Here is a 72089-nt window from a genome sequence, read left to right as displayed (position 1 = left end):
TTGCCCAAATGACAGCTATTGCTTCAAGCTAGGCTTAAATATAAACACAAGGTACGAAGATGGCATAAGATAATCAACTTAATCTAATTTATGCAAGGTGGTAGGCAATTATTGTTTTTCGAAGTGAGATATATGATTACTGATTGATTTTATGATGTTATAGTATTTTGTATTTCTGTAACAGTTCACTTTAGCTGGGCTGTCCCGTCAATTTGGAATGTTAGTCCCTTAAGTGAACCAAATCAGGTTATCCTGGCTCCTTAGCTGGACCTAATATAGCCTTAACATTAATCATTTGGCATTTGACAAGTGAAATGTGGGTATTTGCATAATGTAATTTTGATACTTTTTAAGTTCCCATGTGAAGGTTCTTTCATTATCATATTTTGTTACAGATTTCAGAATGGTTATATTTATATGACATCCTTTACCATTTAGAATACTAACTAGGGAAAAAAGATAAATACTCCAGTAAATTCTCTTTAAAAAAAGTCATATTTCATGCAGCGAAGATTACGCAATGGTATTTTGAATTGAGGATCCTTAATGCAAATTCAAACACACTTTACAAATCGTAGGTTGTTACAGTCAATGGGTGACAGCATACCTCTTAATGGATAAAATACCCTGTGTTTTAATTGTTTGTTAAACTCATCTTGGAGCTAAATGGTTTTTGTGTTGCCGTCTACTTGTAGGAACACTTATACACGTTACAAAACATTTTACCTGGCTTTTTATAGAAGTGAACACACTGGTTAGCCGAGGCTGATAGAAGTCTGGATCATTTTTCTCTATTTCTAAATCTGAAATAATTCTAATGCTAAAAAAAAAATGTCAAAGCAAGGCATTAGAAAAAAGATAATCCTCCCCCCACCCCCAAATTTTAATCCCCATAAAAACTAAGCTATAGGTACAAGTTGCAAGTTGCTATATGGTCATAGCAATCTAAGAGTAAGAGAGAGAAACAAAACTTTGCTGTGTCCCTGAAGTGCTTGGCAGTCTCGAGGGAACTGACAGATGTTGGAGACAGGATTTCAAAGCTAATGTGAGCGCTTCTACATTTTTATGTTTACTGCTGGGCATTCGGTTGAATTAGTACTATTTCCTGCCCTTCTGGATCTCACAATCTAGTATGTCCCCATACTTTCCTAGCTTTGGTGTTAGTCTCTGCATCCTCCCATCTGATTCCCCCAATATTTTCTTCTTGCCCTAGACCCTGGGCTGTTCTAACTCTAAGTTAGTCGGGGTGGACCGACCTGGCCCTGAAGCTCCAGCTTCTGATATTTGAATTAAGAGAATAGCTCTGTTATTTCTGGTGGGAGGGAAACTCCCTGACCCTCCCAACCCTGTCCTCAGCAGCTGGGGTGTCTGTCTTGGGAAGGCCTTGATGACACCTCAGGCCTTCTGTTGCCCTTTCCTGGCTAGAGCTACTTCTGCTACCTAGGCGGTTAATTCATCAGGCTGGAGCCCAGTGGGTTCTCTGGCCCAAGGAAACATTAGCACCCCGACCAGATGGCTCTTGGCTTCATCTAAACTGCAAACTCTCAACAGCAGGTTTACTAGCTGTGTGACCTTCAGCAAGTTTCTTAATCTCTCTGTGTTTAATTTTTCTATTCTGCAAAATGAGGCTAATAATAGCGCCTTCCTTACACTACTGCTGTTTTGAAGATCAAATGTGTTACTATTTGTGAAGCATTTGAACAGTGCCTGACATATAATAAATCCTATATGAAAGTTTGTGAAAAACAAACAAACAAACAAACAAATGAAGAACATTAAGATATGCCACTCCAAAATATGTTTCTTTGGCATAAGGATTATTTTGAGCTAATTATTTTTGAGAAACTGCAGACACTGGAGAAGCTCAGAAAATAGAAAGTTATCTTTTGTAAGGGAAATTGGCACTTATAAAGGAGGTCTCCCTTTGTAAGGGTGTCTCGCTGTCTGTACCAGGAAGAGAAGTATAACTCTAAAGCATAACAGAATCTTGTCAATGGAGAAGGCAGTCACTTAAATCTGCATAACATACCACACCCTTGTTTACTGTGCTTTTCCTGGAAACCTCTAACTGGCCTCTTCTGTTCCACCCCCAGCACACACCTTTCTCTTTTGTCTTTAGCTGGAGATGATATTTACGGGAGTGGCTTAGGCCATCTTAGGGAGTTACTAGGTTTCCCTGGGTCTCTCCCATATATATTATACATGAGGCATATTTGTTAAATTAATTAGACAAGGAGGCCATTGGACTAATGTGGTTCTAGTGCCTGGTGGCCTACATAAGCAAACCAAAGTAAAAGCCTATATATTCCTCACGCCTACAAAATCAAAATGTTAAGGACAACCAATCACAAACAGCCAACCAGGTTTTAAGCTGTAGTCAATCAATAATTTCCTTACTTTGCTTCTGCCTTTTCTCTATAAAAGTCTCCCCGTTTCCTGTCCCCTATAGGGCTCCTAGCCACTTCCGGTTTAACATTATCCAGTTAGAATCGATTTTTGTTCAAAAAAACCTCTTAAAATTTTTAATATGCCTCAATTTACTTTTTAACAACATATTAAATAACATCTGTTCCCTTTTCTCTTGTTAATCTATCTTTTATTACAGGGATCTCAGACAAGAACTCAGAAGAAGGTAGAGGGAAAGTTAATTTTCCTCCTGTGCAGAAACAAACAAACAAACAAACAAATAATCAGTGTGTTGGGTAGAGAAGAGTCAGTGATGACAAGGGAGAGAATTCTAGGATCATAGAGATATCCTCCAAGTATATGGGGAAAGGGGATGAGACCAGAGTGCCTTGTATTTGTCGGCCCTGATATAGACCCTAATGCATTCAGCCCTAGACACAGTTTTAAAGGTAATAAATGTGCAATTACTCTCAAACCTCTATTCTTCTTCCCTTTAGGAAAGATCTTAAATGTATTCTCTAGGGAGTAACATCTATTCATTTATTCAACCGTAATTTTTTTTTCTCTATCCAGTACCTACTTATTTCAAGGCAGATGCTACATGCTGGGGACACATGTAAGTAAGTTAACCATGGTCCCTGCCCAGATAAGGCTTAGATTCTAGTTGGTGAGAGACATTATGTACATAATTGTGCAATTACTTATTTAATCACAACTGTGAAGAGCACTCTGAAGGACAAAGATAATGTGTAACAAGAGTCCCATCCTAATCCTGTGGGTCAGGGAAAGTGTCTTTAAAGAAATGGTATTTCAGAGGAGCTGGTTAGGCCAGGGGTTTGGCCTTGAGGAAGAGAAGGGCATTCCAAGCTGAGGGAGCAGCTTTGGCAAAGGCTCTGGCATCATTTTGCACTGGATGAGATTCAACAAAGAAAAAGAATTAATGTCTTACTTTAAGAAGGAAGGAATGGTAGGTGGCAGATGTTTTATATAATCACCTGTTTCCCCCAAAGGCAGACAGTGTTGGTGCCTTATAATTTTACCAGCACCATGAAACAACAGTAGGGAATATTGAAAATAATTCTGATTGGAGGAAGGGAAGATTTCATGGAGGCAATTATACTAGGGTTTTACAGGATGGTTTGAGCTACAATAGACATGAATAAACTAGAGGATAAGAAGCTATAGACCAAATAAATCACTGAAATGTAAAATTTTTGGTATTAGCAAGACGGCAGAATTTATGCTTGTATTTTCTTAGATCTACTTCTCTGGGCTCCCGAAAGCATACCATGGAATCTGCTGCCAGAGCCACTTACAATAAAGTTGTCCTGTTTACAGGTTTTTGATAAGCTGTTTTTATTCTTTAATAAATAAGAAACGAAGCCATTGTCCTTTACAAAATAGCTGAGGTTGTACTTGAACAAAATCTGTTTGGAAATGTTAAGCTGGTTACACAGAACTAATATGCCTCAAGGTGGTCATTCTCTCTGGATTAAAGCTGTGGAACAATTGTGGCTCCTGTTACAAGGAAAATGACAAAGGGCCATTATGAAAAGGGACAAAAATCTCTGTTCCCAGAGGGGGACTGACAAGCTGAAAGTCCCCCTGTACATGCCAACACAAAAGGCTGATTGCCTCGGATTGTTTGTTTATGTAAATCAAAAGGCTGCCATTAATTCTGCAAGTGGGACTGCGGAGCAACAAAAAAGGTGGTGATTGGCCAGATTCTTGCTCATGGGTTGGTGGCAAATCTGACAAATTCTATTACTTTTGTGCTATGCTCTATCTGCACACCTTCAGGAAAAGAAGCTTGTTATTATGCACTAAAGGAAATCATTTGTGTCCTTAGAGTAAGAGCTGGATTTGAAGGCAAGAGAACTTATCAAGGATCTTCCCCAAAGCTCTCTCCAAGTCGGACTCAACTGTACATCATGACAGACGTTCCAGTGACATTCAGTCAGGTTGAGTGTAATGGGGATACACCCCCTGAAAACGGTCAACAAAAAATCACTAAAATCACGGAAGAAGCCAGTGGTATGGATGGCACCCCACCACACTGCAGGGTAGAATCTAGTCTTGAAGACGAACCCACGGAAGGAAATCAGGAGAAAAGTGCAAAATTACAAGAGAACATACTGCTGAACTCGTCCATGGATGAGAAGATTCTAAAAGGTAAAGCATTTTCCTTTTCTATAATTTGCTTGATTTGATTTGTAAACTCACTCAGGAATCTTTGGATGAACTGTTATGACAGGAATAAGCTGCACATTCTCCCACCCTTGCCCCTGCCCAAATGCAGTCCCTTATCCTACGGGGGCTGCAGAGCGTAAGGACTAAACCTCTGCCCTGGGTCAAATCCAGGCTCACTTATTTGAGAGCTCTGTGACCCTAGACAACTTTCTTGACTTCCCGAAGCCTTGGTTTTCTCATTAGAAGAAGGCAGAATAATAGTTCTGATATTTGTACAGTTGTTGTGAAAATTACTGTTGGTTAAATGTTAACTACTGTTATTTATTATTATATGGACAGCACCATTATTATTCAGGCAGAATGAATTCATAAATTCAACTTCTCTTTCTAAATCTACCTGAAAGTGTCTGAATTCGTGGTACTATAACTTAAGTAGACATTTAAGGAGAGGTTATCGTTATGCTTATAAATAAAAGGAATCAGTGAAGAAATGAGTTTGAAGAGTGAAATAGTTATTTTTAGTGACCACAAAAATCAAAGACATCTACCTTGTTAGAGTCTTAATTGGTAATTTATTTATCTTAGACTACTTAATTGTTAAAATATTAATCTTTTGGGTTTTTTTCCTCCCAGAAAAACCAGAAGAGAATCTCTATATTGTTCATAAGGCTATCACAGATCTTTCTCTCCAAGAAACAAGTGTTGATGAAATGACATTCAGAGAAGGTAAGAGGAACTTCCATTTTGTACACAGAAATTGTTTGATAGAATGTGGAAGACAGTTTTTGCATGGGATGTTACGTGAGTGTGGTATTGAAAAAGCAATCCAGGTAATGCTTTCAAAAACACAAAGCTGCTATAGGCAGATAAGGGATTCTGGATTTATCTGTGGGTTTCACCTTAGAAAGCATTACACACTCTTCAAGACTGAGACTGCATGGATTGGTATAACTGATTAGCACGCTTCGACCTGACGATATGATATCTGCGTCTTAATAAGTTAGTCTACTAAATAAACCTTTCCTTTCGATTAAGTGTCTTCAAATCTGTGTCAGGTGCCTTGCAAGATGTAAACGTTTCAAAAATGGGTTTATCTTAAAAGTTTACCGTTGGCATACTGTTTAAAATAAACTTATAAATTTATTTGATCTATAGGAAAATTCTAGGCCTCTGTTGTAAGCACAAAATGGTTACCTAATTCTTGTCAAAGAAATCTTCCAGGTGATGAAGTTAATTTTAATTGTGTTCTTTCAGAAAAATGGGAGAAGAAAAAGAACATTGATTTTTAAATGACTATATTACTTTTCAAATAAACTCAAGAGTCTAACAGACACAAAATCTTTTAGACTTCTAAGGAGACACCTACATTCAAACAATTTCAAAATAAAGTGGAAGATAAAAATCTATCAATTAATCCTCTCTTGCAGCCATAGACATCTTATCTCAAAATTGAAGTCAGCTTGGTAGACCTAAGTGATTTAGCTTAGTTAGGACCTTAACAAGTAAAACATTGAAGAGATTATTGGTTCAAATATTAAAACATCACACAAAATAGTACATGTCTAGGAGGACAAGGTTGTTGGCAGTTTCCTGGGTTTGTCCCCTTTGCCCGGACACCTCTCAGACTGTCTGCTGACTACATATGGTGGTCCACTGTGTAGTCACTCAAAGAAGAATGTAGTAAGCAACAGTCATTGTCAAGCTCTTACATTATCACAGATAATTTATAAGACCTAGACCCCATGAAATGGACTAAATAACCTCTCACCCTAACCCTTCTACTGCCAATGAGCAAGCAAATTCTGAGAGGCAGGGATCTCAACCTTTCAACTAGAGCCCCTTTCAAATTTCTGATCAGAAAGTCACTGGAGACAATAGTTTTCTATGATCTTTCATTTCCTTTAAATAAAGAATAAAAGCAGTCTGGATTTTTAAAGGGGATGGTCTCAGGGTGAATTTTTCCCTGCATGAATCCCTTTGTGTTCGGTGGAACATGTTCTTCCTGTAGGGTTAGAAGGACACATTTGGGTGTCTTTTATTTTCACAATGGCAAACAGCTATAAAGTTCCCAAAGAGAATACTCCTGAGTTGAAAAATAGGAAGATGTTAAAAATACTTAGAAAGAATTATAAAGTCAAGAAGTAATTTCATGCATGACAACTCCATGCCCAAGTCACGAATACGAGCAAAAAGATCAGTTTCTTTGGTTTTTATGGAAAAGAAGAAAACAAAACAAAGCTTAAAATTATAGCAAACATTCTAATACATATTTATTTATGATGTAAAGAACACTGACTGGATGCCAGGGGCCTGATAGGAGCTGTGCACAGCTAATGAGGAGTGATGAACCACCTCCAATTCTATCTCTTTGTGTAAGTTTACAATCTGATTCCTATAGTTGAGAAAACAAAACGAAAAGAGAATGAAAAATCTCTGATGGAAATGGACTTGTCAGCATCCTTCAGTGAAAATAGGAAATTGTGGAGGAGAAGGGCAAAGAGGAACAGTGCCTCTCGCTTTATATAAAGACTGTTATGGTGTTGAAAGGGAATAGTGAACACAGCCCTGAGTCATGTGCACTGCAGCCTGAAGCTTCCCACAGAAGTCCTTCAGGGCTGAAAGCTCTGAGAACAACCTCTACTCTCTTATTATTAATTCATTTTCTCATGCTCAATAAATATTATTGAGGATATGCTGACAGGATGTGTTTGAAAAGTGAAATTTGCAATGAATTAAATGAGCCTCTTAAAAGTCACTGCATGGTACCAAACAACTTAAGTTAATTAGTTGTCGGTTAAGGACATGTCTAAAATAATAGGCTAACCTAACACTATGTAGATATGACCTCAACATGATTTTAAAATCTTGACTCACTAGAAATCAGTGGCAGATCTTAGGCCATATCATGTGTCCTTTGGTGGACTTGATGCCTCCATTAGCCCAGCACGTGACTCTTGGCCATCTGTGGTTCCCTGCTCCTCCTCCGTACCCGGTACTTTAGGACATGAGAACTCTGAGAAGCATGGTGGTAAACACTGAATTTGCTACTCTGAGTGTGACCAGTCACTGGCAGTCATTATTTCATTATTTTTACTGTTGGAAGAAAGCCTTTTTTCTAATTTTCCTTGAGGAGTGTGTGTGTGTGTGTGTGTGTGTGTGTGTGTGTGTGTGTGTATGTGTGTAGGAGCTAGGTCCAAATATTTTTTAATATATTCACATATCCACTCATGACAGGCTAGACAGGATTTTAAAAAGTGTGTCTCAGGGAATACCAGTATCACTAGATACAGTAGTCCACAACAAAAATGTTCCATAGTCAAATGAGGTTGGGTTGCTGGATGCTAATATTCATTAGTATTTTAAAGGCTTGGATAAATTCTGAAGAGGCTTACTTAATTGTGTTTAATGCAGTGTTTTCCAAGCTAATTTGATGGTGTAGCCTGTTTTATTGTGTAAAACATATTAATAACCCACAAAACAATATCCCATAAAATGTTTGGTGGAAAACAATTGTCCAGAAATATAATCTGGAGAATCTGTGGTATTTTGAAATCTCTACACATATCAATTACCAATTGATTTTGCCACAGGACATCAGTGGGAGAAGATTCCTTCGAGCAGCAGTAACCAAGAACTAAGTAGACAAAAGGAAAGGATTGCTCAACAACCTTTAGGAGAGAGAGAAGATGAGGATCTGAAGAACAAAACTCAACATCAGGCAATGGAAATTGAATGGTTAGGATTTCGGAAACCTAGCCAAGTTGATGTGTTACATTCTAAGCAAGAGGTTTGGGATGAAGAAATTAATAATGATGATGATGATGATTGCAAAGATGATGAAGATGAAGTTCGAGTGATAGAATTTAAGAAAAAAAATGAAGAGGGTTCTCAGTTAAAAGAGGAAGGCGATACAAGTGAGGACTCCCCACTGAGCAGCCCCAGTTCCCAACCTGTCACACCTGATGAGCAGTCAACCTTTGGGAAGAAGGGTGATATTTCCAGAAATGCTTATTCAAGATACAATACGATATCCTATCGGAAAATCAGAAAGGGGAACACCAAGCAAAGAATTGATGAATTCGAGTCTATGATGCATTTATAAACTAACTGGAACTGAGAAGTTCTCATGCCCACTAAAGCAAAAGCTAATTCTATTTTCCTGAGATGCATCTTTGTATGCCTTGAGTCATCCCCTATAAAGAAGTGGAAGCTTAACCTCTGTTTCACTGTAGAATAATGTGGAAATAACCCTAGGCAAAACTCAGTCCGGTAACCTCAAATCAAAAAGCCTTAGATTCATTCTTGGATATTTGCTTTTTAAATCCTCACTAATATAGCCTGTGTGCTAAGCACTAAACAGTTTGACTTTAAAAGTAGCAATGCTGGGAAATGTAGTCATCAAATGAAAGAGGACTATTTGAAATGAAATGTATTTCTTTTGGTGTCTTTCTTCCTGTACACTGAGGGTGATAGAAAGTCTGGTATCAAATCTCTCTTTCTTTAAAACGTGGTTTTATAGACTCCGGCAATAAACTTTCCAAAATACTTTGCCTTTCCTATTATCTTCAGATTTTATGTTGTTTTTCTTGGCATCTACAGAGTGAAATTCTGTATAGGCTGCCTTCCTAGGTGTTACCATTCACTGAATTTTCTCACTAGAGGGGCTGAGCAATTGTCAGTCAGGAAAATTCTGTTTACTAAATGTTGGCTTTATGTTCTCAAGATGAATTAAATCCATTGTGAGATTGCCACAGGGAGGGGCTGGAAGATTGGTGGGCAATTGACTAAAGAGTTATATCAGATAGATTATTTCTGAGACTGAAAATAAAATCTTGTCTAGCACAGTTAATGTCATTAAACATGAAAATGACAGCTTTAGCACAATTTTAAGAAAATACCCCTCTCTATTACTACACTTTCTCCTATTAAGAGTATCTCAGAATAATTTTCTTTCCTTAGAAACCTGAGACAACTCTAGTCATAACTGTACTAGTTACTATGAAAAGGGAAATAATTATCTTAGAATATTTTCAAAGTAGAGTGTGAGCATGTATTTTTAGTGAGAAAGCTCTGATGGTTGTTGGGAATATATAATTTACTGGACCTCAGCCCAAATCAAGATGCTTAAAATTGTGCTTGTGAAGCTTCACTCAAACCAATGTGTCAAATAATGTATTGAATATTTATGAAAAGGGAGAGTCTATATTTATATTCTTAGATAGTTCCATAATTTTTCATTTCATGCTTCTATATATACTACCCTGAGCTTTCTGTCACCACAGATAAAGACGTTTCTTTTGGCCCTAGAAATAAAAAGACAATTCCTTATTGTCTGAATGTAATACAGTCTTCATTGTACTATTCAACCCTTTGTTTATTTATTTTTCATTTTGTGAAAAACCCTGGGTTAGCCCTTCTCAGATTATTGCTTATTTATGTGTAACAAATCCCACACATTCTAAAGGCACTTTCTTTAATTCTTTATTATCATATAATATGTTTCCATGGTATCATATACTATTATTTAGTGTTTATGAGACTCAATTTTGAATTTTTTCCTTTTATTCTTTCAAACAGATACTTCACAACCTGACCATATAAAAGTCTGTCACGCTTAATCTATAGAATCTATGCATTTCATTCTCGACAATGCAAGTTTTCAGAATAAAGACAGGGAAATCAGTCTTTTATTGACAAATTTAGGTAGAAGATTGATGCACTAGGACAATTACCTGTTCATTTAAAGCCTCTAAATCTTTTCACTTGGGCAAGCTATTTTCTTTTTGGATTACTGGTGACCCCTACTATTTTCTACTTAACTTCAAAGCACAGTATTATGTTATCCATCATGGAACAGGACCATATTCTTTTTTTTTTTTTTTTTTTTTTAATTAATTTTTATTTGTTTATTTATGGCTGTGTTGGGTCTTCGTTTCTGTGCGAGGGCTTTCTCTAGTTGTGGCAGGCGGGGGCCACTCTTCATCGCGGTGCGCGGGCCTCTAACTATCGCGGCCTCTCTTGTTGCGGAGCACAGGCTCCAGACGCGCAGGCTCAGTAATTGTGGCTCACGGGCCCAGTTGCTCTGCGGCATGTGGGATCTTCCCAGACCAGGGCTCGAACCCGTGTCCCCTGCATTGGCAGGCAGATTCTCAACCGCTGCGCCACCAGGGAAGCCCCAGGACCATATTCTTAACCTACCATCAACAGAGCCTGTATTTTGAATTATTCCAGCAGAGGCAGCCAATTCCTGTGGAACTTGAGTGAGGTGGGAGGTCTGTGGTCATTTGATGTGGCCAAGCAACTAGCTCTAATTGGGCTCCAAAATATAGTAACCCTGGCCCTTTTAGTTTTGTGCTCTTACCAGATGATTAACCAACTATGAAAGATTTTATCAACAAGACTATTTCAGGGTATGTTCAATGAGTAAATGCTTAATGCTCATGAATGAGGCAATGTAGTTGCAGAAGAGCACTGAAACTATTATTTGGCATTAGTGCCCATTGCCCTATTCTGCCATCTTACACTAAGGCCACAGAGCTTAGTGACTGTAAGTATAATGGTGATGGGTGGCTGTTTGATTCTTGTAACCTAAGAAAGACAAGGGTCTGGTTCAAATCTCATGGGGGATACTTAACATATTTGAAAAACATATGGGACACATTAAGAACACAAATTGGTAACTACACATGAAGGTTTACTGCTTTTGTGCTTCAAGGTTCAGGAATGGAAGAAGGACTCTGGTACCTGGTAGGAGGGAGAATTGACTTATTGTGAGAATGCTGATATTTCTTACATGACTTTTTATTTTCCTTAGATGCTGGGTGAACAGGAAGTAATAACAGCTCTATTTCTCTGTCAATATAAAACTTAACCCTTCATATAATGCTACCTTTGAAGACACAGAATATATCAGACTCTATCTACCTATTAACAGTTTAAATAAGGAACTGTGTTTGACTTGCTCTCAATAAAAGTTTGTGTCCTTGTTTTTGGTGCCTAGATTTTACTTTTTTTATCTGCCTTTTAAAATTTAAAAGAACCCTTGCATATTAGCAGCTATTGAGACCATCAATAAATACCATTTCAGAAATCAACACCTCATTTTAATTCATTCGTGTTATTTATTTCAAAAAGGTCTTAAAATGCTTGTATATGAAATTGTAAAAAGAATTTCTGATGGATAGATATGTAATGTTCATGAGACATTTCTATTATTTTTACAGGAACTGAACTATTGTTTTAGATACATCTTAATTCCAACAACTTGAAAAAAATATCTTTGTAGTCATTAAGGTAATACATTGCTGTAAACTATGCTGACACTTTTATAGTAATTGTTTCTACATATTTACATGGTGGAGTACTTCTGGCACACTTTCAAATGGAGAACAGACATTTGAGTTTTTCAAAATGATAGGGAAAACATTTAAAATAAGTAATAATAGAGAATTATGGAAAAAGATGAAACACCAGCGTATCATGAAGAAATATGTCTGGCCATATGAGAAAGGCACTACTTCTTTTAAAGCCTAAACTTTCATTCCTCTATAAAAACAAGAGGGCTATAAAAAGTAATGTCAAAAGTTATAGCAAATATTTGTCCATATTAAAGTATCAGACAGTAACATAATAAATATGAATACCAAAACATGTACACAGCTCATGAAGAACACAAGGTGAGTAGAACATACAATTGACATAAACACAATGACACGGGTAGTAATGAGCAGTGGAAATCACCCAAATATGTGGCAAACTACAAAATCAAAGCGTTTTGTAATTAACTGCCAGCTTGGATGAGTTTTGGTTATGAATTTGGAAAGTAATTGAATTTTTACTTAGAAACTTAAAATTACATATTTGATTTCTTCTTTATAATAAATTTGGTTAGTCAGAGGCAGAAAAACTGGGTAACTAAAAATGTTCAAATTTATTCCAAATTCCTTTCTACTCCATAGTTTCAATCTAGTTTTACCACTAACAAATATTTTTAGGTAATCAATAACAAATTCACAAATTTAACCTTTGCCTTCTCTTGTTTTTATGCCCAGCTCTTATAGCTAATATGTATAAAACTAGCAATATTTGGGCAGTTGTTTGAAGGAGAAGAATTAACGCATGTGCATAAACCTAAACTGAATAACAAGCATCCTGATAATTTAGGGTTTGGTTACTCCTTTCAGGTCTGGGAAAAAAATACCCAGAGTGAAAGTCTGTGTGAGATACTTTTGTCCAGAAGGCCAGATGCAGATGAAGCTATGCACTTAAGAGAGACTTAAAAATATCCCAAAACAGTTCTTAATTTTTCTTTGTTAGTTAAAACTCTTGGTTTTACTTTCTCTCAGTTCAAAGCATAAAATATAGAAACATACCCATAGCCATATATATATGTTTTCGTTTCAACAGCTAATATAAAGACTTTGTATAGATATTTATAACCAATATCCTTGAACTGGGAAAACCTATCAGTCAATAACAAAATAGAAGATCCCGGTTTTCAAAGAAATTATTTGTTACTTATTTGATGGCAACTGTTGTCATTAGAAACTCAGCATATTAGAAGTTGCTCTATTTGCTGGAAAATGAGATTTTTGTGTTTTTGCAAAGCAAAGATTCACATAAACTTGAAAAGAGACCCTAACTGTAGTGATAACTATTAGTTGACCCATTAGGTTGAAAACAGAGGCGTTAAATCTTAGTGCGATGGTATTTTTTTCCTTTCTTTTAGGCACGGACACCACCAACACCTGAAATTCCATCCATTAAACCTCATCAGGAGTAGATAATACTTTACATGGCTTATTCAAACCTGACCATGGAATGGCTATTTGCCAAAAATAAATATTTTTGTACATTAACTGTGGTTAGTGTTCCTTTTCTCATTTCAAGGCATCTTGGCTTGTAGCAATTGTTGAGTAAACTTATGCAAAGGTTGTTGTAAAAGCATTATGGTGACAATCTACACAGTGAAATGAAAGCTACACGACTTGGCTTTTGTCTTAAATTAAAGGACTCCAATTTTTCACTTTCCACTTCTGTTCAAATTGAGCAATTTGTCAGCTTTGATTAATGGTTGGGGGAACAAAGAGTTGGTAATATCATTCACAGAGAAGCAATCTCTCTATGTCCACGTCTCCCTCTCATACTTGTTCTAGGAAATGGAAAGGAATATGTCCTGCATGAAGTCAAGGAGATAGACCACTGCGAAGTGTATGAGGATAACTATCCTTAAGCCTACACTTCAGTTGTTTAACAGAGAGGGGCGCAGCCTCTATTTCCTGTCTGTACAACATGCAAGAGAGAGACCAAAGAGGTGTGACTCTATACCAAGGGATTTTAACTGAGCCCACCTGAGTTGTCTGTCCTACTTACAGAAGAAATAGAAAAAGGAGGAGAAGGAGGGGGAGGAGAAGGAGGAAGAGGAAGAGGAGGAGAAGAAGAAGAAGAGGAGGAAGAGGAGAAGAATCAAAGAATCACAGCAGCATGGTTTAGTGAAAGAGGCTCACTTTTTTTTTTTTTTTTTTTTTTGAGCCCAATAGAATGGAATCTGGGTTTTAACTCTTACTAGTGGGATGACTTTAGACAATCCCTCTCAGCCATCCTCCTCTGCATAATGAGGAGAATGAAACTCCCCTCACTGAGTTGCGCACAATAGTGAGATGGGGCACAAACAGTGCCTAGCACGTAGTAGGTACTCAAAGGTACTTAGTCCCACTTCTTTTCTCTTTACTCCTTGTAATTTCCTTGTTTTTATCCAAGCTCTTGGGGCTTTCTTTTGAGACAGAATTTCTTTTCTGTGTTTGAATGTGAAAGTTAAAGATGTTACAACAAATAAAGATGGTACTATCTGGTGCACCTCAACTCCATTCTCTTGCATGAGAGACCCTTGAAAAGCATTCTAAGCCATTCATGAAATGAAGGTTGACTGGAAAAATTGAATTCCTATACACTATAACTAGTGTCTTTGCTCCTCTACAGTTCCTAAGGCAATTCTAGAGGCAAGGTGTTAATATCTAAGAAAGTATTTCCAAATTACAGTTCAAAGCTAATGATACATTGTGATCATGGCACATGGTGGGTTTTGCCCTTGTGAATGACAGTTGATTAAATGTTGGCAAGAAGAATTGAGCAAATTTGAGGCTGGTGATAAAACACAGTTGTATCAACAACAGCTGTGTAATCCTTCAAGAGAGTAGGGTAGAATCTCTGGGTAACTGTTGAAAACAAGAAAAGAACTGTGCAAGCTGGAAGGCTCAGAAGCACTCAGATGGTTTGGTAAATTAGTTTTTGATCAAATAAGTCCGTAAAATATTATCAACTATGTTTGTGTTCAAGGTAACAAGATGCAGAGACATTTTTTTTAAGAAAAGGCAATAACTTAAGCTAATCCAGGGAAAACTCTGAAGTCCCCAAGAACAGAGCCCCCTATTGAAGAACTTGGGGCTAATTAAGACCCTAATGTGTCCCAGCCAAGGGTTTATCTTTAGAAGTACCAGAAGACCTAGAGGCATTTATACTTTTATAAAGGTCTTCTGAAAACAAAAATTCGAGGGCAATGTTTAAAAGAATGTTGGTAGTAGATTTCACAATTAGTCAATACTCTTACAGTTAGGTCCATAAGATTTCTAACTACTGCTTAGTTCCTTGCTTCTAAGAGTAGTTGAGCAAAAACATGGTAAAAGCTGTTTTAAAAATTCTACCCAAGAACAAATATGTGATGTATGAAAACAGTTCTTTGTTATATTGATAATATGGATCCAAATATAGCTTCACATAATAAGTATGTCAAGGTAAAGCCAGGAAGAGCATACATTGAACAGACCACAGAAGGTTCTTTTGAGCAAAAACATTCAAATTTCTTCAGCTGGTATACCCACAGGTAAGTGTATCCAAAACATAATTCATCTTTTTGTGAACAGAGTTGACATTGTTGGTGGAAACTCTTTTTAAATAAAAAGAGATTCTTTACACTGGCAGAAAACCTTTCAACATTTTTCATTTACACAAAGCATTGCATGAGGCATCCAGCATATTTAGTTTGGTCGGCAACTCAATTAGTCCTTTGGCAACTGACTTGTGTTTTATCCCTCGCATGGCTCTGTTTTGAAAATAATTGTCTCATTTTCTAGTCATTTTCTTATCTCATCTGCAATGTCAATTATTTACATAAAACATCTTAAATATGTTGCAAATACGTAAAACTATTTCCCCTTCCAACTCTTAGTTATTGCTTTGCTTTTGCATAATTAATTGGGAGTTAAACTTTAAACAGGAAATCAGAACTAAAGATGCCCAGTTTTACCATCAGCTCAACAGCACAGGTTTGTTTGTTTGTTTTTTTATTTTAATATTAACAAGAATATAGCATGATTGACCTCCAGAGACCCAACCCTAACAAAAAAATTTATGTATATCTTTCTTAAGAATGTTGTGGAGGAGATCTGGTTAGGCTAGTGGCCCTGTCTCTGGAGATCCAAATATCCTGATTCTCTCACTAACTGGCCTGGGATTTTTGGACAGGCCAGTTTCCTTACCAAAATGAATGCAAAGGATATTAGGATTTCTAAGATATCTTCTGGTATGCCTAAGTATTGTCATACCTAAGATTATGTGCTCAATTTGGATCAAAGAAATATTGGAATTTTCCCCAAATTTATCAGTGTTATCTTTAGGTCCACATCTAGGACTTTGTTCTTTTCTCCCCCCCATAGAGGTGCCAGATCCCCTTCCGTTTTTGGACAAGTCTTGGACAATTTTTTCTTAACTCTCTTCCTAACTGTTTTTAACTCATTCTCTTCCCCTTTCTTTATGTTTCCCCTACTTTATTTCTACCTTGAAATCTTTTAGAGCCCATTTTTAGCATTCTTCATCCCTGTGAATGCTGCTGAATCTAAAGTAGTATTTTCACATAAAAGAACTTTAATATTTTTCCATGCTCTATTTCTGCTTTATTCATTTCAACTCCTCTTATTTGGTCCTACATTAGAGTAGGTTCAATGATTAAATGTATTTTTGATTACTGCGGTGTGCTGTGACCCAGCCTCTATTTCTTTGCATTTTTTTCTTTCTTTTTTAATATCCACATGAGTCTAGAAGTTACTAGTATGGCCATTTTCTGAAGTGCAATTTAAAAGCACAGAATGAATGGAAACAACATCCATGTCTAGAATTGAATAAGCATTTGACTTCCTCACTTAAAGTTTTTCCACTGACTCAGATTGGGAAAAACATTATGCAGTCATCTAGATCAAAACCCTGCCATCAAGGAGTATTATATCAATACTATTTCAAACTGTTAGGTAAACATGCATGTAGTTGGGAGGGATTTCACCAAGGTGAAAGCTGTGTGTTTCTGAGGTCTTTTAGCCTAGGAACTCAAGTAATTTTCTTCCTTTCTTTTATTTTCTTTGATGAAAAAATAGCAAATAAAGGATCAGGTTCTCGCTGATTATACCTACTTGTGGACCAAAAGAGCTGGTTATGATCAAACTCAGCCTTCATGAGTATCATTGTGCTTCTCCAAGTACTTCCATCTTCTTTTTCCAGTTACCTGTTAGATGGCATGTGGAAACTTGAAGGCTTTGTTCCAGCACAGGGTGGAAAGCAGGCAATTCAAAAGCCCACCTAGTGCTGAAGAAGGACTCCAGTCTAATGTTGGACTGTTTCCCTGAGTTAACTTTTGGTATCTCAAATATTGTGATTTTTAAAAAATCTTCCATTCAAATGTTATTAATTTGAAAATTTTGAACTAGCATGGAGAAATAGTCACCAAGTTCATTGTCATAGTCACAGTGTCTAATAGATTTACTAGATAAAGACATCAGTTCCTCCTCAGTCTTCATAATATTTTTCAAATTTCCACTTTTGATATGGCTTCACTGGGTCACAAGCAGCAACTTTCAGGGTCTTCTGAGAAAAATTTCCTTCTAAGCATAACAACTGGTGATAGTTTCCAAAAACAATGTGATTCACCTGGAGGGAAACAGGATCTGAGAATGAGCCACAGACTGAATTTGACAATTGTGATGTAAGAAAATGAAAACCAATAAAAAATTAGGTAATTACATTTTTGATCTTTCAGCAATTCTCCTGAACAAAATTAATAATATAAACACAGGTTTTAGGCAGTATTAAGTTTGTCTTTATCTCAAACTAAGTTCTCACATTCTCCAAGCTACAAGACTTTTAATTCTTCCTGAGGCAAAAGATGAATTTTCTGATGATATGGCTGATAACTATATTATTTAAAGGAAATAATTCCAGATGGCATTTACTATATTTGATCGCTGGCTGCCTCACTGCTGGTAGTAAGAAAAAATACACACCATTAAAAAAAGTGTGTTAGTTAATTTCTTAAGTCTGTGACTTAGAATGCAAATTTGGAATAAAAAGTGCTAGAAATGATGTATTTTATTTATGAGCTTCCTATCATGATCTCTGAGAGTACATAATGCCTGATGTCCAGAAAGTCCAGACGTGATTAGAGAAAGTCATAGGTATTTCAGAGGTTCTATTATTGCTTAATATTTATTGAATGTCCTAGAAATGGTCAATAACCTACTTAGAACTTGCTCATGGGTTTATAATTTTTTCACTTACCAATCCTCTCAATTACCCATGACTGTGACAAAGATCATTCTAATTATATATATATATATATATATTTATTTATTTAATTTCATATATTATATATATATATATATATATATATGTTGTTTTGAAATGCTTTAAAAATTTATCAAACGGGGGTGACTTCATAATAATTTATTTTAGAGATGCTCTTACAAAAACAATGTCACCCTTGTAGGATTTTGGGAATATGATGTTTGAGTATGCTCAAGGTTTTGTAAAAGAGATAACATTGAGAAGATCACTCTGGATTATCTACAATGTTCTGCTCGTGGGTTGTAAAGAGGTAACTAAATAACTTGTCCCCAACAAAAGACACAATGTGGAAACCAGTATTGGAGGGGCATTCTATATCCAAATCCTAGATGCCACCTGTGAGACTTTTCCTCTTAGGTGGCCACAGTTCACAGCATTTGAGGAGGGCTGACCTAGAGGGCACCTATTAAATGCAGATTCAGAAATATATAATTTTAATAGCTCACTGGTATCCGGGGTCAAACTCACTATCACCCTTCCGCCTTCCATGAAGCTCTCAATGCCTAATGCTTTCTAAAAGAAGAGACATGTTCCTGTTATTCATAGTCTTATTCTCCATTTCTTTTGTTTTTTAAGACTTATACATCTTGGGGGACCTAGGAGGTTTAGTAGGAAAACTACCAAAATACTGAAAAAAGAAGAAAGATAATTGTCAAGATATTCATCTCCATGACATCTAGCATCATGAAAAGGGGAACCCAAGGCAGAAGGCAGCTATGTAATATGTTACAAAGGCATAGGCACAAACAAGGTAGGGGAACAGCTTTCTAATTTTTGCCAGCTTAATTAAATACCTTATTTACAAATTGCCTTACCGTTAAGGAGACCAGTGTTGGGCTTATACAAAAATCAGCGAATAAAGGCCTAAGTTCTCAGTGGGCCCAATCCAGTTTATAAGTAAACCCTATGTAATTTAAGGACTGTCAGCTCCTAAATATTTTCTCACTAGCCTAATATCTTTTCTGATAACAGATTCACTTCTGAAGATGAGAAATGTATTCTTTTTCTCATTCTCAATCTCAATCTTTCCCCCTCTCTCTCTCCCCCTCTCTCCCTCCCTCCCTCCCTCCCTCCCTATCTATCTATCTATCTATATCTATCTATCTATCTATCCATCTACCTATCTCTCTCTCTCTCTCTCTCTCTCTCTCTCTCTCTCTCTCTCTATCGCTCCTCTTTGGCACAGGGTTAAGAAAGCAGAAGGTAAGAAGTAATTTAATCAATATGTGTTTACAGATTTTCTTAACACTATGCAACGTGAAATCAGCAGCTCACACACTGGTAATTCCTAATTTTTCTGAATAACTCAATAATAACCATCATCACTAAAAAGAAAAAAATATTGTCCAGAAGGAACTGAATTATAACAGGGATGATCTATAGAAAGAAAGATTGGAGGAGGTGTTGCTTAGGTCCTAATTTTGATCCTGAGCAGGAAGAAAAATGTCATGAAGAGAACAGTCACTGGCTGTGACATCAAAAAGAATGGAGGCGCTCCAAAGAAAAAAGTGTGCTTACTTTGGGGTTCATCCCTGAGCAAAATGATGGTCTCACATACTCAATGCATTCAGTGGATTTGGTGGTTACCTGCTAGTGAGATAGCAGAAAATTTGAGAAGGCAGGCTTGAAATTATTCCTGCCACTCCAAGATCCTACACCAAAGCTTATGACTTTGTGTCCTATTAAAATATAATTGGGGAAAACAGAAGACTTTGAGAGTGAATAGGATAGAGCACAGATGTTCTGGTAAATATTCACAAATGGACCTCTGGTAAAACATCCCCGATTTGTAGCGTGAAATAAAATTCATAGTTATGGCAAGACAAGAAAAATTTAAACGTAAACATTCTTCTCTGCCCTTTGGCCTCCCCTCTCCCCCATCTATGCATTGTGTCTCCGCATTATGCATTGACCAAACCTCCCCCATCAGCAGGAATACCTGCTCAACCATAAACAACATTCTTCTAGCATCAACAGCTCCTTAAAAGAGAACAGTCCTTCCTGATCTTGTGAAGGGTCACATGACCCACCACGATGGCACTTAAATCTGGATTGTGTAAACTGTCAATAATTCGTTATTTACTGTGCAGCCCTGTGTCTCAAAAAACTTATATAAACTGTGTCTTGACTTCTAACAGGCAGAACAGTTCTCAGAGCTTTCTGAGATGCTCTTTCCGGGTTATAATCCTCAAATTTGGCACGAATAAAATTTTCCAATTCCTTCTTAGAACGACTGGTTAATTTTTCGTCAACAGTAGCATGGGTATAAATACTTGCATCACGGCTGGTTTCAAGTTACCAGTGTGACATTGCTGAACGTGAAGTTGGCAAGAGCTGCACACAGGCAGCTCCCCCAGGCTGGTTGGGAGCTGGCTGCAGCACCCGCTCAGAGCCTAGGCCTCTGGGAACCAGAGGGCATGAGAAAGTCTCTCTACGTGGAAAGGAGGCAGGATGCAGAATCAGGTTCACGCTAAGTGCAGGGCTTGTGGGAAGCACACTGCTTCTCGCTTTTCCCATATACTGTCCCTGTAAACTTTCCTGGTAACCAGTGAGAACCAATTCTAGCCTATAAGCCTTTCTTTTGGCATTGTTAGTTGACTGAAGCAAATGACTTTTAGAAACAAAGATGACAATAGCAATATAACCAAAAGAACCCGGTGACTGTTCTATTTAAAATAGCTGATTTGAAATAAATTTTGTGAAAAGAATAAAAAACGGCTCAACAATTTATAGAAAATATCTGTTTATCTCTCTGTATGAACTTTCACACTGTCTCTGTTGTCCCAAACACATTTAAGGCTTCTGATTGAGGAAGCTGACAATGAGGGTTTTATGCCCCATTTAATTGAAAGTTGGATTTGTGGTAAGCAAGAGGTGCAAATATTTTCTTACCAGCTCTGGATGAAAGACGGATGTTGATTTATGCAGCCATTTTAGCCCTTTGTTTCTGTTATCACAAGGGTGCAGCCTCAGGGCTCCATTATCAGGGAAGGGAGCTAAGCACCATTCTCCTTGTTTAATAAGTCTTAACCAGGTGTAATTAAATTGTTGAAGCTGTAAGTGAAATGAATAAGAAGGTGACTTCCAACGGCACACACAAGTAGCAGCTTTGTCAAACGTTTTTGTTAGCGATGCTTAAGAATATAGGCACTCTAGTCTGATGTTTTGTGTTCAAATCCTGGTGTTGCCACTTTCAGTTCTGATCATGTGGGCCATATTATTTACCCTGTCTAATCTCATTTTTATCATTTTTTAAAATTTTTATTTATTTATTTATTTATGGCTGTGTTGGGTCTTCATTTCCGTGCGAGGATTTTCTCCAGTTGCAGCAAGCGGGGGCCACTCTTCATCGCGGTGCGCGGGCCTCTCACTATCGCAGCCTCTCTTGTTGCGGAGCACAGGCTCCAGACGCGCAGGCTCAGTAGTTGTGGCTCACGGGCCTAGTCCCTCTGCGGCATGTCGGATCCTCCCAGACCAGGGCTCGAACCCGCGTCCCCCGCATTGGCAGGCAGACTCCCAACCACTGCGCCTCCAGGGAAGCCCCTATCATTTTTAAGTTGGATAGCTATAGTGTCTATCTCAAAACCTTGGGGTAATTACTCTCAAGTGTTGAGCACACAGTAAGGCCTCAATAAGTGTTAGTTGCAATAATAAAAAAGTATTTAGTACAATTAGTACGTATCTGCGAATGGATGTCATTTTAGGTGTTCTGAATGCCAGACTACCCTGGTGCTTAAAGTATTGGAACATTCAAACCACCACGTGATTTAGGCCCCTGGCCGTTGGGGCTACAGGGAGATCCAAGTCACAGCCCTAAATTACTTTGATGGGAATTATTATGTTTCTTTTTTTTTTAAGACTAGACAATTGGACTCCTAGAGGCTTTGTTCTATTATAGGAAAGGTTAAAAATCTTTCTTTGCTGGTAGCATAAGGAATCACCAGTTTGCTACTGTGTCAGCAGCCCCCAGTTCACAGGAACGGCTCTTGGAGATGTCCAATTTGGGGGAGTCGCCACTGTATGTCTAAAATAAATACTGTTTTAGGTAATGGAACCATGTTTTTAATTTTTATAAATATTTCTCTCCAGTTTTCTTACAACCTAGTACTATCTGCCTGGTCAATATCCTCTAAATGTCTAGGTGTGTGGGAAATTTGTTGTTTTGCACCAATGTAAACATATTTTAAGAAAATAGACTGCTGGTAAAATCTATCTAAATACTTTTATCTAATGAATCATTTGTAATGCAATTGAGATTTAACTTAGATTATCAAGTATGTTATTGTGTTAGAATTCTCCATTCAAAGGGTAGTACCTGGACCAAAATTAGCATCTCCTGGGAGCTACTTAGAAATGCTGAATCTCAGTCCCCACTATGGAGCTATTAAATCTGAATCTGCATTGTAACAAACTCCCCCGGTGATCTGAGTGCACATTAAATTTGAGAAGCACGAACATGTCATAATACAAGGATTTATGTGGCTACTAGGAGAAGCTAACTCTTACCTTGAAAAGGGACATTTCAACTGGTAGAAAAGTTAATAACTAAGGAGACATTTTAAGTAAGGTGACGGATAGGGCTTGATGGTTCAATCCTAGGGTTTTATTCCTTTTGAGCTTTCTTGGATGAATGCTACAGTCACTGGCTTAATATTAAGCCTCATTAATTCTGCTAAAAATAAGTTAACTTCCTCCATGTTCCTTTACTTTTTATTACTCAAACCAACCAAAAGAAGCAGAAGCTAAAAATGAGTAACAAGACAAAAAAGAAGATGGGTGTTTGTGAAAAGCAAGGGCTCCATGATTCATACTTTTTGTCTCCTAGCATCCCTTCGAGAGACTTAGTGGTTATTGAGAACTTGGCTTTTCAGATAAAATACTGGTTAATCAGACACAGAAAGTCACTATAATGATGAGTCTTGAAGGATTGCATTAGTTAATATTTTACTTTCACATAATTTGGACTGCTTATGGTTTTGTTTTACAATTTACTACTTTATTTCCTCTTTGAATTGTTAATACGTGAAAATTACTTCTTTCAATTGATTTTTGACACTTTTCTCTTTCCTCTGTCTCCTCTTTCCTAATTAAGAACGAACTCCATTAGCTTCGAGTTTACAATCCAGAGCTGAATTAGAGCAGCTTTGAATTAAGAGGTAGAGATGGGATGTGCTTGAAAATACAAGCAATACCTCTAAGTCAAAGCAAAGGAGTAAGTCTTGGCAAGCCTAGATTCTCATCACAAAAAATTTCTCTATCAAAGAATTACCTGCAATTTTAGGGGGTGAGTTCAACTCCTGAACGTATGTTCCTGTGAGTCCGATTTGGTACCCAAACTGATAACTGTCCCCGCAGAATGAGTTGGTAGGAAACATACGTTGGAGAGGTAGGTGCCATCGCTAGAGCTCATCTCCAGCCCTGCAGAGTCCTTGCTCTGTTCTCTCTGGCCCTACTCCCTCCCCTAAATATTGTGCCCTGAGTTTGTTGAAATTTTGCTTAGAGTTTTCCACCATGGATCATGAATTGTGCAATTTGTATTACTCCCTTAAGATGTAGGATAACGGGTGTGTGTGTGGGGGGGCTGGAATCAGAGAATAAAATTGCTCCCTTAGATTAATTATTTAAAAATATGTACCATCTTTATTTTCTTTATCATTTTGTCTTTATATGTAATGAGCTACTTTTCTCATTTTTGTCTTTATTACTACAGCAGTGAAAATGTGTGGAGCAGCAAATGTTAGATATTGTTTTAAAGGCTTCATATGTGTTATCTAATTCCATCTTCACACCAGCTTTGGAGTAGGCACTATTACCCCTGTCATTTACCTAAGGGTTAAGAAATTTGCAATTGACCCATTTTTTACAAGTGATGGAACCAGAACTGGGTCCCCAGTGGGTTGACTACAGTATCCACCTTTATTCCCTCAGTCACTGTCTTTTACATTTAGAAGTGGACCCTGTTGTCACCAACCCTATCATTACACAGAAATGTAGAAACTAATTATTGTTTCTGTAGGTGAAAATGAATTTCTCAAGTGAATGATGAAATGTCATACCCTGCACCTATCAACTACACCTGCACCTACTATCAACTGTACCTACCATGAGAGAAAAAAACCCAGCTCAGCGTACCTTGCTGCTCCCATCACAGTCTTCCAGAATGGCTGTGGTGTTCTTGATGGAAATGCATTTACCCAAGGCCTCATTAATAAGCTAGGAAGCAAAATATAAAACATGCATTAAGAAAAAATATTTTAAAGTAGAACAAGACATTCAGAAAACACAGAACATAAAACTATAATAGGGTTAAAAGATAGTTAAGTTAATAGCATTACTTAGCACTATACAATTTTATTGGTTGCTATCTCTAACAGAGACGTAATGTAATCTTGCTAAAGTACAGCTTCAATCTGTCAATTTAGGCCTGTGATTCAGCCACAGAGCCAACAGAGGCTCTTAATTAACCCTTGCCTGGAATGCTGAATAGGAAAGGAGAAAAAGGTGGCATGAAAAGTAGTTATTTTCTTGTCTTAAGTTTGTCTGATGCATATATTAAAAGTCAATGCACATACTTGCAATTTAATCAAACCAGCGGTTATGGGCCCTGTTCACTGGCTGACCCCTCCAAGCTATTTGACTGCTTAGGCACTGAATCATAGATAAATTGAGTCCTTCAAAAACAGCAGATTCCAGCTGACTCCCGGTCAGAATCTTCCTAATGACTCAGGCAAGCTACAATTCATTACAGGGAAGTCACGCAAATTAATACAGAGCCAAGCTTAAAGGCACTTCCTGGCAGGCCCCCAGGTTTTTAATGGATTTCTAAGGTCCAGTATGGAGGCAGCTTTCTATAAGTCACCATTTAATGTGGAAAAATATTGATTCCCTCGCTCCCTTTGACATTCTGGGCAGGTCTAACGAGATGCTGGGTTAATAGCACAATTTGGACTTCTCAGATATCTAGAAGAGCTGTGTAGAGCTAAGTGTCTACACTCAGGGAAGCCCCCTGTGCTGGGAAGTGGGGAGGTCTTTGTTGCCAGGGACACTATCTGTGTCCTTTCTGTTCCAGGGCGCCTAACAAAGAGCTCTAACCCTGGAGCGCTGCAGGACGCAGGCTATGTAGCTCACAGAATTGCCAGACTTCACAACCCAGGTGCTCAGTGGGTTGGTTCTCACTTTTACATGCATAACTTTTCTTGCAAGAAAGGTAAGGGGCATCTTTAGGGTCCAGAAAGTGCAGAAAAAAAATGTAAAAACAAGAGGGAAAATTGCAAATACCGGCAAGCAGGGGACCGATAGTGAGCATGGATAAGCCAGAGTTGGAATTGAGGTCTTCCACACATGATGGAAAGCTAAAAAGTTAGACTCTCAGTGGAATGGTGTACTGGGAAAAAACAATTTACCCATTAGCACAGGGGGACAAAGGGGAAGCTAGGTTCCCCCATGGGAATCTGAAACCTTACCTCAACCTTCATTTTGGTTTGAGATGCACACTTACACCACTAGCATTGGCTAGGAACACTGATAGAACCCTCAAAGCACAAAAATAAACATAAAAATCTACCAGTTTTGTTACTTCTGGGGTGACTGGCAAGCAAAACATTTCTAGAAGAACAGAATCGCCATCAGAAATCCTCAAAGGAAGCTCTATTCACAATTTAAATTGTGAATAGACAATGACAAATTTGGGAGGAGACAACCCATCATTAGTAAGCGGGAGCAGTCAGAACCTACAGAGGAATCCACCACCATGAACTTCAGAGAAAGGGTTAATAAATAGAAATGCACGGAGGTAGAATAATCCTGGATCTGAAAGAAAGGAAAAGCTGTCCCAACTGCTCTCTGGATCTTAACAGAAATAAATATAAACTCCTGTACTTGTAGATTATGCAGAAAATATCTTATCTTCAAATGAATTTGGAAAACTCTGGCTTCAGTACAGTTGAACAGGTTGCCTTACTCCAGAACTTCTCAGAACCTTCGGTACTAAGTGCAGGTTAATGTTTAGCTCACGGCTCTGAAAGGCAATGTGGTATGAGAGTTTGCCAAATACATTTGACCACGGAATCCTATTTCTGACTGCACAACTAATAACTTCGCTCAGAACAGTGTTTGGGAACCCCTGGTTTAATTGATTTCTTTGTATTTATTACTCACAATCCCTTCTTCCAAGCACTGAAAGGCTTAGAAAGAGAGAAAACTTTTCTATCCCTTGCCTCCCCTCTCCCACTTCATATGAAGATCTGTTTCCCTTCCCTTCTTTTGGAAATTACTGGAGAAACCGCTTTCCTTCATATAGGAATGGTCTATGAAGTGCTAAGGAATTGTTATTCTTTATCTCATTATGACTAGTTTTGAAAACTGGTTTTTTACTTTTCATTTTTTAAAAATTATATCCATGCTTTTACTGTAAACCATGTCAATCTTTTTTTTAAATTAGGAAGTACACAAATTTTAAATTATCCATTTTGAATTATTTCGTTTCCAATTTAGGAGGTGGGAGTTCCCTATGGTTTATCTCAGAATTGGTAAACACTAGGCTAGAAGCTGTTTGCTGAGTTTTACCCAATATGAATACGAATTATTGGTGAGGTTCTTTTACTTTATTATTTTCAAATATTTTTGGCTCAGTGAGAAAAGATTTGTTCTTATTTTTAAAAAGTCAAACTTTCCTAAGTGTGTAGGTTGAAAGAAGGGAAAATATGGAGCAAGTAAAAAAAAGCTGTGGATTTTATTTTCTTGGAACTTTACACGATTATCTATCCAAAATAATGATCTAGTTAATCTTACTCTGAATTGCCTGGAGAAAGGTTTTTTGTTTTTTGTTTTTTTTAATAGTAATAATACTCCCTACTGGTTGCTTCAGAAGGGAGCAAATGTCATTTTATTAAAATTTGTCTAAGGAAGGCAGCAAATAGGGAAGAAAATAGAAAGAATTTGTTAAAATCATTTAAAAAATATTTTCCGCATTTTGTTGTATTAAAGCTCAGGCATCAGCAGAAGGCTGTTTCATTAGGAGAGCTCTTCAAAGATATCGTGGGGAACTATTATACAAGCTGGCCTCAAAGAGGAGCAAAAGATAGTTTTTTAGTTCCCTCTGGTGGTTAAAGTTTAGTAATGCTCTTGCTGAGATTCTGTGTTGTTAGGACAGGAAAAAATTACTACGGTGAGAATTTCTTTTTATTTTATCCTGCTCAGGAAATAGAGTCTTAAAAATGTAAATTTATTTTACAAGCATATTATTTGAACAGTGTATAAACCCAGGTTATTCTTCCTAATGAGTTATCTAAGATAAAATATCAGGTTGAACAATCTGAAGTAGCGACTATTGCATTTTGAACTACAAAGGTGGCAATTATGTCGTACACAAACAGGTTGCATATACTTATTTGTCAGTTGAATTTTATAAAGGCAGAACAAATTCTCAGACTGGTTTCCTCTCTTTCTCACTTTTCTGGGATCTCCTTTATATCATCAAGGGGAATGGCCTTACTAAGTGTCCTTGTCATCAGGAGATTTCCTAAGCAGAGAAAGGCTGGGTTTGTACAATCCACTTTCTAGGGAGAACTGAAAAAATATGACCTAAAAAGAGATTAAAAATTTGCATTACTGGAGAAGACCTCTAGGTCAAGGCTTGACTAACCATCTCTAAACCCAGTCTATGGTAAGTGTTCTCATATCTTGTCATCCTCTTCAAATTAAGCCTTGCTCCTAGAATGGTTTTGAAATGGCTCTTTTTTTTGTTTTCTTTTCTTTTTTTTTTTTTTTAGAGTTTCTCTCCTTCCTTGACTTTTACTTAGCTTTGAACTCTATCCAACCTATCAAGTTTGGCTTCTTTCCTTTTGGTATGTTATCTTGTGCCCTGGAATTTTCCCTGCTATTGTCTGACAATTTCTGTTATTTTCAATCCCTCTTTGAAATCTCTAAAATGTTAATTAAATCACATCATCCCATTGCTTAACCCTACTCAGCAACTTCCAATTACATTCTGAAGAAAGAGAGAGAGAGAGAGAGAAAGAGAGAGAGAGAGAGAGAGAGAGAGAGAAAATCCTTACTCTGCCCACAAGGACCTGTGTGATGCATCTCCTTCCTCTCTCTTCACCTTCATCTCCTTCCCTCCTTCACACCCTGATAACAACATCCATCTTCTTTCCAGTTCTTGAAATCCTCAAACTTTCACCCGTCTTAGAGTTTTTGCACAAAGGGCATCCTCTGCCCACGGCTCTCTTCTTTACAGCTTGGCCAGCGCTTGGTCTTTCAGGCCTGGCCTTCAATGTCTCCACAGAGTTGACTACTCTAAGAATAATTCATGACTTGTGGCCAGTTCCCTAAATAAAAGCTATTATATTTTTTATTTACAGTTTACTTGCTTATTTGTTTATTATCTGTCTATCCTACCCAACTTTAAGCTCCACAGAGAAGGGATCAAGTCTACTTCATTCATCACCCTACAATCCAGTTCTGAAATACTGCCTGGTTTCTTGACACGCGGTACGTGTTCGCTGAATGAATCAATGAACATGGCCGCCTGGAAGCCTTCCTCAAGTTTACCCAATGTATGTAGTCTTCAACCACGCTTGGTCTCCTCTGCACTCATATTTGGTGTTTATTTATAACGTAATAATTCATTCTTCCCCATGCATTTTCAAAAGGGTTTTTGCATTGTCTTTTTACGAAGTCGGATTTTAAATGGCTGCTTGAACTTACCACACCACTTGCCCTCACTATGGGAGCCTTCAAGTCTGGAAAAACGTTCTCCAAGTACCACTTGAAGCTTTTGCATTTTAGTTTCTTTCGAAGTTCCCGCTGTTGGGTGAGGTTTCCGGCGTCTAACCCTTGGTCTATGAGGTGGTCTCCGTGGCCGTAGAAGAGCTCCCTATACTCATCGAGCCAGACCTCAGCCACCCTCACCAAGTTCCGCTCCACTGTCTTCATCCGGTCTTTGGGGAAGGAATACGGATTGTCATTTCGGAATATGTGGCCCACTCGGGAACAGGGGATGATCTCAATTTCGCCACCACACATCCACACCTGGAACAATTCGATGACACGCACCAATTATCCAGTGATTGTCCACAAATCATGGGCAATTAATGACAAGAAGCCACCTGGCAACTTTTCCCCCCTGTTGAAGCACTGCTCTTCACTTCTGAAATCCTTTTCAACAGAAAATTAAACTCAACAGGTTTATTTAGTTTTGTATATTGCTGTGGACCATTTTAGGATTATTAACATATATATTTTCTCTTTTCCTATCCTGTGTAAATCTTGTTTTTTTTCTAAAAAAATCCTAACAGAATCCCACTGTATGAAATATGTAACATGAGTTCTTGTTTTAGTCAGATCAAGGAAAGGAATATCTATTTCCATTTTTTTTAATATCCCCTTCTCACATCTTGGAATGATCTGTATGACTCGTGGACACAACTGAAGACAATTCTTCCTGATCAAGAGCTCAAAGTAATACCCCTGTTCCTATATACACCCCACTCCATAGGAAAGCAGGTGCTTTGGATGCTCTCCACTATGGCTGCTGCCACCGCTTTCTCAGATATGAATCAATGGTTATATAAATATCCAGAGTTATCTGAGACGTCCTAAGATGCTGTACTATCGCCTGTTGGTGGCCTTCCCTAGTGGCTCTTTTTATTCTTCTGTCACTTGTGCTCTCCAAGACGGCCCGTTACTAAATAATTTCATTATTTCTAATATATTAGAAAAACCTATGAGAGTAATTTTGTGTCAAGTATGCATCCCACAGCATTTACACTGAATGGCAGACAGTTATTTCCCCCACATTCAGATGCAGAAACTATGTTGTGAAATATGAGGGAACTCCAATAAATTTCACGAGAGTTATTGATTCTTCCAAATTCAATCTGGAATATGAAGACGTTAATCCAGAGGCCCTAATATTACTGTGAAATTTCCTCCCAGAGGTAGTCACATATCTGATTGTATTAGTAAAATGAAACCGTTTAAAAATGATAAACTCTTAATTGTAAAGAGAATTTGAGAAACACTTGGTGATACCTTGAAAGAGAGCTCCATATTTTCTCCACCCCAAACATCGAGCCCAGGATCGTATGTTCCAAGTTCAAAAAAGTAATTTTTATCAATAGAAAATAATCCACCTGCCATGACGGGGCATCTACAAAAAGAAAAGTTGGTGTTTTAATCTTGCATGTCATGGGAGCTCAACTTTTAGAGTGGGTTCCCTACTAGGAGGCATTTTAGAATATTTACCAAGTATGGGGAGGTCTTGAAAGAAGTCACAAATAGCATCTAAGTGACAAATTCCCTGGTTTATGTGGCAGAACTTGATTAGGGTCAGCAAAGATGGGGCCTGGAACTAGGATTCTTACTTGTCCTTTATGCCCTGACACAAATTCTCCAGAGATGTTATTTTTAATAACAGTTATTTAGTGCTGTTTAGGGAAGACCCGGTAGGCACTGTTGTAAGTGTTATATATGTATTAACTCAGGCCTCACAAAAATCCTGTATGTAACACTAAGAAACTACAACCCAGAAAAGGTAACAAAGTTTCCTAAGGTCACAGACTGGTAGGTTGTACATCTGGGGTTCAAATTTGGGTGGTCTGGCTTGACTCTATGATTTCTCCCCCGCTATACTGCCTCAACTGTACACAAACTTTACTGACAGCTTGTTATGTGGCAAACACTTTTTAAAGCACTTTATATATAGTATTATCTGATTTAATTCTCAAAACAATCCAAGAGGTAGCTACTTCTGTTAGTCTTAAAGTAAAAATGAGGAAACAGAGACTCAAAGAGGTTAAGAAACTTTTTAAAAGTCACCACTAGTACCTAGTAGAGTTCAGATTTAAACCCAAAGGGTCTGACTCTAGAGCCTTCACTGCTGTTATTGGTCACGGGGAACAGAAACTACATTTGAGCCAGCAGTCAGACAAGGCAGTCATCACTTCCCATGGTGGTCACCACGGAGTCAGCTGAAAGCGGTTTGTGTGGAGAGCCTGCCTTGCTTTTAGGCTGTGCAGCAATCTCAAGGGTAAAGTAATTCCTCCTGCACGCTTACCTCCCTTCCCCCACGATTTAAGTGCATATTCTATCTGTATCCCAAATATCCTTCACAGACTATCCAGAATGTATTCCCTTTCTAACATTATGTTGAATATAATCTGAACTCAGTCACTACATTGACCCTCAAAATGGGAGTCTGAAAAAGGCAAAGAGGTTCTTTAGGTGTAAGATCAGAGCAAGATTATTAAATCCAGGAAGATCTGTGTTTGAATCCCAGTTTCTTCTTTTACAAGCGGTACATCCCCAGGAAAATTACTTAACTCTCTTAAGTCTCAATTTCCTTATCTCTGATGGGAAAACCGCAACCTCTCTCCTAGGGTTATAGAGAGGTTGCACAGTGCTTAATAAATGGTCATACTCTTACTTCGCTTGCTAGGAGTATCAATTGTGAAAAGCCTCACACCTGGCAGGACGTGAGGCGTGTTTTTCTGAGGGGTAAGTTCAGGAAAAGGATGCTGCAATGCACAGGCTGGGCTTGGGCTTTCTTTTGGGACTTGCTGGCTTATGTCTGCTCAAGTTCTCTCTCCAACAGGGAAAGCTTCAGGGCTCCGCCTGCTCTGCCTGAGGCTGGCTGAGTGCTCGTCCTACAGGTCTAGACTTCGGGGGAAGTGTTAGGAAGCTCCCACCACTTTGGCTTCAGGTCTAAGCTGTGTTCTTCAATCCAGTTTCTCCAGCAATAAAGCCCCAATGATAATTTGCATCCAGCTTCTGTGTCTATTTCTCAATTTATTCACAGAATTTGGCACCCCCTCCCATAGAAAGTACAGGATTAGACTCAAAAAGAATTAGAATGATATCTCTATTACTATTATTTACTCTTAATTTTTACCCATGTTGACTTTAATATTCTGTGAGTTTATATAGCATTTATGCAGCACATTTAAGTGGCTTATATTTCTTAGTTTGCAAATCCCAGAGAACAGGAGTAATGTTTGTGAATTTCTCTGGTTCAGGGCTGAATAGGGTGCAATTGCCCACTGAAAAGGTGAGTTTTGGTTCGAGGAAACTAACTTCTCAGGAAAACTTTTTTTGCTTTTGGTCATTTATTGGCTAGAACTGTAATTCTTGGTGTTCTATAGACTGACAGTGTATACTTGTTTTGTGGAATTGCTTCCTATGCCTTTATAAAAAAGATACATGACTCCTTCCTAATCTTAAGTTTCACACACTTACCTTATTATATCAGTTTCTTTAATTTTGTTTCTTGCAACAACGTCTGGAGGAATTGTTCTCCAACCAAAGTTCATTGGCCACACAAAGATGCCTCTTTGAAAGTTGTCCACCGTCATGTAACTAGTTCAGGAAAAAAAAAAACAAAGTGCTACCTGAGATCATACACATACACTTAATCACCCCGACATCATGTCTTGTGCAAGTGAATGAAACAAGTGCTTGTGCAGATGATTTTAGATCATCACAAACTTTTTAACGACGTTTCAATAAAATGTATGAGTATAATTTGCATCAGTGACTAACTGGCTGGATTGCTCACTTTTAACTTACACTTCTCTTTTAATAATGTTCTGGCCATTTTTGAGGAAAAAAAACCCCACTTAGGAATATATATGTGTACGTGTACATATATATATATATGTATACATACAGATACCACAAAAAGAAAAACTAATCTTAAGGAAAATAAATATTTTGGGGTTCAGCTGAATAGAAAGAGGAAAGACCTGAACAATGAGTATTAGTATTTATTGGCATTAAGGGTTAAGAATTTGTGATGATCAAATAAACAATTGGATCGATCTGCTTTCATCTCAAGGTATCTATCATGTATTTCCATTTATTTAAACAGATAAATTGTGTATTACTTAGATTTGCGAAAATGTACATATTAGGAGTATGACCAGTACTTTCTGCTGCTGGTGAAAACTCACTTAGAAGTATCTTGTGGAATATGACAATATTACCTCATATCCTTATCATTGATGACTTCAATTACTGGACAGGCTACTTTCTTTCTACTTAAATAAACTCTTTCCAGAAGAGGTTCCAACCAGCCAATGTTACATTCCACGTGAGAATCTAAGAATGTCAACACGTCACCTACAGAGCCAGAAAAAAAAACAGTTATTTGAAAATGCAATACACTGAATGTGTGTACTTCATGTTCAAAGGTCCTGGGGATTGATCCAGAAATGTGGTTGTAAAGGCAGTAGTCTTTTCTTCTCACTGAATTTCTTCCTTGTCTCTCTAATTTCATTCCATAATGAAATGAAAGAAATTTTGTTTCTAGCAGTCCCTTGGGGCAAGCATTATTTATATTTGGAAAAAATTGATAAGCCACTTAGAATGGGGAGCCAAGGCTCTGAAGGGAATATTTAGTATTAAAGTTAGTTGCTTGTGTCCCTTCTAAGGAGGGTGGGTCCCATTAGCTCTGGGGTGGAAGACTGGGACTTTTGTTTTGCAGAAGACAAGGAAGAGTTTGAGATTCCAAGTTTGGCCTTAGGAATGATGAAGAGGAAAAATCGCTCCACATTATAGGAGTGAAAAGGAATTAAAGTGGGGGAACTAGTAAGACTAGGAGGTAGTTTTAAAAGGCTTATGGAGGGGGGAGGGGGGAATGGGGAGTTGTTTAATGGGTATAGAGTTTTAGTTTCACGAGATGAAAAGAGTGCTGGAGATTGGTTGCCCAACAGTGTGAATGTACTTCACAGTGAACTGTACATTTGAAAAATTGTCTGTCCTTGTTGAGCACAGACCCCCACTTCTACTTAGGTGACCAACTTAGGATACTGCTGCTAGCACCAATTAGTGATAGAGCATTGTGCGTAGAGTTCCTTGATGAATGTGGACCTGCTGCCCATTTAATTTCACAGAATGATTTATAAGTGATGGTGAGCAAATCACGTGTCTTCCCTGCAGCAGAAACAAGTGGTAGAAATTTACAGAAAGACTGTTGCTCTTCAGGACACCTGAGAGTTGGCCAGAAGTTAGATGTCACTTGTTGTTCACATACTAAAAGTTAGTCAGTCGCGATGAAGAGTGGCCCCCGCTTGCCACAACTGGAGAAAGCCCTCGCACGGAAACGAAGACCCAACGCAGTCAAGATCAATCAATCAATCAATCAATCAAACATACGCATCTGATTCAAGATCCTCATTAAAAAAAAAAAAAAAAAAAGTTAGCCAGAGAGTTACAGTTTTGCCTTACTATTTTGTACAAGACTCATTCAGACTCTCAGAGAGCCTGATATTACTCTGAGACCAAATGTGGCTAATTTGACTTCTGTTTCTGCGTGTCCTTGGATATCGGATCTCAACCTTGCCTGTGGCTTCTCTTCCCTCCTCTCTGAATCCTAAAGGGTAAGTCTTTAGGAAGCAGTAGCTGTCAAGACCTGTCAGATTCTGGATTCAGAGTCTTATCTTTGATCTCTTTGTTTGGTCAGGCATTCTAGAGAAGATTTCTACGCTGGTATCTTTGCTGATCTCTGATTATAGAGACTCTTTAAATCCACCGCCGGCTGCTGCCTGTGCTCTACTTGTGAGGTCAGGGGAACGCCTGGGACAGTTTGGGAGGACTCACTAGGCTGGCCAGCCCTGCTCAGTGCCATCCTTGAATGGTCCTTGAATTACATCCTTGACTGAATCTGGTACAGGACCTCCTGAGTTCCCTTAAACTCTCCACAGGCTTCAGGTGCATTTCAGGGCAGTTGGATTTGTCTTTAAATGAGGCTGTTACTAACCCCATCAAACAGACCTTTCTGCTTCTTTCCAAACTCAGACATCAGCCCTCCACTAATGCTGCTCAAAGTATGGGCCATAGACACTGCCATCCATAGGGAGATAGGGACAGAAATTGAGAACAAATGTTTTGAAACTTTATAGCAGTTTGCCAGAGTAATTGGTTAATTTATTGTCTATTTCATATACATGTGTGTTACATATACACACACACACATATATAATTATGTATATATCTATATGTGTGTATGGATGTATGTATATATAATTGTGTATATAGCTATTTTTTTCCCATTTCTTTTTTAGGTAATTCATTTTTATTATCATTTATAAAGGTGTCCACCAAAAATGGAAATGAAAAGAAGTCCTTCTGTGATAGTTTGGGAAGTCACTCTCTGCTGCATAGTGGCAAGCAATCAAGATGCACCTCGCTAAAGTTTTTCAGAGTTGTGCCCCCTTAGTGAGTCATTAAAACAATTTATTGAGATTGGCCAGAATCTAAAAAAAATAAATAAAACAGAAAAGAAGATATTAGAATCCGTCATGCATTTCTTAACATGGGTCACGGTCAAAAGAGTTTGAAAGTTACTAAACTAAAACTGAGCTAATGTGTTCAAGGGTGTTAACGAACGACTGAGAAACAAATTTACACTTTTACATTTGGATTTACTAAATTCAAAGAAATCATTTTATGGTGTAACTATAAGTTATTGAGAAGGCCAACGGCAATAACTTTGATCAAGTTCATCGCACCCCTTCTGAAGGCAGCCTCTCTTACTGTCTAACAATTTGGGCTGTTCTGGAGATCATTACCAGCAGGTCTTGTGCTCCAGGCAGGCAGAGAGACAGTTTTTATAAGCAGCACAGTTTCAGTCCTATATTCATCAGCTTTCTCTATATGGATGTCTAATTTTCGTCTCAAACTGAGATGGGCAAAATCAGAGCTCAGTTGCAATCCCAAACCTGTTCCTCTGGTCATAGCCCCACCATCCACCAACTTGCTCAGATTCCAATCCTAGAGGTTTTTTTGACTCCTCATATTAACACTCTCTTCGCATCTTACCTGATGGCAAGTCCTGTAGGCTCTGTGTCCACAGTAATTCTAAATCTGACCACTTTCTCTATCTGCCCTGGTACATTTCTGGTACCTGGACAACCACAGTAGCCTCCTAACTGGTCTCCCTACTTCCTCTCTGACTTCCCTAATGTCTATTCGCTACAAAATGGCCAGAATGAGCTTTTAAAGTGTAAGTCAGACAATTTTATTCTCCTTTTTAATGTCCTTCATTGGCTTCACATTATACCAAGAATATCGCCTGCATTTCTTAAGTGACTCAGAAAACTTTACAGAAGACTGCCTTTGCCTTTCTCCCCAAATGAATCTCTTACCACTCCCTCCATGGTCAGCACCCATCAGCCATAATAAACTTCTTTCTTTAATTTGAATATACAGAACTTGTTTCTGCATTGAGACATTTGCATTTCTTGTTCCTTTTGCCTGGGAATGTTCATCACACAGATCTCAGCTCTAAAGTTATCCACTTGGACTATTTCTTGACTATTTTATTTTTGTATCATTTGTGGATAATGACTTTCCAAAGGAAATCAAATGGAGAATTTCATTAAATTTTTCCAAATGCAGTCCATAATTAAGAATCTTAGCTGTCACCACAATGCCTGTTTTGGTGTGATGTGCTTGTTGTCAATTTAAAACTTCCATTACAGAGAGAAGAAATTTGTTAGCAAACCAATGGGATAAGAAAAGTTCCAAATCCGGGGTCTAGTTGCAAGGCAGTGAAACTCAGGTGAGCAGATAATTCGGCATCAGACGATGCTTGAATCCAAGCTGGTGGAGGTTTGCAATGCTATGGCTTATAGGGGCAGAGTGGTGGCTAAATGTCTAGAAGCAACAAAATGTAGTAGAAATGAGTGTAGGTTCTAAAGCCAAGGTTTCTGGGTTCTAATCCTGGCTCTACCACTTACTAGCTGGGAGAACTTGTCATAACTTCAATGTGCCTCCTTATTCTCATCTGTAAAATGAGGGAAATGATTGTACCTACTTCATAGAGTTATTGTAAGGATTAAATCAATTAGTACAGAAAGTGTTTAGAATGGTACCTAGTACATAAGGTCAACTATTATTATGGGGTACAAGTGCATCCAGAGAGGATGTGAAAATGAACCAAAGTGTTTGATGCTATTTTTAGAATACTTATTCACCCACTAATACCCACACACTAAAAAGAGGTGAGGAAAAGAAGGCGTGTTGCTTTTTGGGAAGAGAGGGCAATTGGAAGAGCAGACAAAAGTCAGGGGAGAGATAATTAATTCTGAAATTCTCAAAACCGATGGGGTCAGGTCAAAAAGTCACAGGCTTGAAGGGGTGCCTAGTGGTCAAATTTGGGATGATTTGAGCACACACACAAAAATATGAATACTAATACTAATGCTGATAATATACACATTGACTTTTTAAAGGCATAAATCCATAGTGATGGGGCCATAACAGGGGGTTAGAAAGGAGGAAGAGAAAGAGGGAGAGAGGGGAGAGAGAGGCAAAGAGAAAAAGAAAAAGAGAGATGTCTTCTTTACATGTTGAATGCCAGCTATAAAAGAAGAAGGAATGAGAGATTTAGAAAAAGAGTTTTGCAGTCCTCAGTGTAATAACTGATTCAAGCAATGATCATCAATGGCTGTTAGATTATTGGATAAAATGTTGTGAGGGCAAACCAGAGGAGGAATGGTAGGGGGGGAGGTATAGACTGGGAGTTTGGGATTGACATGTACACTTCGTTAAATTTAAAATAAAACGCCTTTCCATAAAAAATTTTAAAATATAAGAAAGAATGTTAGCAGTGAAAAAAAATGTTGTGAGGAAACAGAATACTCACATGGATCAAAGTATCACCCACAAATTACTTCCTACTCTGAGGAAAACTCTAGCTGTCAACATCTTAACCAAGTGCTTAAAATTAGTATCACCAACACTGGGACGACCTGACGTCATGTGTCTCTTGATTTGAAGCGATAAGAAGTTCACAATTCCCATCACCTATGTAATAGAATTCTATATGGTATTCATGAAAAACATCCTGTGAGATAACAGTGAGAACATTTCCGAACATGGTCAATTGCACGAAGTAAATGGCCTGTACTCTTCAAAAAAAAAAATAACTCAAGGGTAAGTAAGCAATGTATGTGGACTTGTCTATTTTAGACTGAGAGACTAGGAAGACCAAGCAACCAAATGCAGTGCATGACACTGAATTAGATTTCTAATTTCAAAAGTGAGAAACAGTTATTAAAAAATGGGGGAGCAATGAGGAAATTTGAAAAGATCATTTATTAGATGATATTTAGAAGATGAAAGTTGTGCTAATGTAAGAGAATGTCTCTATTCTTCAGAGATGTCTACTGAGGTACTTAGAGATATGGTGTCATGATGTCTGTAAATTCCTTTTCAAAAGTTCAGAAAAGAGTGTATGTATGTATGTGTCTGTGTATGTGTGTGATGAAGCACGTAAAACTTTGTGGCATGAAATGATGGATATATGAGTGTTCATTGTATTATTATTTCAAATTTTCTGTATATTTGGGAAACAAATGAAAATAAAAATGCAACCAAAACAAAAAATTAGCAGCTTCTTACCTGTTGCATTCTGTGCCCCTGCCAGTCTGGCTCTTATTAAGCCATGTCTCTCTTTGAGGTGAAGAATCCGAACTTTTGGAAACTGAGACATGTATTTATCCAAGTTATCTTTCAGGTAGTCTATATCAGGGAAAGGATAGACAAGGAAACACTTTAATTAATGAGATCTGGACAATACCAGAAGTGCCTCTTCAACATCAAATTCCCAAAACTATGACATTTACTATAGTCACTAAACGTTATTCTTTGAGCCATGATGTCATTTTCTTGGATGGATTTTTCTCTGGGTTCAATACTCTAAGCTCTCCGTTTTCCCAAAACCCGAATCCGTCTTTTCAGTGTAGCCAAGTTACCAAGAGGAGGGCTCGCCTTTTCTGAGTATTTGTCAGGACAGGTACAAATTTACCTTGAAATAAATAAAGCTCAGGTTTATGCACAACCTTTCCCCCTTGCTAAGGCCCCTTCTAAGACCTAGGGGAGAGTCTAAGCATTGTATGCAAACTGAAAAACTTGCAAAAGAAATATATTGTAACTGCAATTGGCTTAGACCACTGTCACTTCCTACTATGACACCCCCTCTATCACAGCTCTGCTCTCTTGCTCTTTTGGGGGGTTTTGCGGGGTATATTTATGTAGCTTGCAGTTACTTCTATGTGCAATTAAGTTATTGACATATCCCAGGTAGGAATGGCTTCTAGGAATATTTCTGCTGGTCACTTTTCTACTAATTGTGAGTTCTTTTTCTTAAAGAGGACCCCATAGAAGCTTTGGGTCCCACAAAATCCGAATAGATCATTCCTAAAGGGACTATTATCTGTTTGGTAACTAGATGCTATTTCTGTTTATGCTATCAAGGCCACTTCTTAAAATTTTCAACCAGTTTTCTTTAGGTATCTCCCTGCTCCTGGAGCTCAGTGTGACCCTGGTAGGCACTTTGAGGCTGAGGGAAATGGCTCCTGTCCTTGGGGTCATGACCAAGGCTAAGCTGTTCTATTAAGATTGTTGTCTCTTTGCTGTTTTCTAAAATTTTCTGAGGTGGGTTGCATTTTGGGAATTTGTAATGTGGTCTAGGACCTCTGGCAGCCATGGGACCACTTACATACACAATTTTTTTGACAGTCCAAAGAGAGAGATTCTTCACTGTAATAAGCACAAAAGTAAAGACAGTGGTGGATTCTGCCTTTGAACTCTGTTGGAACCTCATTTTTCTTGTCCCTTTGGCAATTTGTCTTCTCAACACTTAGCTGAACATATAATAGGCTTTGCCCTTGAAGAAGAGGACATAGGCCTTCCATTTCATTGTTCACTATAACTCTAGCTATTATCAGTAGGAAAGGCATCCCGTTAATTATGGAGTCTTTGCTTGTTAGATTCCATAAAAAGTTATTTATGCAATTGTAGAGAACATCTTATGGTCTCTGGAACTTCAAGGAGCTGTAGTTAGAAAATCACTCCTACATGGCAGAGAAGTCATAGCTAAAGGGAAGTCTGCGGTGGCTAGTTGAACAAGACCCTGGATAGTTGAGCTGACTTTCTGTAACCCATAGACGTTTGGACTTAGGCATCTAAGGCACAACATGAAAAAATGATTTGGCATTTGTAAAATGTTTATGCATTATCAAATTATCCTGTAATTTTTGTAATTTCCATCCAAACTGCTATTGCCTCATATCAAAGTTTGATTTTCCAGGGGGTAGTTTTCTTACCTTTGGTGCTGAAGTCATCCACCAGTAGAATCTCCTTGATGAGGTGCGGAGGAGAGCGGTTGAGGACACTATGAACAGACCTCAGGAGAGTGGACCACACCTCATCCACAAAGCACATGATGACACTGGTGGTTGGGAGGTTATTGTGTACAAGCTGCTCTGCACACCTGGGCCATAACACAAGCAGAGCACAGAAGATGTGCCAACAAGATCCACAAGGTGGTTTTAAAAGTCACAGAGTGCAATTGTGTGTAAATACACATACACTCACACTATCTATCCATCTATCTATCTGTCTGTCTATCTACCTACCTATCTATCCATCCATCCATCCATCATCTATTTATATCTTTATCTTTATCTCTAACTATCCATAAGATGATTTTCTAATGTGCTTTTGTTGGGGAGAGTTACAAACAAAATAAAAGAGCAGAGGAAGGAAACCAAATGACAATTGTCGCTATAAGAGGCCTAGACATGCAAGACATGAGAATGGCCTGTGGAGGCATCACCCTGTAGTGGAAAGGGCATAGGCTTTGCAGGTGGTTAAGACACTGCTTTGAAGCCCACAGCCAATATTTCTCAGATATTTGTCTATTGATACTTTACTTAATCACTCTGCGCCTCAGTTTCCTCATCTGTGAAGTAAGGTAACGGTTCTTATTGAACAGAGGTTTACAGCTTAGTGAGAATGCACATAAAATGTCTGGCACAGTTTCTGGGCACAGGAATTCACCAAATGGTAGCTATTGTTATCCTAATTGGGTTATATACCACAGGAGAACATGCCTATTCTCTTATTTAATGTTACTTAATTAACATTAATTCAGCTAATGCTACCAAGTAGCTTATGATTGCCTTCCCAATTGGCCTTCAGCCAAATGCCAAAGAAAATATTCTTTCCCACTGCATGTGAATGTATTTATGGATATAGATGATATGTATTCTATACTAATTAAACTCTTAAATAGCTAGCTTCTCTATCTATTTAAGGGGTCTTTGCTGAGACCCTCTGTGTTACACAGAGGGTAGCCACAGTTGAAATAATTTTGCTGGCATGGAAGTCAGACAATGGCTACAGTGGGAGTTGGTATTCAGGTGGGTTGTAATTGGTCTTGGGATTTCTCCATGCCCTGAAGTGCATCGTACCTCACTGCTGGCATTCTTCCAGCTCCCACCTGAGTAACTCTTCACAGGATGGAACCCAGTGGAACCTCACAAAGAGTATTTGCCATATTTCTAACGCAGCTACTCTTAGTAGTGTGATAATTAAATTACAGTGATCATAAATAAATATTATCAGCCTTCTGCATTATTTCATTTTAAACCTCAGACTAACAGCATCTCTTCCCCTTTTTATAGAAGAATAATTGAAATCATGGGGAGATAATTGAAATAATTGAAATCATGGGCTATAATCTAGCCCATGATTATACTGTTAGTAAATGGCAGAGTTGGGACTCCAGCTCTGGTCCAGTTTGGCTCCAGAAATAACTATTCAGGAAATATTAAGTCCACAAGAATAAAAGCAGCTGGCTGTAGATGTGGTATTTTGTGGGAGCAGGTACTTCTGCCAGACAACATAACTACACTGTGCTTAGTCTGAAAATAAGAAATAGATAAGAGTAAAAGCCATAGAAAAAAACACATTAGAATGGCACTTGGCAGTTGGTAAAATACTATTATGTACATAGTTAAATTCAATCTTTATAACAACTACTTGAAATATATACTATTATACTCTTCTTCAAATAGAGCAAACTGAAGCTTAAGAAGTTAAATGAACCACCAAATGTAACGTCCTTCTCTGGAAAGAATGTATATGAGAATGTGAACAAATAGTTTAATCCAGATCTAGGTCATCAGAGAAAATGAGGTAAAAAGGACAGTGGTAGAGGATTTTGAAGGTACCGGGGAAGTATGGTTAAATGTTCCATCTTGGGCTCTAAGCTGGGAAAGAGGAAGTAAAGCTAAGAGGAGTTTATTGGCCTGAGTGAAAGGAAGAGTATAGAAAACATCAGTGACCTCCTGTGACTCTCTCATCTCTAATTTTATAGTGTAAATGAATGGGAAATGCACATTTCACACATAAATAATCTTTACAACATTTGGTCCTGAAAAAAATAAATCAATTCTAAAAAGGAAGGGTAGTATATATAAGTCCATGCCACTCTCTTTACTAAATGTAAAATAGATAGCTAGTGGGAAGCAGCTGCATAGCACAGGGAGATCAGCTCAGTGCTTTGTGACCACCTAGAGGGGTGGGATAGGGAGGGTGGGAGGGAGACGCAACGGGGAGGAGATATGGGGATATATGTATATGTATAGCTGATTCACTTTTTTATGAAGCAGAAACTAACACAACATTGTAAAGCAATTATACTCCAATAAAGATGTTAAAAAAATAAAATAAAAAGGAAGGGTCAGCTGCACAAATTCTGCCTGAGCCATCTGAATCAACAGGCCTTAGCTGTGAAATCCTAGAGCTGCTTTATTATTAAAATTTGGTCGACTTTAGAAACATCTAGTTACAAATGAAAATACATTGGGGAGAGTTAACCAAGCAGGCTAACTCATGTTATATAACCAGGAAGATGAATCCTCTCATCTTATAAAACAGTTGATTTTTTTGGCCTCTTTTAGAAGAAAGTTCTAAGTGGTAATGTGAGCCAGTCTGAAATTGGAGGTTGAAAGAATGCTCAGGGATTTGAGAGGTTTGGGGAAGGCACCTCCCTTCACCAAATACCTCCTTTCCCCCTTTCCTCTCCATTATCTGTTGTGATGCCTTAATTTCCCCATCAGGAGTCTATATAGGTAGATCATGAAGGATTCCACTAGATCCAATGTGGATTTCTATCCCAGGAAAGAGTACCTCTGCCAGTTATGGACAAATATATATTTTAGATGCATTTGAGGAATCACATCAAAGATGACCCTGTGGAAGATTATGCTATACAGATCATATTGGTGCCTGGAAAAGGGGGTGGCATTAAAAGATGGGGAAGAGGGGCACAGAAGGATATGTGAGAGGTTCCAAATACAAAGTTTCATAGTGTGTCTTGGTTTGGGTGGCTGAGATGCCAGGCTACTCTGTCATTTATAGGTACCTGGTTTCCTGCATTACTAAACAGGCTAAACATGTTTCCAGGTGTATAGAAAACCCAGCATGCTTGTTTTGTTCAAAGGCACAGTGGGTCAGACCGGAAAGACTTTCAGCCTTATTAACTCTTGCATCATTCTTACACACGGACTGTCATCTACTTCCCATAGGTGGTGAAACTGTTTCAAGTTATCCTACATTGACCCAACTGAAGCACATGTCCTTTCCTCCAGTTTGCCCATTGGAAACCTTTCTGCCATATTGGAGGGAGGAGTTTCAGCTCAAGTCAAGTCTAAGTTAAATGCAAGATATTTCTGAGTTTGTAATCTTTTTTGAGGTTAAGAATTCATATTTATATTGTATATGTCCAGTCATCACACAAGTGAGGTATTTAGAGTCTACAGGCCTTGTGTTATACTTTCAAATTAACCCAACCTGTAACCTGTATGTTTGGGGGAAGTCTAGACTGAGATTACTGTAGTCCGGCCAGGTACTAAAAATAAAGGGGGACTCTAACGTGGGGGGCTCCACTGTCCTGCACACAGTGGGTCCAGTACTGTGTGGGAGAGAAACACTGGACTTGAGGAAGATGACAGGGGACTAAATACTGAGACCTTTCTGATACTTATTGGCTGCACGACTATGGGCAAGTCACATAACTTTTCAGAACCTGTTTCCTCGCTTTTAGGATGAAGATTACAATGCCTTCATCACCAAATGTCTGTAAAGATATGATGAGATAATGGAGATAAAAATACTTCTGTAAGTTCCATGGTAAAAAACCCATGCAAGGTCCTATGATTATCCAAAAGCACATGCACCCATTTTGACTGCGTGCACTGCCCTTTTCCCAGGCAGTCCTTTAATCCAAATCTATCAAGGGCTCATCATTTACCAAGAGACTCAGAAAGTGATGCGTTTTGCCTTCTTGGCTTGTATGCACTGAAGGCTCAGCCCCTAACCTGATTTGTATGTAGCCTATCGAATAAAGAAGGTTTTAAATCAGAAGATTGAGGAAATGATAATATTCCCTCATGTCTATGAATTTTTCATTTTTATTCCAAAACAGTCAAAATGGACTATGTGGGTCAAGTCTCAGTGTTCACGGGTTTGAACAGAAGGTCGAGGAGAATATTTTCTCAGCTTGTATTTGCAATTCAACTACTGCCTCAGTGTGAGCCTTCAGGGGCCTTCCCTCTCCAAGCTCTGGTATCTTTGGGAGGATCAGAAAGAGAATAGAGCATCTAGCTGAGGAGTTCTGTCCAGAATTATATTCTTTTCTGCAAGACCTTAGAATTATTGAGGCTTCTTTTCCTCTCACTGATAAGAGGGTATAGTGATATAAATTTTTTACTTTTATGTTTTGTTCTTTCTAGGGTAGCCTAGCCCTGACATTTAGTCAGAATGGCCTGACTACTAAGTTAGAAGTTTTCAGTCACACTCAGCACCCATACTCCAAAGGCTGAAGCTGTGTTTAACTGCCTACCCATCAAAGCTACTGGACTCAGGCTTAGAAATATAAGCCACCAGCATCAATATTCACCAGTTCAACAATAGTCTATTTTGAGCAGGCAGCTGTCAGAGTGAGGTAGGGATGGGAGGGCGTAGGGCAGGAGGTGGTGTGATGTGGCAGGGATAGCTCTGGGTGGAGGTTAGGGCACCTTTCGGGTAGTTCTGTCTCTCCTGGGGGTCTGTGACCTTGGGCAAGTCACTTCCTTCCTCAGACTTCTCTGTAACGTAGGGGACAGGATTAGAGTTCTTCTGAAGCTTCATCTAGTATTAACTTTCGGTGAACCTCTACGTAATTTTAGCCTCATAAGTGCTTCCCTCTGGGTCATGAGAGCCAGAGCAAAGGTAAATTAAACTGTTGTTTTGGGCTTTAAATCTTTGGACATTTTCTCTCTGGTCCTTAGAAGCACCTTAACAAGGTCCTGCGTGACCTGGACTCTGCTGACTTCTATGGTCTCCTTTCTACCCTCCCTGCTCTCCCCAACCCTATGTCAGATTTCCCTCAGTTTCTCAATGGATTATTCTTTTTACCCCCTTTCCCATGTCTCTAACTCCCTACCCCTCCAGGTTGCAGATCAAACACTTCTGCCCTCTCTCAAGCCAGGCTCAGCCTTTCTCTTCCTTGCCCCAGTAGTTTACTCTGCTTCTGAAGAACGTTTTGATGTGTTTGCCTTGGAGGCAGGACCCATGCTCAGATGTCAGATTGCAGAGTAGGTAGGCACTCAGAGATATTTGTCCACTGCTGAGTTGTGGTTGTTGGGCAGTTTTAAAGAGCCACCTTTGCTTAGTGCTGTACAGAAAATGATTTCCTGTAAATTTTCTCCTTGACAAGGTACCTGACGTGCAGACACTAATTCCCCTCGTATACCTCTGACCCTATACCCCTCCCTGCAGCTACCCACCCCAAGTATAAGGAAGAGAGATGTTTTAATTTATGCTAAAGTCATCTGATTATAAGGAAACAAAAGAAAGAGGAGCCGTATCCTATGGAAAGAGCGCTAGAATTAGAAGTCAGAAAATTTTCTTGCTGGGACAGCAGACCTATATCGGTTAATCTTTTAGAGCCTCACTTTTCTCATCTGTAAATCATATGAGAGATAGTATGTCTTTCATAGTGTTGTTGTGAGGATTGTTTAGAGTAAAAAACTTGGGCTTCCCTGGTGGCGCAGTGGTTGAGAATCTGCCTGCCAATGCAGGGGACACGGGTTCGAGCCCTGGTCTGGGAAGATCCCACATGCTGTCCAGCAACTAGGCCCGTGAGCCACAACTACTGAGCCTGCGCATCTGGAGCCTGTGCTCCGCAACAAGAGAGGCCACGGTACTGAGAAGCCCGCGCACCGCGATGAAGACTGGCCCCCGCTCGCCGCAACTAGAGAAAGCCCTTGCACAGAAACGAAGCCCAAACACAGCCAAAAATAAAAAAAAATAAAAAAAAAAAACTCCACACACATATAAAATCTATACACACACACACACACACACACACACACAATCACTGCCTGGAACATCAATAAGCACCTTTGTGGTGAGGTTCAGCAAGGGACAGATTCCCTTTATTCAGAGAGGCTTGGCCAACCCAGGAGAGGTGGAGGTGTGGATGGGTCACTATAAGGGCAGAGCAGGTGTGGTGGGGAGAGAGCTGGCCTGGTGCGGTTGAATTATTGTCGAGTGAGGAAGAATCAGAAGACTGAGGGTTGGATCCCAGCCCTACCATTCATGAGCTGTGAGTCCCTGGGCAGGTTAACTTTCCCTGTGCTTTCTTCCTCATCTGTAGCACTTTATCAATCTGGCATGGCTGTTGTGAGGATCAAACGAGATGACGTACATGGAGCATGGAAGGTCCCAGCTGCCCAGCTCATGACAGGCAGTGAGCAAACAGGCGTGGAATGAAATGAACCGCCACCAACTGCATTGCCTGCCGCCATCTGAAACCTCAGCTTCGTCTCTAAGTCTCAGCTTCTCTACAGGTGAAGCTGGGACAGCGACAGTACCTGCCTTGAAGAATGATTTTAAGGGACAAATGAGAAGGCAAGTCGTAAAGGCCTTTTGAAATACTGTACTCAGTTTCTCTGCATTGACCCTTCTCACACATACCCGTACACCAACGTTTTAGAAGCGGGGCCAATTTAGAAGATATTTTAGTTTAGAATAATACAGATTTTTTTTTAAACATAGAGGAGACTCTAAAAGGCTCCCTTTATTCTGAAAGCAAACAACAAAACAGAGCTTCTAAACAAACATTGCTATTTTTCCCCCATTTTCTGAGCCTTGAGCAAAAAATGTTCCCTTCTTGAGAGGCTCTGCTCTGAATGGGTCGCCCAGAACAGCCCAACAGGGAGTTATTTTCTGGGACAAGAGTACTCGGGGCAATATCACCACAAGAATTTGATAAATAATTTTATGATGGTTAAACTGGGCCCTGGATGAGGTGTGTAAAAAAGAAGTGTACACAGGTTCGAATTTCTACATTCACTAATTCCTCTCTCGCATAAATATTTCTAGGTCTCTGGCAGTATTTAGGAGACAAAGTCACGGATTTGCTTTAACATTTCTCAGTTTTACATTAATTAGGCACTGTTTTCTTCTCTTTGAATCAGTAGCAGAAGCGTGTTTTATATCCTCTGATCGTCTCTCTCCTTATCATTCCCCTAGTTGTGGGGAGAGTGTGATAAGTAAAAATGTCAAAAGCTCTATAGTCATCTTTGGCCACATTTAACCTTTGTCTTGTTATGGTCTAGCCTGCACCCTTTAAACAAAGTTTGCGTTATATTTCCAGCTTCCTGATACAACTTTTTAGTGAAATAGCACACTGTGCTCTAACACACATGGACACACTAATGAGCATGGACATGTACACAAACACACACACAATTCAAAAGCAACATTGCTTTGTGTACACTCATGGAAGAGAAAGCAGGAAATAACCCTTTTAAATCCATCTTGTGAGATTTTTTTTTTTCCCCTGCCCTTGTTTGGTTTCTCAGGGAGGTCTCAGAGCTTTTCCAGTCAATTTTAGATAATGTTCTCCTATCACTATTAGTCACAAAAGCTATCTCATCTCACCAATTAAAATACTAACCTTATGTAAAGCTACGGACATTGAACTTCATATAACAGTAAAGTTTCTCTTTTCTCTCAGCCTGATACACACATTTAGAAGCATGAAGTTTGAAAGGCTATGTGGTCAGTTTACTTTCAGTAATTCATTAGTTGTGGTTTTTGACCTCGCTAGGATTGGGAGAGTAGGGGAGAGGTGGAAATTTATGTTCTAGAAAGGTTTTTCTTTCCCCTCAGTAAATTGGACTGGTTTGTGGCAAACGCACGGTGCTATCTTTTGCTTTTCATATGTGCCAAAAGAAAACTCTCTTTAGCTGTGTAGGAAGGAATCAAATGATTGGTTGACAGTCCCAGCTCTGGGCTAAGAGAATAGGCCCATTCTTGTTGCTTTATTGAGGGGCTTGCCAGAGTACCGTAGGAAAAGCAAAGCATTAAAATAAACAATTGGTTAACATCGTGATGATGCAGCAGTGCTAGAAGAGCATGCTGTAATTCTTACTGTCCTCTAAAAAACTAAATGTTGGCAGCAAACATGTCTTTGAGTCATTTTTCTCTAAATGCAGATTCAGGAAGTGCACTCTTAAAATAAGTTCGTTTTTGAAGTTACATCTTCACTCTAGCTGCAGGCCAAAGGACAGACTTCTCTAAGTAGAATTGCCCTGCATTCCAGTAGATAAGACCATGTTTCACCAAAGCCTGTGTGTATGTATTGATTATTGCTGGCTAAAACAAACTTCAATAATTAATAGTAAGAACTGCAAGGGTTAGCTTTTTATAAAGAAAGGGTTAAATATGGAAATTTGAAATAACCGTCAAAACAGTATTTTATCTGAAGCATATTTTATAGGCAAAAATTCTAAGCAAAATGAAATTGTATTTTATTTACTGGCATAAAACATTCTCATAAATAAGATAAGGAGATTTTCATCCATTGAAAGTCAAAACATTAAAATGACAAACCAAACAACAACAAAAATATGAATTAATGAATGAACACGAATTAATGAATAGACAATAGTGTTAGAATAGGATGTATTTACCTTCAACGAGACACTAACATATTCCATATATTCAAAATGAAGAATTAGGAAGTCATTATTAATTTGTAAAATGACTTCTCGCAAGCCTAATTTGAATAGTTATCTATCATTTATTTTTTTTAAAATAGTATCAATATTCAAAAATCATTTCAGAGAATCTTATCTTTAAAACCATATTGTGTAAACTTGTATCTTTTGAGTCCACAGCACCTGCTCAGTGCTAAATGGATACAAAATAAAGTAAAAGACAGAGTTTCCTTCCTAAGATCAGAATTTCACTGAGAAGTTGAAACAGATTCTCAAGGCCACGGTTAGTGAAGGGCACACAGCAAGGAGTGTTTCAGTAACCAGGAGAGTGCATTAATGGTCATTGGAATTTAGAGGTCACAGTCAAATCATGGTCTAGATGGAGGTAAGATGCAATTAGATTTTGAGCAATGTCAGATTAAGAAGTTCTAGGAGAAATGGTGAGGACTGTGAAAGGTGAGGATGGGGGCAAGCCATGGGAAGGGACCAGTTAAGAAAAATATCAGTGGATGGTAATGAACGTGATGAGTAGAGAAAGATAATAAGACTAACTATCCTTATGCTGAAGGCCCACATTAGAGAGCATGTCACATGCAGCAAGCGATAGCCACACAGCGAGGGTCAGAAATCAGGGTGGCACTGAAAAGGACAGTGAGAGTAATGCTAATGACAGAAAGGAGTTTTTGTGCTTTTGGAAAAGGCCATGACTATATCTCAACATCTCAGAAATGGTTCTTTGGGACTCAGGAGAAAAGGAGAGAAGAGCAGTTTTGGAAAAGAGAGTCTGATTTTAGAACAAGAGCAAGTGAAATTGTCCTGGGAATGCTGCTTCTCTCTTCTCCTTCTCAATGTCAACCTCATCCTAGCATATCAGTTAAATCATCATCCTTAAGAACTATTAACTACTTATTATCTTCACTGAGGGGACCTAAATTTAAACAAACATACTAGCAAGTCTGTGGTTTTTATCCTTGTTTTGGTTCAATGTATATTCAATAGCCAGTTATGATATGTCAGTTATACTGTGTTAATCAATCCATAACGTGGATTTGGGGGAAATGAAAGAAGCAGTAAGGGAGATATTTCCCAGAACTCTTAAAATGTAAAGGTTCCAGTGGGTTGCTACCATAGCTAAACTTAAGGCCAGTCCTTCGGCATTCTAATAGATTCTTTCTCTCTCCCTTTCTTTCTTTCTTTCTTTTTCTTTTTCTTTCTTTTTTTCTTTCTTTCTTTCTTTCTTTCTTTCTTTCTTTCTTTCTTTCTCTCTCTCTCTTTCTTTCTTTTTCTTTTTGCCTCTCTCTCTCACATGCACGTGCGCACACACACACACACACACATTCTTATTATATTCTATAACAATTTCCCCCATGCTGACTTTTAAAATTTATTATCTCAAAAAATCTTATTGTGTGTGTTCTTACAAGCATCTCATATACCTTTTGAGCAAAGCTGAAAAAAATAAAATCAAAGTAAGAAAACTTTAAATCATGCCAACCTGATGAATCAAATGTTTTTCATTTGTATTTTCTTCCAAACTTTATCCATATGAATACATAATTTGCACATACTTGTAGTCAGAGTGTTTGGGTAAAAGAAAAGAAAAATAATTTATTCTCTTCCCTGTAAGAATGGCCCAAAAGGGGTTCCGTACACAGGATCCCTGCTGGCTTAAAACTATCACCTCCATCCTGTTGGAAGAGTAGAGCATCAGGTAGGCACCTTGCCAAGAGCACCTATATTTAGCCAAGGTGGGTTGTGTGATAAGAGGGAGGGGCCTGGCCACATGCCGTCTGACTCATCCTCTCAAGCACACGTGTCACTCACTTTCTCCCACTGTCGGGACAGCCTCCTTCAGAAGACAGAGCCTGACTATGACTTCCCTGGGCAACAACCCTTAACTTCCACAGACCAAAGCCTTCAATAAATCACATGGACGATAACATCATTATTACTTGCTTTTGGCCCTCACACAATTGTCCTTTCTCTGGTTTGGAATTGCAGCCTGGGCTTCTGTGCAGTGTCTGATTTTTCCCCAAGCTCCATAGCAGTCTGCCAGGCCACAGAAGGGATGTTAAAATAAAGCTACTTTCCTACTTCATTCTCCGGTGTTTTGTGTTCAAAGTTGGCATGTATAGTATATGGCCATATAGTATACACTATATAGGATATGTATAGTAATATGCCATACATAGTATGGCATATATAGTATATGCCCTATACTGGCATATTTGGATGTGCCATACATAGTGTATATGTGTAGTAATATAGTGATATATCATAAATATATGTGATATATGTGATATGTGATATACAGGATTTCAGATCAGAGCTGGTCCAGCATAATTTTTGGGATCATTTTGGTAGTAATCAGTAAGATATGGGCGACCAACAGAACAACATAATTTTGAGCATGGATTTTACTAATTTCTCTATAATTGCTAGCTCTATGACCACAGACAATATAACTTCCCAGGGCTTCAGTTTCTTCATCTTTACTTTGGGTATATTTGTGTTCTCCTCAAGGTTGTGAGTCTCACCAGGGTGAGGAACATGAATGGCAGAGTGCTTGGCCTAAACAGGTGATTAGTGCATGGCCAATAGCCATCTGCCAATGGCTAAGAGCTGAAAATGGCTAACATCCCAATGAAGAGGCCCCTCTCACCAATATGAATACAGGCACATCTATATCTGCCTTCCTCTTAGTAACACTGAATACCTAGATCACAGAGAAGAGTTGTTTTCCTTTTTTATTTTTTTTTACAGAAGCCAAACGAGGACATTCTTTACGGACCACATGTGCTAAATCTGAATCTTGATATTCCCTAATTCCACCTTCTCGGCAAACATTGTTTGGCTCAGGAATTGCATATCAAGGCATACATGGAGTTGTATTATCAATTAATGGGTAGTGAACATATGGCTATGAGGTACCCTCACTTATGAGTGGGCCAAAAAGAGCCAGAAACCAAATATATTTGAATCAGATTAAATATTTGTGATCTACTTTCTAGTTAAAGGAATATAATTTTTTTAAAACTGGTTTATGAAGGCTCACTGGGCACCTTCAGAGCTGTGCTGTCTTGGAAGACTGAAGTAATTTCTGAGTGCCCTTACTTGTTGATTTGAATGCATAATATCTGCTGCCTCCTTTGCAGAGCTCTTGTGAAATTCATGTGATTTGTGTGCAGTTGCTTCATAAATGGTGAAACTCTAGAAATATAAAATATTATATTCTTGTATGTCCTGTGGGTGTTTGCTACTTATTGGCTGATTGACTTTTTCCAAAATTATTATTCCTGTATCACTGAACTCCTGAACTATCTACCAGTCTCATCTATAAAGGATATTAAATTCTAAGGAGTAGAATCACTTCTTCACTTATGGTGATCATTACTCATGATTAGGCAGAATTCTGCTGGCTAAGACATGATTCCAGAGAGGCCTAGAAGGCTCCTTCTCTGTGCTCCTTTTCCAAATATACTCCTGACAAACTTGCTAATAATAAAAAATTCTGAAATTGAGAATTCACTTCATTGTCACTGTTTTAACGGAATTACATTTTAAGCTCTACCATTCATATACACCTTACTAGGAATTGAGCTCCCCTAATCATTTTGATAGGTTTTCAGTACAGAAAAGGGAACAGAACATGAGCTAATAGGGATGAGGGCCAAAGTCTCAGAGAAATAAATGTATAAAGAGAGTGCAATGGGTATGCTGATATTGGAAATTTTCTCTGTGTGGATGGTAGACTATTTGAACTGTGCCTAATGATTATTGTTGCTCTAACTCTCTAGGTGCCCCAAAATCACACAGAATTATCTAGAAATAAGTCTTCTCTATGTAAGACCCAAAATACTTGGGGCTGAGGAAAGAGAAGAAAAATGGATCTTACCCAGAAGGTCTTGTGTCTTCAATGGCTCTGTCCACTGGGATCAAATCACTGAGGTAGACGTTGAAATTTCCTTCTTTCCATCTTCTTTCTACCTCCTTCTCCTTTCCATGGGGAACAACTACCGGACGTCCAAACTGACCTGGAGCTTTGGGGTCCCTTGGAGAAAGTGTCACATCAATTCTTAACACACGGTGCATTCCACCATCTTCAGGTGAATGAGCTTTTCTGTGACTTTGGTTGAGTTGTGCAGGCTGGGTTTTGGCAGTTAAGTTGATTCTTGCTGGCCCCAGCCCACCAGCTAAGGCTTGGTTGGTTTGAGACACTGCTGCTCCCTGGAGAGCAAGAGAAGAGAAAGATGCCTCCCTGCTCTTCCTGGCAATGTGTTGCTCTTGGCTTTTGCGCAGTACTGTAGGAAATATAGTTTTGGTTTTGGAATTGGGGACCTCTTTGGTGTCTATCTTTAGCTCCTCCTCCTTGGTTATAATCACAACATGGCTTTCAGACAAATTGAGTTTCTTCCCATCAGCCACTTTGGCTCCATCATCCTTTGGCAAGCCTCCCAACTGTGTCTCATTAATAGATTGCTTCTTTAAGCGACTTGAATTGGCAATGGACTTGGAAAAGGGAAGGTTCTTATTGGCTTTGTGTTTATTTGCATTTAGTTCTTTGCTCTGAGTCTCAGTTTTATTTAAGGCTATGGCTTCCCTGGGTTTTGGCCCTGGTGGGCTGGCAGGGTAGGTCCTTTCATTTGCTACTGCCTGGAATTGCTGCTTTGATCTGTCAACATTAAGACGGATGGTCACATTTGGGTTCCTCTCAGCTGCTTGTTTTGATGTTTCACTGCTGAGACTAAGACTCTTCAGGCCCTCCTGGTTTATACCAACAGGTCCTGTGTGTACAGATATTTTGGCCAATGGAGTTCCCCTTGCTGCTGTGAATGGGGTTTTCTCAGCCCCCTGGGCTGTCTTTTGCTTTGGCGTCACGTGCGAGGAAACTTCAGGTCTGACATCTCGCCCTTTTGTCTTCCGCTTGGTAAAAGTCACTGGGGGGGTCTGCAGATATGCAGGACGCCACAAAGGTGCAACCTTGCCCCTTCCGGGGGCATTCTGCACTTTTCTTTCCTTCTGGGTTTGGTCCAGATCATCCTCAACCTTGAGCTTACTCTTTTCAGTCTTTCTAAAGTTCTCTTTGCTCCATACGCCCTTGCCGTGTCCCTTCAAGGGGGGCTTCATCTCTTTCACGCTGCCGTCAAGGCTCTTCACCTGGTAGGGCTGAACTCTGAGCCCTATCCTCTCCCTCCGGACGATGTCTTCCTTCAGGACCCGAGTGTTGACCTCGCTGAATGAGAGGCGGAGAGCTGCCATGTCAAAGAGCAGCCAGATGACAGAAGCTACAAATATAAATGCCAGGACTCTCCCACTTCCTCGGAAAAACTTTCGGATCTTGTTCATGGTACAAAGGCTTCCCTTGCAGCCTGCCCTCCCTCTGAGCCTGCTTACCTTGAGTGGAGAGGGAGCTGACGTAGCAGCAACAGCAGCAGCAGCAGCAAGGTTGGCAGCAAGTGGCCCCCTCCCCTGAACACAGCAGGAAGCAGCAGTCCAAAGGGAGAGCTCAGCTCCTACCGCTTGTCAGTCTCTGCCTGCGTGGCATTTCACAGCAAAGCATCCGTGCCTGCTTGGCTGGCTAAGCCCTGCTAAACATTGCCCTTTGGTCACTCTGGGAGCAGTCGATTCCAGCCACCAGACAGGTCAACAGATCACTCGCCTCGTCTCCATGAGCCCATGTCCACCTTCCTACAAACCCAAGAAAAGGTGGGGTCCGGGCTGCGCCTTCTCTCCTCCAAGTTCTCGGTCTGCACGCTGTAACTCAACACCGCTTCTCATAAGGAAAACATTTCAAGCCATTACCCAGAAAACTTCATTCAGCTCTCACCTTCCGTGTTATGTGAGAGGGTGTGTGTTTTCAGGGCAATTAAAGAAAACTGTCTAACTTGGAGGGCATGTGTTCCTGGTTTGTAACCCCACCTACCCCATTCCTGCTTATTAACCCTGTTGTACCCGTGTCTCCAAGTGATTTGCCCCAGCAATTAATCACTGAACTTAATGTTTCAACTTTGAGAGGTAACAGCTTATAGAAGGGGCTGAGCATAACCTCAATACCAAAGGTGGGTGTTTGATTATTCAGAAGCCTTCTTGGGGGGCGGTGGGTATCAAAATCTTCGTTTGTAAGTCAATCTTTTGTTTTAAATGAGTCCATCTATTTTTTTTTTTTAATGAAAGGTTTCTCTTTTAAATTTATTTATTTATTTATTTATTTATGGCTGTGTTGGGTCTTCGTTTCTGTGCGAGGGCTTTCTCCAGTTGTGGCAAGCGGGGGCCACTCTTCATCGCGGTGCGCGGGCCTCTCACTATCGCGGCCTCTCTTGTTGCGGAGCACAGGCTCCAGACGCGCAGACTCAGTAATTGTGGCTCACGGGCCCAGTTGCTCCGCGGCATGTGGGATCTTCCCAGACCAGGGCTCGAACCCGTATCCCCTGCATTGGCAGGCAGATAGATTCTCAACCGCTGCGCCACCAGGGAAGCCCCATCTATTTTTATTATTAGATTCAGTAGACATAAACTTAATTTGTCATATTGCGGTAAAAGTTTCTAAACTCTTACTCTTGGTTTGGATACTTGTCCCAGATGTAACATCAGCTTGCAGACTGAACCAGAACTTGGACCAGACTCTGAGTGGCACTGGTAGACTGGTAGAACACTGGTTCCGACAGCTTTATGGTAGAATCACACTGAAGAAATCCTCCCAAATTCTGGTTAATTGATGGGTGGGAAGGGGCAAAGATGACCATTGGTCTGCATTGTGTTTTTAGAAGCTTCCCAGGTCTTTCTAATGTACAGCCAAAGTTGAGAAACACTGGGCTAGAATAAAATGTCTCACCATTATGTTTTGGGTTTTTGAACACTGAGCACAATTTTTGTGACATTTTCTCCCAGACAGAGTAAAACCTAATAAAAACTATACATTCCCAGAACAACTGAATCAGAATCTGCATTTTTATAAATTTAATTTTTATTTTATATTGGAGTACAGTTGATTTACAATGTTGTGTTAGTTTCAGGTATACAGCAAAGTGATTCAATTATACACATACATGTATCCATTCTTTTTCAAGAATCTGCATTTTAACCTTACCTGCTATAAACATTGTCCCTAAAGTTTGAGAAGCACAGCCCAGGAGCACTGTTCTCTGAGGAGCGCTGAGTGATCTGCAGACAGTGATGCCACTTATTTCTCCAGTGTTAGGAGGGGTACAGCATCCCCGCTTTGAGATAAACTTAGGCTCCCAAAGTCTTGGGAAGGGAAGAAGGGAAGATTCTGAATAATTTATACTTATGCATTGCCTTCCACAACATTTTAACTTTAAGTCTGTACTTTACCCCATGGGAGGGAACCCAGATAAGTGCAGCTATGGTAACATGTTTCTTTTATTTATTTCTTTATTTCTTTATTTCTTTATTTCTTTATTTATTTATTTTTATGGCTGTGTTGGGTCTTCGTTTCTGTGCGAGGGCTTTCTCTAGTTGTGGCAAGCGGGGACCACTCTTCATCGCGGTGTGCGAGCCTCTCACTGTCGCGGCCTCTCTTGTTGCGGAGCACAGGCTCCAGACGCGCAGGCTCAGTAGTTGTGGCTCACGGGCCTAGTTGCTCCGCGGCATGTGGGATCTTCCCAGACCAGGGCTCGAACCCGTGTCCCCTGCATTAGCAGGCAGACTCTCAACCACTGCGCCACCAGGGAAGCCCTGGTAACATGTTTCTTAAATCTCTGATTCTCCTTTTTATTCCGTGCCTCCTCACTCCAGTTTGGAATATCCACATCGATGGCAGCACTGGGGCTCAGCCATTTCCTCCGTGCACCCCTGCCCTCCATTTGTCCATCCTTCCAATATTTGTTGAGTCTGTCCCATCGCTCAGGCCCTGTGTTGGGTGTTGAAAGATATTGAGTAAAAAGGACATAGTCCTTGTCTTTGAGATCTCACAGTCTATTGGTGGACACAGACAGATAGGCACATACACAATACACAGTAAGTAACATGAGAGAACCATATCCTGGATTCTTTGGGAATGATTTTTGGAGAAGCTATCCTTAGACTTGAGGGATGAACAAGAACATAATTATCTCTGCTCATACTGTGGTCAGAGAAGGGAAGTATTAGTTGGATGGTGAAAAGCAGATAAATTAGCAAAAACATAGAAGTGAAGAGAGAGTATAGTACTTATGGGAAGCACACATTTCTGAGAACCAGCATGATTGGAAACTCAGGCATGTGTGTGTGTGTGTGTGTGTGTACCCCATATGCCCCAAACTGTTTGCTAAGCTCTTTGCATTGAGTATCTCATTCGATCTTGACAACAATCCAATGGTGACAAACGCATGGTGAAAAAGCACCTCTAAAGGCCTCTTCCCACCCTTTTCCACGTCTTTTTCCTAGTGAGTCTATGAGAATCTGTAAGGATGACAAGAGTTGGTTATAAGCAGCTCTACAGACTCAATACTATGGATCCTCAGAAAATCAGTAACAATCTCTACTGGTGGTCCCCACCAGCTATGCATTTCTCCTCTTTTTTTTCCCTCTTAGCTGGGCTTCCATGATGTTCAGAGCAATGACAAAGTATGGATAAAAAAGAATAGAAAACAAAGAAATTAAGAAATTTTACCTGTAATAGCAGTCAATACACACATTATTCAACAGATGACCTTTCATATAGATACATGATGCTGCTTTTTGGCTTAGTTGTATTAATTTCCATATTACTAGCAGAAAACTAAATATATAGGTGGGTTGGCTGTTTAAGGTACTTCTGGCTGTCATCCCAAATGGTAGACTTACCTGGTCAAATTCCTCAAGAATCTGCACATACTTAGTTGGAGTGGGTATCATTCTAAAAAACTAGGGCTATGAAGTGGTCCTTGGGAGGCTTTTGGAGGGGTTTTTCTAATTCATTTTAACTTCATTTTGACACTTGTGTAGTAAAAAATTAAAAATATATTTTTAGTTTCTTCTTCTGTAAAAGAGGTATATTAGTAGGAGGACTTGTCTTTAAACTCTACATGGTTGATGTCAGGATTATCATGTTAATAGCTACCATTTATTGAGAATTTCCTGAGTGCCTGGCACTGGATTCTCCTAGATTAAATCATGAACTGTTTAGCAGGACAGCTTTGCATATAGTTAGAGTGAAATCTGTGTTCCTTTGTTCTGCTTCCAAGGTGAATACCTCTGAATCATGCTCATTGATAATCAGTAGGAGTTCAATAAACATTTTTTAAAATTTCTATTCTCCAATTTCCCCAGTCAGAATGCAGAATATTAGAAGTACTGGTTCCAGTTCCCTGGCTTTGTGTCTAAAGTAACTCTCTCAGAATATTTGAATGTTTTTTTTTTTTGACTATGTAAGTATATTCTGAGTAACTAATACCTATTTTCTTTTATAATATGTACTCAGTTGCTTACCCTTAATTATAAAAGATATAAAAGGAAAATATATTTAAACATATATTCTTTAGAGAATAATGAGAACCTACAGATGCATCACTGAATTTGAATGTAGATTTAAATTTGGAGAATCCAATTAAAGACAATATGGGATGAGGATATTATTCATTTAGGAAATTTGAATGGGAAAATCAAGTAAGTATTAAATATCATTTTGCTGTTGTATTTTAATATGATCATTTTTTCCTTCAAAATTCTTTTTTTTTTTTTTTTGAGAAAAAGAGAAATTGTATTCAAGAAGATAACACTGTCCTGTGAACAAAATTCACAAAAAAAGAGAGAAAGTTGAAAATCATAATTTAAAGGCTGGAGTTTTTATAAAGTCCATAGGTACCATAAATATAAAAGTGATAATTTTACTCCAGTTTAACTGGTTCTTCCAATGAAGATGGATGAATACAATTTCTGGCAGCCATTTAAGCTTTGGTGTGTGTATCCTTTTTTATAAGATTTAGAAGCTGGTTAAGAAACAGCCTCACTATCTAACGCCCAGAGAATGAGGACTGCTGTGATCTTCCCTCCGACATTTGTCCTTGAAAAGTTTTCCCATATTAGTGGTGGTAAATCATAATCCATTAAGCCTGAGTTTGAAGAAAGCAAGGCCTCTACCATTGAAAGATAATACACTGTGCTTAGACCTCAGGTTTCACTGATTTTTTTAAAATTAATTTTTATTGGAGTATAGTTGCTTTACAACGTTGTCTTCATTTCTACTCTACAGCAAAGTGAATCAGCTATATGTATACATATATCCCCTCTTTTTTGGATTTCCTTCCCATTTAGGTCACCACAGAGCACTGAGTAGATTTCCCTGAGCTATGCAGTAGGTTCTCATTAGTTATCTGTCTTATACATAGTATCAATAGTGTGTATATGTCAATCCCAATCTCCCAATTCACCCCACCCTCACTTTTCCCCCCTCGGTGTCCATATGTTTGTTCTCTACATCTGTGTCTCTATTTCTGTTATGTGAAGAGTGGAGCCAAGCCAGCATCTGTGTTTTTTAGGTCCCAGGTCAATTTAATTGTTTTAATATTTTATTTTGGTTAAGAAAAATTTAATAAATTTAAAATAAAACAGGGACTTCCCTGGTGGTCCAGTGGTTAAACATCCGCCTTCCAGTGCAGGGGATGTGGGTTCTATCTCTGGTTGGGGAACTAAGATCCCACATGCCGCAGGGCAACTAAGCCCGTGTGCCACAACTACTGAGCCTGCACACTCTAGAGCCCATGCGCCAAAACTAGAGAGCCTTCATGCTCAACGCACTGCAACTAGAGAGAAACCAACGCACTGCAACGAAGATCCCGTGTGCCACAACTAAGACCCGACACAGCCAAATAAATAAGTAAATAAATAAATAAATATTTTAAAATTATTTAAAAATTAAAAATAAAATAAAACATTAACTGAGTATTCACCTTGGGAAAAGAACTCTGCTAGTTATCAGAAAGAAAAAAATGCCCTAAGGGACAGGTTGTCAATGAGCCCGAGACTTATAACTCAAATACTAAGCTAACAGAGCCATTGGTATTGGTTAATTATAAATTTGGAGAAAAAGGTAAAATAGCTCAGGGTGACTCTGATTAAGGCTTTACTAATTCAGAAAGGAAAGGTAGGAAGAACAATGACAGTTTGGAAGAAAAGAGAAGTTCAGATTTAAACATGTTGTGTTTGAAATATATGTGGAATACATAAACACGTATATATTGAGCAAATATTTGAGTACCAACCATGTACTAGCCTCTGGGAAAACAAAGAAGCTGAAGCTCACAGTTTAATGTAGTTGTTTTCAATTTTTTGCGCATCAAAAATCTCAAGGGGAGGGACTGTTAAAATATAGATTCTCATGTTCTTCCCTCAGTAATTTGGAGGTTGGATATAGGGCCTGGGAATCTAGATTTTTAACTAGAATATCAGATGATTCTGATATAGGTGGACCAAGACCCACACTTTGAGGTTCATTGGCTCAGTGGCAGAGGCAAAATATTAATATAAAAATGGGAAAAGTGAGTGAAACAACCAACTAACCTGAGAAGGAAGAAAAATAAGTCCTGACAAGAAGACAAGTTCAGTGTTTCAGTCCCTTACCATTCCAGGTTGGAGAAGGATGGGAGTAGCCATTAGTATAGCCTGCAATTTTCTAAGAAATCAGGTCCCTAGCTCTCTGGTCCTAAGAAGGACCTGCAGTCCTGTCAGTGGGTCTCAGCAGGGCAATGTGGAATCTATGATTTGTGTTGTGTTGCTTCAGGCTGCCTGGGAGAGCAGACTTTTGTAATTTTGGATATCACTTATACATTAATTGCATGTTTTCTTGTTTAATGTCTGACCGGCACTAGATTTTAGGTTCCAGGAAAGCAAAGACTGCATTTCTTTTATTCACCACTATATCCTTAGAGCCTAGTACTCAATCAATACTACTTTTCCCAATGTTCTGGGCACCAAGAATACAACAGTGACTAAACCAGAGAAGTTCCATCGTCTTGTAGTTCATACATAATGAAATAAAGAGATAAAAATGTGTAACTTTAGGTAGTCATGTGTGCTAGAAAGAGAATGAAAGGAAATAGGGAAAGAAAAGTGGGAATATAAATCAGGGAAACCTCTTTAAAGAGGTAACATCTGAGAAGAAACTTGAATAGAGTAAGGGAGTAAGCCATGAGAAAATCTGGGGGAAGAGATTCCAGATGGTAAGAACAGAAAAATCAAGATGTGACATTGGAAGCAAGCCTGGCATTTTGGAGATGGGTAAGAATGTGAGTGTAGCTGGAGTAGAATGAGTGAGAAGGAGAGTGGGAAGAGATGAAGAGGTAGGCAGGCTCCAGATTTCGTAGCTAATTTATTGTATATATGATTCAATTAGTTGAAAGAGTGGGCTAACACTCATAGCATTACCTATATTACCTCAAGTAATTTTTACTTAAAATCAACTTCGTGAATTAGATGCTAAGATCTCCATTCTACAGGTAAGAAAACTGAGGCACAGTGAAGTTAAGTAGCCTGTCAAAGGTCACACAGCCAGCCAACTAGTGGTGGCTTCAGGATATAAACCCAGGCCGGCTGGATCCTATACATCAGTGTTCCTCAATCTCTTTCTCATTATCAGATTTTACACCCTGAGAGAAAAATTAAATTGAAACTCTCTCTAAAGAGAAAGAATGTAAATACTAAGAAATAATACTTTGTCAAGTAGAGTTAAGCTTTGGAGGGCCAGAAACCACTGTAATATTTTAGAATATTTTTGCCCCCTAAGAATCAATTTTTGCCCCCTTGAGGGTGACATCACCTCATTGAGAAAAATGCATACACTACACTATAACATCTCTCATAAAAACATGATTTTGTAATAAAATTTTCTTATAAATAAATGAATATTTTTTATAAATAAATTATATCTTTCTTATAAATAAATGCTTTTATTGTATAATTTTCTTACAAACAGGGAAATAAAAGGGATAATTCAGTAGCTCGATGAGACTGCCTTTTACTTGCAGATGGATTAGACCTGAATGCTTTTGAAGACTAAGGCATAGGGGAGGTAAGATTGAAGATAAAGAGTGGATAAAGCCTTATCAGATTAGAGTGACGTCCCAGAGGAGACAGGAAATAAGCTTAAGAACACAGGTGGATTATTTAATTCAGTTTAGAAACAACTAGGGGCATGTTTCATTTTGAAATCGTACCTGTTTCAGGGCAGATAAGGATGAGTGGAGATGGAAGGAAAGAAAGTTCAGGGAGTTTGTGCTCGATGGCTTCTGATTATTTTACATAAGCACGAGGCAGACAGTGAAGAGTTGGGAGTGGGTGGGTGGGTAGGGGGTCGAGGCACGTGCTAAAGGTTGGAATCAGTTGCTATGAAGAGAAGGAAGAGAAGCCAACTCAGAACAGGAGCAAGGACTGTCAGAGAGCTTTGAGCCCTGAGCCCCCAGGAGCCCTACGTGCTCCGCTGAGGCCACCTCTGCCGCGTTCCACGTGCCACACCAGTGGTGCCCTCAGAACATGTCCTGACTCTTCGTCTTCTTCTTATCTGTCCCACCCTGGAACCATTCTGCTCTCTCCATGACCTCCATTTTAAGAAAGAGAAGAGAAGGGCTAGGAGAGAAGGGGTAGAGAAAGAAGAGTCGTGGGAGGGGCAGATGGTAGGCACAATGGAGGGCCCTTGAGGGCATTTTCATGTGCTGTGAAGAAGTAGGATGAAATGAAAGCCTTGAAGAAGGGCTAAATGCTGCTTCATATCTGCGCCCTCCACCACCACCTCCAACTCAATTCCTGCCCCCAGGAGCAAGATCAAAATAACCTTCTGTGGGATGAAAGGATGACAATGACTTTGGATCCAATTACATTATCATAACCTGGAAACAACCCTTGCATTTGAGGCTTGCTAAAGTACTGAACCGTGAAACTCAAATCACAATGTGAGATATGAAAGCGATTTGAACTCAGGGCCCTTTGGACATTTTCCTGGATATCAAAGAAGGATTTTTTTCCCTGCTTTCTGAAAATAGGGTAGAAAATGGACAAGTGATGAACTAACCAGAAACGGTGGAAGAAATATTTAATTGGAAATGAAATTAAGGGAGGAAAAGACAAATGGGTTTAGATTAATGTCAGGCTTACAGTTATCACAGGATATGAATTTTGTTTACATGATCAAATATCTTAAGAGTTACTCAGCTCCTCTGATGTACAATTCTAAGTGGTTTCCTTACCCTTAGAAGCTGAGGGTTAACTAACTACTCAAGCCTGGGCACATAGGAGACAGGAGCATGCAAGCATCCACTCATGATTGAACTAAGGAACGTAAATATAACCCCAAAGTCCCCACCTTATTTCCAGAGGGATGAAATAAGCCGGGAAATAAGATGAACTCTCCTCATGAACTTGGACTGGATGGGAGCCATGCAAAAAGAAACACTTGAGAGAAAAGGAAAGATGAGCAATGTGTATATTTTACATGTGTGCACACATATGTGTCTACATATTTATATGCAAACACACAAACTCCATGTGTGGTTTATGCTTGTGTGTACATATTCATATTTATACACATATGTATGTACAGAGTTCACAGAGCACTCCCAAACAAATACACACCAGATGTGCTGATTTTGAGCTCTCCAAGGAAAAGATTACTATGGAGAAGGAAATGAAACAGGGCTTTTGAGGACATTGGTCATCCTACCAGGTGTACTGATATTTGGAGGGCATATTCTATGTTTTGCATATGTTTATTTTGGGTTGGAGGAGACTCAGGACAACATAATAACTGCTTCATAATTTCGGAGAGATATCATGTGGAAGAAGGATTTAACCATTCCATATGGTTCCAGAGGGTAGAAATGAGGCCGAGGCGTAGCAGATTTCTGTTTTAAATGAGAACGACTTTCTAACAATTAGTACTACACAAAAGAGACATGTATTCCTTCTAAAAGTAGATAATGATCTGCCTACTCTTGGAAATGACATGTGGCAGAGGCTGCGTGGCCATCTGTCACAGAAGTTGTAGGGGGCATTCTTCCATTTGGTGAGGGTTTGCACTATCGTTATTTGCTGGGCCATCTCCATTCTGAAATTCAATGGTTCTAAAATGCATAAAGACATTTTAAGGGAAGTCAAGTCAGATATGGTTTTGGTTTTCTGGCTGCTTTTATTTTATTCAGTGACTTATGAGCAGCTAACTCCTATCTCAATAAATACTAGACATAACAATTTCTTCTGTCTTCTATTTGATTTCTGTTTTCCCCAACTTCTTTTCCTCACCTTTAATTTTTGCATTTTCTATTCTCTTTTCCTTGTCTTTTCTTCATCCTGCCTGTGCCCTCTAGATGTAAGAGATGGAGGGAAGGCAACGTTCATTGAGACAGTAATATGAGGAAGAAAGTGTTTAACTTGGTTAACATTTTTTTTTTCTCTGAAGGGAAAATCCTGGCTGTGTGATTACGAGAATATGTGTATGTATACTAGAGTGTCTGTGTGTGTCTGTGTGTGTGTAGGCCTTCAGTGAAATGTGGCATTGCCTGGAGAAAAGGCTTATAGTATTTTTAACCTAGAGGATTCCTCTCCCAAGTGGATGTTTGGAAGAGCTGGGGATTGGGAACGACTTTCGATTGTCACAATGCCTGGGAGCTGTTACTGGCACTGAATGGGAGGAGGGAAAGAATGCAGAATGTCCTACACTGTGTGGGACACTCCCATCCAATCAAGGATTATGCCATCCCAAATGACAATAGAACGCCATTGAGGTATAAGGAAGTGAAGGCTTTGGAGACAAACTATCTAGGTTTGCCCTCTTTAGCTCTGTGATCCTGGACAGGTACTTTAATCTCTCTGGATTTTTGTTTCTTCATCTGCAGTATGGAGGGTAATAAGAGTACCTCCTCACAGTGTTGTTGTGAAGATCAAATGAATTAACAAGTCAAGTGCTTAGAGGAGAACAGACGATAAAACACACTCAACAAGTGTCAGCTATGATTTTGATTTTTCTGAAATGGGTAGGAATTGGCTATTTGGATTCATCTTACATGTTGAGTGTATGAGAGTTTCTATATGCTTTCACCAAGTTTTAGTGAACTAAAACATAATGAACCAATACTTACAAAAGTGTGACCTATGGACACTTTGAAGTTGTGAAGCTGATGTGATATCACCATGGACCTATGTGAAGTGAGCCTTGACAAGATAACATCAGTCTGCTTTTCTTTCTCCACCTTGCACATATGCAAATATGTCCCCAACCATTTCCCTAACACACACACACACAGCATTATATTTAATAAAATATAAAAATTCATTTAAAGTTCTAGGAGTCTTCAACAAAATTCAACACCCATTTATGATAAAAACTCTCCAGAAAGTAGGCATAGAGAAAACCTACTTCAACATAATAAAGGCCATGTACGACAAACCCACAGCCAACATCATTCTCAATGGTGAAAAACTGAAACCATTTCCTCTAAGATCAGGAACAAGACAAGGTTGCCTACTCTCACCACTATTATTCAACATAGTTTTGGAAGTTTTAGCCACACCAATCAGAGAAGAAAGAGAAATAAAAGGAATCCAAATCATAAAACAAGAAGTAAAGCTGTCACTGTTTGCAGATGACATGATACTATACATAGAGAATCCTAAAGATGCTACCAGAAAACTACTAGAGCTAATCAATGAATTTGGTAAAGTAGCAGGGTACAAAATTAATGTACAGAAATCTCTTGCATTCCTATACACTAATGATGAAAAATCTGAAAGAGAAATTAAGGAAACACTCCCATTTACCACAACATAAAGAATAAAATACCTAGGAATAAATACCTAGATCTTTTGACCTAAGGAGACAAAAGACCTGTATGAAGAAAACTATAAGACACTGATAAAAGAAATTAAAGACGACACAAATAGATGGAGAGATATACCATGTTCTTGGAATGGAAGAATCAACATTGTGAAAATGACTATACTATCCAAAGCAATCTACAGATTGAATGCAATCCCTATCAAATTATCAATGGCATTTTTCACAGAACTAGAACAAAAAATTTCACAATTTGTATGGAAACGCAAAAGACCCCGAAAAGCCAAAGCCATCTTAAGAAAGAAAAACGGAGCTGGAGGAATCAGGCTCCCTATCTTCATACTATACTACAAAGCTACAGTAATCAAGACAGTATGGTACTGGCACAAAAATAGAAATATAGATCAATGGAACAGGATAGAAAGCCCAGAGATAAACCCCCGCACATATGGTCACCTTATCTTTGATAAAGGAGGCAGGAATATATAGTGGAGAAAAGACAGCCTCTTCAATAAGTAGTGCTGGGAAAACTGGACAGCTACATGTAAAAGAATGAAATTAGAACCATCCCTAACACTGTATACAAAAATAAACTAAAAATGGATTAAAGACCTAAATATAAGGCCAGACACTATAAAGCTCTTAGAGGAAAACATAGGCAGAACACTCTCTGACATAAATCACAGATGCTTTTTGACCCACCTCCTACAGAAGTGGAAATAAAAACAAAAATAAACAAATGGGACCTAATGAAACCTAAAAACTTTTGCACAGCAAAGGAAAACATAAACAAGATGAAAAGACAACCCTCAGAATGGGAGAAAATATTTGCAAACAAAGCAACTGGCAAAGGATTACTCTCCAAAATATACAAGCAGCTCATGCAGCTCAATATCAAGAAAACAAACAACCCAATCCAAAAATGAGCAGAAGACCTAAATAGACATTCCTCCAAAGCAGATATACAGATTGCCAACAAACACATGAAAGAATGCTCAACAGCACTAATCATTAGAAAACTGCAAATCAAAACTACAATGAGGTATCACCTTACACCAGTCAGAATGGCCATCATCAAAAAATCTACAAACAATAAATGCTGGAGAGGGTATGGAGAAAAGGGAACCTTCTTGCCCTGTTGGTGGGAATGTAAATTGATACAGCCACTATGGAGAACAGTACGGAGGTTCCTTAGAAAACTAAAAATAGAACTACCAAATGACCCAGCAATCCCACTACTGGGCATATACCCTGAGAAAACCATAATTCCAAAAGAGTCATGTACCACAATGTTCACTGTAGCACTATTTACAATAGCCAGGACATGGAAGCAACCTAAGTGTCCATCGACAGATGAATGGATAAAGAAGATGTGGCACATATATACAATGGAATATTAGCCATAAAAAGAAACGAAATTGAGTTATTTGTAGTGAGGTGGATGGACTTTGAGTCTGTCATACAGAGTGAAGTAAGTTAGAAAGAGAAAAACAAATACTGTATGCTAACACATATATACGGAATCTAAAAAAAAAAAAAAAAAAGGTTCTGATGAACCTAGGGGCAGGACAGGAATAAAGATGCAACGATGCAGATGTAGAGAATGGACTTGAGGACATGGGATGGGAGAAGGGTAAGCTGGGACGAAGTGAGAGAGTGGCATGGACATATACACACTACCAAATGTAAAATAAATAGCTAGTGGGAAGCAGCTGCATAGCACAGAGAGGTCAGCTTGGTGCTTTGTGACCACCTAGAGGGGTGGGATAGGGAGGGTGGGAGGGAGACGCAAGAGGGAGGGCATATGGGGATATATGTATATGTATAGCTGATTCACTTTGTTATACAGCAGAAACTAACACAACATTGTAAAGCAATTATACTCCAATAAAGATGTTTAAAAAAAATGTTCTAAGGGTCTTGTCCCTATGTATTTGCTCAGTAAGTGGATACAAAAAATACATTTACAGTATGCATGGACTATGGAATTTTGGAAAATTTTTTTCTTTAATCCCTATGCTTGAAAAGTTGTGATTCGTACAACAGACCATTCTTAATCTTGCACTAATACTAAAGGTTATTTTATATTTTGAAAGACTGACTCAGAAGGTGTTTCAAGATTTGACTAATCCCAAGGTTATAATCATGGACTTTAATGATAATTCTGTGAAAAGCCAGTTTTAGAAGGTACATTTGATTAAGCGGAATCTGTTAAAACATTGTAATGCCCTAAAAATTGTTTTTAGAAACAAGTCCCAGAGGTTAATATGATTACTTTTCATTTTTAATTTATATTATGAAGACAGAGTCAGAGTCTTTATAATAGTGTGTCCTTTGGTACGATGAACAATATTTTCAATTTATTTTGTCCCATCTGTTTACAATGATTTTGTCCCATCCCTTTCCCACTTTGGCTAATTTGCAAGGAAACACAAGTATGTACGACAGTATATGGACTGAACAATATGATTCCCCCATGATATGACTACTGTATTTTTCTATGAATATATATTGAGAAGTTTTCAACCTTTTCCTGCCTTTCATGGATGCATTTGTTGATCAACCTCTGACACATGGAAACTGCGTGTGCTGGGTCCCACAAATTCCATGGAGAAGATGAAGACATTTTATAGTTTACTAAAATATGTATACTCACCCATTTTTCACTATTTGTTAAGAGGATTAAATGACTTCATACAAGTCAAGTGCTCAGAAAAGCACAAATAAAACACCTTCAGCTAGTGTCAGCTACGATTTCGATTTTTCTGAAAAAGCTGGGAATGAGCTATTTGGATTCACCTTATGTGTTGAGTATATGAGAATTTCTGTATGATTTAACCAGTTTTTAGGGAACTAGTACATGATGAATCCATACTCAATAAATTCCATGGAGACGATGGAGATATAATTTATTAAAATAGGAGTACATCACATACCACTCTGGTGCAAGATCTAGATAGTGCAGGAGACTGTGCACGTGTGCGGCAGAAAGTATATGGGAACTCTCTGTACTTCCCCTCATTTTTTTTTTTTTTTTTTTTTTGTGGAAATGAAACTGCCCTAAAAAGTAAAGTCTATTAAGTGCTTAAGAAATACTATTAGGATTAAGATTGGGATCTAAAATAATAATAATAATGTTTGAGTAATTCAGGGTCCATAAAACCAAAGTTTAAAATTACTTCTTTTCTCTCATGTATACCTCAACCCCCAACTCCACTGGGGGTAGGGGCACTTACTAGAATTTGATTTTATAATCAAATCAAATCAAATCAAATCAAATCAAATCAGAGGAATTTCATTCACTGAATTGTATCTTTCTGCCTCTGAGGAAGCACAGCCTGGAAAGAAAAGGCAACAAGCAGTCAAATTCATGGCTGCATTGACTGGGATACTCAGGGTATTGCTGCTGGTTTGTCTGAAGTGCTCCTGGTCCACTGGTTTATATGGCCATAATCTGGGTATCATTTGCACTACTTTCTTTTGTCTTTACTGTTCTGTTTGCTTGTGCTTTTGTGTATCAAAGGTTTAATTACATTAAAATATGCATACTCACCCATCATTCATTTTTTAGTAAAGAAACAAAATCATTGAATAGAGAACCATGCGTACAAAAAGAAGTTCTTTATAGGGAGACAGGCTACGTAGTAAAGAGCAGACAGAGTCTTAGCTCCACCATTCCTTGTGATGTGACTTAGGCACCCCAGTATCCTCAGTGAACTTCAGTTTCCTCATGTGCAAGCTGTAGATTTTCATGCCCATTTGTTAGTGCTGTTGTGAGAATTGGATACGAGGAGGGTAAAAATACCTAGCTCTGTGTCTGGCACATAGTAGATACTTATTAAATGCTAAGGTAGCAATTAATGACAGCTAATATTTTTTGTTGAAATTTTTAATAAATAAATTTTGCTAAAGTATTGTCATTTGTTTTCAATCATGACACTATAAAGTAGTGCCTGCAGCAGTAACAACAACAGCAACAAAAATGATTGGAGAGTAGGCCCAATAATTTGCTATATAGTAAGTAGGCAATAGCCTATAGTCCCCAGACAATGTTGGCCACAGACATTAAGGACAAGATACAAGAATACTATCCCACATGACTGAAATGTACCCAAAACTCCTTAGTGTGCATGAAATTAGCATGTACTTTAAAGTTTCTAAGAAGTAATCCATATTAGACTGTAATTTGGATATAGGCAACCAATGAGCTTTAGGTGTGTGCCTATGTGTATATATGCATGCATCTTAACGTATAATCAGTAGAAGCCAGATGAAACTGTAACAAAAATAAATGATAAACCAGGACATGATGAATTTATCAACTATTCATTCCACAAATGTTATGTTATAGGTAGTGTGTTATGTGCTAGGAGTGAGGATGGGGAAACTTCTAAGACACTGCCCTTAAAATCAAGTTTCTTAGGCCAAAAAGCCAGCATTTTTTTTTTTTTTAAAGACAAACTTTTTACCATTTTTATTTTATTCTTTCTTTTTTTTTTTTTTTTTTTAAATCTTTTATTTATTTTTGGCTGTGTTGGGTCTTCGGTTCGTGCGAGGGCTTTCTCTAGTTGCGGCAAGTGGGGGCCACTCTTCATCGCGGTGCGGGGACCGCTCTTCATCGCGGTGCGCGGGCCTTTCACTATCGCGGCCCCTCCCGTTGCGGGGCACAGGCTCCAGACGCGCAGGCTCAGTAGTTGTGGCACACGGGCCCAGCTGCTCCGTGGCATGTGGGATCTTCCCAGACCAGGGCTCGAACCCGTGTCCCCTGCATTAGCAGGCAGATTCTCAACCACTGCGCCACCAGGGAAGCCCAAAGCCAGCATTTTTAACACAGATAAATGATAAATGCTGCAGCTAATAGATATCCACAGAAGAATCTGGTTAGTTTGGAAATATCAGCAAAAATAACTTTAAGGATAAGTAATAGAGATTGAATAACAGCTATCAAGAATGTCAAGGGGATTAGGTAATTCCAGTCTGAAGGAACAGTGTGTACAAAGGCACAGAGACTTGAGAGCATGTGGCATATGTAGTAGGTTAGGAAAAATTCAGGAAATAAGCCTAGAGAGGTAAGCAGGGACCAGATCATGACATTGTTTATGAATACCAAAACGTGTAAGAAGAGACCCAACAATCAGCAGTAGCAGGGAGAAATTTCTCAGTTGCCCCTGTAGGTTAGTGAGCTGAACCCTTGAGGGCCCTGCATCACTTGGGTTTTTATCACAAGTTCTCTTCGGCAGCTTCTTTTTTCCCTGTCCTGGCTCTGCTTCCCAAGGGAACCCCACACACTGTGGTCACACTGATGCTACAGAACATTTCTGTGCCTTATGTGGAACACAAACTTCTTAGAAGTGAAGTTTTTGGTAGAAGGAAAGAGGAGATTGTAATAAAATCGTGTAACGTGGTAAAAAAAAAAAAGGAATCTGTTACAAGAACCAGAGCCTTTTCTGCAAAATCATTCTAGTGCCTTCCCACCTGCTAAACTGTGTCCCTGCTTTGCTAACTACCTTGCTTTTCCCATCTGTTTCATTCATTTCAGAATTAAGACCCCTTAATGACGTCTTCCTATGTCTTAAGAATTTCCCCCTATGATTTCTCATTTAAAACAGCTCTTGAGGGATTGGGTCCCACATGCTAGATTTCTCCCATCTCTCAACCTTCTGACAACTCCCAACCAAAATTGTCCTGTATACCTTAGTGCCTAATTCGATCATCTGACCGATTAACGGTTTATCGTGGCTCAATAACATGGCCTTCCCCAAGAAGAGTGTTATCATGTTTAACGTCTTCACCTTTATACTCCCACTGCCTCGCCTCTCTTCCCTACATCCAATTTATGTACTTTGGCAATATTTTATTTGTAAATCGTTTTTAATAAAACTTATTTTTAGCAGTTTTAGGTTCACAGCAAAATTGAGAGTAAGGTACAAAGATTTCCTATATAGGCTCTTCCCCCACACATGCATGACCTCCCCCATTATCAACACCTCCCATCCAAGTGGTATGTTTACTACAAATGATGAACCTACATTGACACATCATAACCACTCAAAGCCCATAGTTTACATTACAGTTCACTCTTAGTGTTGTATATCCCATGAGTTTGGACAGATGTATAATGACATGTATCCACCACTGTGGTATCATATAGGGTATATCCACTGCCTTAAAAATCTTCTCTGCTCTGATTATTCGTCCTTTTTCCCATCCAACCGCTGGCAACCACTGATCTTTTTAGTGTCTCCGTA

At 38.8% G+C, this 72089-nt stretch overlaps 2 protein-coding genes across 2 annotated transcripts; one reads left to right on the top strand and one right to left on the bottom strand.

Annotated features, from left to right (window-relative positions):
* Positions 1-4195: 4195 nt before the first annotated feature.
* ERMN (ermin) lies at positions 4196-9160 on the top strand. Its single transcript, XM_007183109.1, has 3 exons — positions 4196-4578; positions 5230-5322; positions 8187-9160. Exons 1-3 carry the CDS (start codon positions 4338-4340, stop codon positions 8696-8698), a joined length of 846 nt encoding a protein of 281 aa, XP_007183171.1. The 5' UTR covers positions 4196-4337; the 3' UTR covers positions 8699-9160.
* Positions 9161-17427: 8267 nt separating this feature from the next.
* On the bottom strand, positions 17428-54917 carry GALNT5 (polypeptide N-acetylgalactosaminyltransferase 5). Its single transcript, XM_007183108.2, has 10 exons — positions 52999-54917; positions 40371-40537; positions 38665-38784; positions 33243-33378; positions 32497-32616; positions 30295-30412; positions 28969-29292; positions 24394-24474; positions 21154-21315; positions 17428-17568 (listed from the first exon to the last, which is right to left on the bottom strand). The coding sequence occupies exons 1-10, from the start codon at positions 54447-54449 to the stop codon at positions 17428-17430; spliced, it is 2820 nt and encodes a 939-aa protein (XP_007183170.2). The 5' UTR covers positions 54450-54917.
* Between the last annotated feature and the right edge of the window lie 17172 nt (positions 54918-72089).

Source organism: Balaenoptera acutorostrata, chromosome 8, assembly GCF_949987535.1.
Source record: "Balaenoptera acutorostrata chromosome 8, mBalAcu1.1, whole genome shotgun sequence".
In the NCBI taxonomy this organism is placed as follows: Eukaryota; Metazoa; Chordata; class Mammalia; order Artiodactyla; family Balaenopteridae; genus Balaenoptera; species Balaenoptera acutorostrata.
This window is presented reverse-complemented; position numbering and strand designations above follow the sequence as displayed.

Coding starts and splice junctions, on each gene's coding strand:
- GALNT5 (XM_007183108.2), bottom strand. CDS start 54,449: ATGAACAAGATCCGAAAGTTTTTCCGAGGAAGTGGGAGAGTCCTGGCA. Junction 32,617..33,242: donor ATCAATGATAAGGATATGAG/GTAATATTGTCA, acceptor TTCCTGAACTAG/TTACATGACGGTGGACAACT. Junction 17,569..21,153: donor CCGTCTTTCATCCAGAGCTG/GTAAGAAAATAT, acceptor GTTTCCCTCCAG/GTGAATCACATTGTTTTTGG.
- ERMN (XM_007183109.1), top strand. CDS start 4,338: ATGACAGACGTTCCAGTGACATTCAGTCAGGTTGAGTGTAATGGGGAT. Junction 4,579..5,229: donor GGATGAGAAGATTCTAAAAG/GTAAAGCATTTT, acceptor TTTTCCTCCCAG/AAAAACCAGAAGAGAATCTC. Junction 5,323..8,186: donor TGAAATGACATTCAGAGAAG/GTAAGAGGAACT, acceptor ATTTTGCCACAG/GACATCAGTGGGAGAAGATT.